General features: G+C 40.6%; 2 protein-coding genes across 4 annotated transcripts; both read right to left on the minus strand.

The window, feature by feature from the left end:
* Positions 1–1041: 1041 nt before the first annotated feature.
* Positions 1042–5443, minus strand: LOC112261952 (thyroid transcription factor 1-like). The gene is made up of 3 exons (XM_024437604.2): positions 5324–5443; positions 2766–3347; positions 1042–2343 (listed from the first exon to the last, which is right to left on the minus strand). Exons 2-3 carry the CDS (start codon positions 3133–3135, stop codon positions 1667–1669), a joined length of 1047 nt encoding a protein of 348 aa, XP_024293372.1. The 5' UTR covers positions 3136–3347; positions 5324–5443; the 3' UTR covers positions 1042–1666.
* Positions 5444–26964: 21521 nt separating this feature from the next.
* Positions 26965–56549, minus strand: LOC112261953 (homeobox protein Nkx-2.2a). 3 transcript variants are annotated; one of them, XM_024437607.2, is made up of 3 exons: positions 50942–51689; positions 49910–50212; positions 26965–28854 (listed from the first exon to the last, which is right to left on the minus strand). In XM_024437607.2, exons 1-3 carry the CDS (start codon positions 51195–51197, stop codon positions 28661–28663), a joined length of 753 nt encoding a protein of 250 aa, XP_024293375.1. In that variant the 5' UTR covers positions 51198–51689; the 3' UTR covers positions 26965–28660. The 3 variants fall into 3 exon arrangements, with proteins under 3 accessions (XP_024293375.1, XP_024293374.1, XP_024293373.1); XM_024437606.1 differs by lacking the exon at positions 26965–28854 and adding an exon at positions 56468–56549 and having other exon boundaries at positions 49304–50212; positions 50942–51250; XM_024437605.2 differs by lacking the exon at positions 26965–28854 and having other exon boundaries at positions 49304–50212; positions 50942–51683.
* Between the last annotated feature and the right edge of the window lie 15540 nt (positions 56550–72089).

Raw genomic sequence — 72089 nt, forward strand, 5'->3', positions numbered from 1 at the left:
GATTTATTTATTTATTTTGGGAAATCAATATTTTAAAGAAATACTGTCAAATGTGAAAAAATATTCTCTGTCAAAGATTATTTTATCATGTATTAGTTTGAGTAAATTCAGATTTTCAGATAGAGTTGTGATGTAAAAAACTTAGAGTAGAAATCTAGGAACATAACAAACAAAAACAAAAAAACATTGCATCATCAATATGTGGTGTGCACAGTAAGTTTGGTATAGTCGTACAGATTCGATAGTGGAGCGATGGACATGGATGAAATAGCTTTCTTTGATAAGACACTTATCCTGACATTTCATTAGCGTTTTTGGTGTTGCATTTACACCTAATTTACTGTCATTCGTCCTTTATCAGGTCATATTAGACCTACGTCCCTTTCTTGAATGTCAGCGGCTCAGGTCTAAATGCAGCTGTAATACCATTTGCGTGATGAGAAACATGTTCTTCAAAATGTGCATTATGAACTATGCACGTTATTACATATTGATCTACATTATATGCAACAAATTGCCATAATAATATTAACAATAATAATAATAGTAATAGTAATAATAATGCCACAATTAAAGTTTGAATGATAGGCAAACTGAATTCATTTTACGTTGATTTGATTATTAATGCATACGAGAGGTGGCTTTATTAGGAATTGAAATTGTCTAAGAACTAATTGTCTAAGAACTAATACAACTCTGTGTTGATTAGTCTATTTGTATAGCTTTGGAATCCCACTATTACTATATTGAAAACATATAGAACTTGTGTTTTCAGTGTTTTTATTCTAACGAATGTGCCAAACTTGCTGTATCTTTATCTTTCCTAAAACCCCTTTTTATGGATAATATTTTTAATAAGGTATAATATTTCACTGTATTGGTCCTCCTACATCTGCGATGCCTCTACAAAATCTCATGTGAACAATGTTGGCTACCCCATCGACCTTGCGTTCCAACTCAATTTGGTCTCAATCACACAATAATGAAAACGCACTCCAACCAGATCCTTATAAAAAGTAATTCGCCAGGAATAGCTCGCACTTCAAGTGATTTATTGTTAACGTTCAATTGGTTTGAAACATGTACAGCAGCCATCACGCATTTGTTCGTTTTAACAAAAGAAGAAAGATAACAAAAAAGTCGACTTAAAACAAGCATACAGGTAAACGCATTCTCGTGTGTTAGCCAAATATACAGTTCCTACTTTCTTTAAGTCTAAATTAATACATTAGTTTACAATATTAATAGCATCAAATACCAGGTTATCACTGCAAAGAAGTGGTGGTTTAGTACCTTGAGAGAGTTCATACCTGATCCCACCTATCTCACTTTCCCCTACAGTCCCCTTAATGTGGAGCAGCATTCCCGTTCAACAACATAGACAACGTTAACATCATGAGGAAGTCCATCACATTGATTAGAAAAGGTACAGAAACGACACAATCTATTTCAAGGGTAGCAATTTCGTTTAATGTTCAAAAATAGTCTTCCTCTTCAGAAATGTCAAGAAAATGTGCCCTGACCAGCTGGTGCGCCTGAGCGCGTTGTCCTCTCAGACACCAAGGGCTCCATTTTCGCACAGTTATGTATATCAACATGATATGTCTCGTTTTCTCTTGTGCTCGTCCGCGGGTTAACATATAAAAATGGTAAATGACAGTAGGTCCTACCAAGTTCTGCCGTAGAGGAGGTTGGAACTGACCATGTTATTAGTGTAGTCTATAACAGAAGTGTCTATTTGCGCCATGTTGATCTGGCTATGGAGTGAAGGAGGGCTAGGTGACATCTCCTCCAGGTCTTGGGCCTGAACTAATGAGTTGACCTGATGGTTTTGGTGTTGATTGATGGCATTACTGGAAGCGGGGAGCACGACCCCAGAACCGTTCAGTTGCTGCTGCTGCTGTTGTTGTTGTTGCTGTTGCTGTTGCTGCTGTACCTGCTGCTGGTTTGGGGTTGGTGTGTTGGAGCCGTTCTGACATGGTTTACCGTCCTTCACCAGAACAGGCACTGCCACGCGCCTCGGCGACTGTTGTTGCTGACACAGGCTGCTGTCCTGCTGCAGCTGCTGCGCCGCTTTGTCCTTGGCCTGTCGCTTCATCTTGTACCTGTGGTTCTGGAACCAGATCTTGACCTGGGTCGGGGTCAGATGGATCATACTGGCCAGGTGTTCCCGCTCTGGCGCTGAGAGGTATTTCTGTTGTTTGAACCTCCTCTCTAGCTCATACACCTGAGCCTGGGAGAAGAGTACCCGTCGTTTCCTCCTGGGCGCTGCGTGCAGGGGTGGCATGGACTTGGAGGCGTCCCCCATGCCTGTCAGGGTCCCCATTCCAGTCATGTTCATACCTGTGGAAGGTCCCATGAATCTAGAAACTTAAAAATATACATACATATACGCACATTCAATATTCAGCAATGCAAATGTGTCGGTTTGTTGGCCTGAAGTAGTTCAGCCATGGTCTATCTACCGTGCGCAATTGGCCAAATGTAGGTTAGTCAACAAGCTCTCACAGTCTCAGCTCAGAATTAAACGTTCATCCAAGTTTCTGAGATCACTATGCAGCATTAACGAGCAAGTTTATTTCATTCCAACAATAATAATAATAATACATATTTTGTGAAATAAAATTAAAACATACTTTTTTCCTGATGGTGAGTAGTGTGTTATTGGTTCAAATCTGTCCGTATGTCGTTAAAGGTTTGGTGATATTGAAATAAAACAAGTCACAAAACAATAAAAACGAATCAAAACCTAAAAAACGACTTACTTGTTGAATATCTTTGATCCGTGTTTGCGCCATACCACCCTGTGGCTGTTGCGCTATTTCTCATGGTTTCCTGGTACGACGGAAGGTCTCCCATGTTGCCAATGCTCCCATTGCAGTATCCCCCCATGGCGCTGTGCGAGAACTGGGAGACAGTGTGTGGCATGTGGTAGGTGGTCGCCACGGTGGCGTTGTGGCCCATGGAGTGCTGTTGCATGCCAGTCTGGGACACCTGAGGCTGTCGGTAAGCTCCCAGTGGAGAGGTTAGGTTCCCTGCGCCGTCCATGGCACTAAACTTCTTGTAGGTCTCCTCGATAGGACTCAAAATATCACTCACTGAGAAAGGCGTTGTATGTTTTGGGCTCAACGACATGGTTCAGAAAGCAGGTAGATTTTGTTGAGCAGATCAACCGTGTTGTTGTATCAGCTCTCTCCTTGTGGATGGCTACGTAAGAGAGTGCTTGTAGTACGCCTGCGATCCGATTGATCGCCTTGGAGAAGGAGGCGAGCCCTGGGTGCTCATAGCTCGGGTTTATTGTAGCCAGGAGCCAGGTTTACGACAAACACAGGGGGCGGAGCGACGTCCTAAATGAGCAAATAATAGTCATCGACATTTTAGTAAGATAAGGAAAATGTTGTTACTTTTGTATTAAGGTGAACATAATACCAAATAAAATCTATGTACTTATGTTTCTAACATATAATTTATGGAATTAGACATTGTTATTTGTCCACATATCTATCCATAATAAAGGTATGCACAATAGCTGCGCTTATATATAATACGTGTAATGTTGTTCTGCGTCAATAGGGAATTCCATACATTCTAGAAACTTTGAGAGCACTTCACCAGACATAGGCGGCAGCGAGCATCACTAAAGAGGTACACTGGTACAATCCTAACTTGTGAGTATATTGCTTTCAGTTATTAAAAACAGCATATTGACATTAGATACGTATAATGTTAGAAATACTTGAAGATCTACCTATCTAGAATAGGCTAGCCTACAAGTTGTTTCCACCTGTGTTCTAGAAGGCAATAGATCTGACCAAGTTGTTTTGCTTTACCCGAATGGACAAGATATGACTTTGCAGAGTGCAGAAGTACATTTTTGTCTATTTCAAGTTTACAGATATAAATGAAAGTAAAATAAAATACTGGATTTATATTCTGCTTATGCATTGCTTTTAATAAATTCGAATTATTTGATCATGTTTCATTTGAATTCAAATTCACATTATGATAACTGATGAAATGCAACAACATCCTTTTCCGGCCCTCAACCACCTGACTCATAAACCCACTGCGTGACCTGGCATCTTAATCTTTGTGTAAACTCCCAGGCGCCAGAGGCAGAAACATCAGATTAGACGAACAAGAAAATGACTTTTGAATCAACAAAACAATTAGCCACGAAATGTGACGGTATTACTAGGCTATTATTATTACTTTATTATGATTCCTATATTTATTTTACAGTTCATCAACTGCAGTGGCCTGATCTTTGTTTTATCAAGGCTAATCGGTTAAGTTTTAGAAAATATTTGACCATTACTAAAATCAGTGATTTAAGAAAAGAGACAATGGGAAATGATTGTTATGATGAAGAAGATTAAGATGGTGGTGGTGATTGTTTTGATGATTTTGACTTAGTGACATCGTATTTGTTCTTATTAGGCTAATGTTATAACTGGACAAAAAACAGGACAATAGCTACCTGTATAGACATTGAGCTCATAATGGTAGACTTATCGGTTTCCAAGCAAAGCTAAAATACTCAGACATAAGCACTACTGAGGTCTAAATTATTGATAATGAGCCTTTCTTTATTTGTGATCAATTATTTACATTAATAATTAATGCAATTATTACGGCTTTACTCTCAGGTGGTATTACTTTCTCACATCCTTGACCAAAGTGTCATTTAGGGTGACCAGAACTCACTAAAACAAATAAAAAATATCCATATACCAAAGCACCAATGTTATCATATATGGTAGAATATTTTCCTTTGTTGAAGAGGGAAAATAATGGTCTAAACTCACCATAATTTGATTTAGTATGACACGTCAGTAAGTAGGGTATCCTAATAGCGCAAATGAAGATGCGACATGGTCAGCCATCAATTACTCGCAACGCAACACCAATCTCCGTTTAAGATGTTCATTATGAGTAATAAATCCTTGTTGCTATGCAATTTAATTCAGTCAATATTTAGGTGCTCACTTGCATCCTTCAATTACTCACAAACCCTTCTCATCGCATTTATCCAACGGAATAGATGGTTTTTGTATAGGTTAGGAGGCATAATACAAGACAAGCTAATTCACGGCACTCAAAAGTCAGTAGCATTATGCATAAAGTTAACCTCCCATCAGAGTAAATATCATACCAAGACTATATGGTAATTTCCTTTGTTTGAAAAGTTTCTTGCAATTCAACTGCAAAACACAACAGTACACGTGTTGTTACTTGCCTATTTCAGTTAAACCTCCATTAACCTGCTTATATCAATATACTGCTAAATATGATCCACCTTAGGTACGGTATGTGATCTTACCTGCATAGGCCATCAAATAAACGGCCTCTGTGAGCCATCTCTACGCTTTTGGCTATACGCTGAGGCTCGTGGTGGGTTTTGGGAACAAGGGAAAGGTAGGCCACAGTCACAGCACCTCTAACGTTATGTAAATGAGGCAAACCTCTCAACCTTCCGGATTATTGAGTCAGAGAGCACGACCGGAGTCCAGAGACCCTCCACATTGGAAAAGCACTCAAATCTCGCGTCGGTTGGCTGCACAGCTTAGAGTAATAGTTTTGATGCATATACACTCTTGTAGCCTACGTTACAACTTGTAGAGCAGGTGAACATGAAATTATAAGAGGCCTCTCTTCGACAGCAAGATATTTGGACGTGCGGGGAAGGAAATGCCTAGACCTCTAGACGGTTTGTCAGATTTATATTTGAATTGGTTTATTGGTGCAAATGGATCGATAAAGACCTGCCACTGTTATTCAGATTACATTGTAATTCCATCACAACCTATACTGTGCTTGTCTGTTGTGATTGCCTGTAGTCTATTTGCTATTTAGCTTTGAAAAATATCATCTTTCATTTATACCACAAACAATATATTAATAATAAATAACCCCAAAATTGCTAACTTCAAAAAAGTACAAATGTAGGCATATCCTATCCATGTTCCACATACGGGTAAAGGCTTGCCCTCCAATTTTGAGATGTATCGTCCGTAGACTTTGTATCACCAATTGAATGGAGGAAATTGAATTGAAATATCAAATCTAATGAGGTACATATACACCAAACACTATTTTTGTATTGGTGTCATAGTATCGTTTGCGACGGTTAAGTTGTGTATTGTCCATCAAAGATGGTTAGGTCATGCGTTTTTCTCTGGGTTTTCGCAGCGCGCTTTCTGTAATTGCTTTGCTTTCTTTTCTGCTAAACTTATAGCACCTTAGTAAACCTACTTGTTAAGAGGGGACAATTAATAAGATATGCTCATAATATATTTGAAACTATGCACCAAATAAAACTTTTATTTGACAGAAAACATTTAGGCTTTGTTCATGGTAATTTTCTAATTTGTTATCACGCAGTTATAATATTGAAATTTCAGCGTATGGAACAATGTTGTAGAACAATGTATGGAGCAATGTTGTAGAACAATGTATGGAGCAATGTTGTTCGCGCGCTGTATGATAGTTTTATGACCGAACAATCTTGTTTATTTGGGCCGATTTGTAATTAGATTGTGTCCGGATTAACCACCTCGATCAATAGATCACCTCCTCCTTAAGCAGATGCATGCGCTGTTGGGCCTGTAATGTGATATTATTGTGGATGTGTAGACTACCACCATGGTCCAAGGTTACAGTTATGGTATTATAAGGGTCTAAAGACAAACAAGGATTTAATTTTTAAAAACGCATCACGATTCTTTCAAGGACACATATCTTGCTTCTGGGTTAAATGGCATTAATTGAATGGTCATCATAATAACCTGGACGGCCCCACTCAGACGTCAGAAACATGCGGTTGGGCCGGTTGGAAACATGCGGTTGGGCTAGGCTAACTTTAGCTCCAGGCTATTTCTCTCCACACTGCTGGGAGCACTGATGTCAATGTTATTGATATTTTGTTTCATTAATGAATTGTTATCTTGTCAAACATAAACACCAAAGCATTATTTGACAATTTAATCATAAATGGGCGATGCTTTTATATTTCAAAACAGCCCCTCCCCCAGTGACACTGGCTGAGGTATACTGCAGCAGCACAGCAGATGGACCTGAGCGTGGTCACTGAAGTGCTTTCTCCATCACTGCGCGCTGGTTCAATAACCTGAGAGAGATTTGGAGAGATCAGTGAAGGGCTGGAGCGCTCGGTGTAAGAGCCGGGGTCCTGACCTACCACCTCAAAGATACACCGGCGGAACAAACCCACTCTGCCCACTCTGGTTGAATCAACGTTGTTTCCACGTCATTTCAATGAAATGATGTTGAACCAACGTGGAATAGACGTTGAATTGACTTCTGTGACCAGTGGGAAGTGACTGCTGCTGGGCATCAATAGACGAGACACTGCACAACTGGTAAATGTGCTATGTTGGTAGACTCATTTCAAATGTTGTGGCCCTTGTATATGATGCTTAAAATTACATAAACTCAGGGTCTAAAAGGATCTAAAATGGAAACTATCGGAGGATCAGAGTTTATGCCTAAATGCGCCTAGGACGCACGGCTGCGCGCAGGTATTGCTCATGTTTTTGCTCATATTTTCTGCTGCATTACGCATTTAACTGTACATTCCATGTTTTTTTAAACAGCCAACCAAAACTAAATTCCAACCATACCATAATGGCACACATTGTACAATTTGCACAAACATTTCAGGTGCCAATTATTCCAAAGGGAATTCAGGCCAATTCACCGGAAGAAGTCCAGCGTACATGTGATCTTTTTTGTTTCTTCAATTAAAATACATTTACATATATTAGTATTATAGGCCTACTTATTTACACGTTAGTCTTATTTTAGGCCTCTCTCCATGGCCAAGTGACTAATTGTTGATGACTGAAGTTGCCTGTTGGTCCCATAACGTCAGACTTGAAGAAGGATATTCATGTATATAAATAGATAAACAAACACCCTTCGACAGGTGTAAACCTGGATTGACTGATTGATATCTCACAAGCAGACTGGTATGCATAAGGATATTATTGGCGAAGGAGATATAAATGCAAATTTCAATGCAAGTGATGTAACTTTATAAAAGTTTAATATAAACATATAAACATTTACAGTATGTCGAGCATGGGCCCTCTTTGTCAGATCTAAGCGCCTACTATTCCTGAAAAGCCAATGCACTTGTATTTACGGGAATATCCCCACCAAAAAACATAACAATTACGATATTTCTAAACAAAGTGCTTCCAAAAAAAATAAAGAAATCCGAGAGAAATGGTACATTTGACTAATCATTGTCCATGATCCATCTAATGATGCTTCTTTTTCTATGGTCAGAATAATCTGTAAACTCTACTGCATTGGCCTACAACGGGAAATTGTTCTTACCATTAGGCCTAGCCACCTCCTCTTTCCCCGTTCGGCCTGTGTGTATTTTAATGTGAATATCCTTCGAGGTTATTTGGACACTTATCGTTTGAATAATAGTTTCCCTTTAGGCTATATGATAACTAAAACGATGACAAGGGATATAGACTACTTCTAGTCGATTACAACCACAATACCAGAAATTCAATTCGAACAAAATATGCTATGTATGACATTGGGTTTACACACATTTTCCAGCATCCTCTGGCAGAATTGACATCCAAAATGTTTAAACTATGATTGCAGTATATCAATGCAAGGACACTGCGACCAAAACCCATTTTTCTGATTGTTACGAAGATGAGAAGGGGAACTCAAAAGATCCCACACATGCACTCAGGATTTCAATAAAGCCAAACTCTCATTTTACACTGGCGACCATTTTGTGCGTAAAAGCAGGTGCACATCTTTCATTTGCACTACTTGAAACTGTGTAGGCCCACCGCTAAGTAGGTTAAAGGTCCTCCCAAGTGGAGCAAGTATCTGACAGTCCTCTTGAAGGCCTTTTTCTTCTGCACGAGTTTTCATTCAACTACAATTAATTTCGCTTGATGGACGAAATGATGCTAATAGCCTGCAAAAAACATATAAGGCAGTAAAACAAGTTTTACGCATGAAGATGATTGCAATGAGTGTTTCGGTAGGCTACTAGATATCAAACCTGTGAAGAATTTAGGATATTTGCATATCTTTTAAAGAGCTAGTAGTCTAGAAACAATGTTCTTCATCTTCATCTAACTTTTGTGGAGGATCAAGTCGACATTCCTGCAATGTGTCCTACATTGACTAAAATGGTCTAATAATTGCATATGGCCTACATCGTTCACTATCAGATATTTTCAGTTAAATGTGTCTTTCTCAGTATAAAGTTCAGGTGTGAAGATTCATTTTTTGATCATGACAATCACTATCAAATATAATTGACTACTATAGAGTGTACTTTTCTTTCAAAACTTTGTTCTTGGGCTAGGCCTAATACTTGAATAAATTCATTATGGTTTGTTAATTACATTTTTTAATTAGTCTCAGTTGCACTTATCATTTTAATAATAGGGCAAGAAGCATTTAAAGACCTCTTATGGTTATTGGATCTAAAAACCAAACAATCAAGGGCTTTTTGATACTATTGGGTTGTGCAAGTTTCCCAAATATAATGTTTAGTAATAACAAAAACCTGATGTTGCATGCTGTAAATAATACTAGATATTCATACAATGTGTTTTTTTTGTGAACAATAGTTTTTACTGAGTCTTTCAGAAATTATGGAAAAAAATGTCAGAAAGAAGAAAGCATATGTTGAAACACTTTTGAATCACTTTTGTAAAACAAGTGTGCTACTATATTGTTGCTTATGGAATCTGATGCATTGTTTACATTAGCTCTGAAGAATTTACACCAGATATGTGGACCTTTGGCCCTCTCTTCAAATGAAAGTGTTGCTTTCCACTACTATTTATTGGTTTGATTGTTACTATTCTATACAAACATAATTCAGAAACAAAGCCAAGAAAAGCTTATTAACACCATTGCGAGAACAAAGCGAGGTTAGCACCATTGCTAGAACAAAACGAGGTGTACTTTGTCTGGTTCGGTCTTTATGGTCAGTGGTAACATCTCTGACACACTTCTCCGCAGCATTGATGGCCCAACAGTAAGGGCACATAAACAAAGCTTTTGAAGTGTCTGTGTTTGTGACTCAGCCACAGTTCATAGCGAAAAGTCCCTGCTGTCATTCTTCTACTATATCCAATTGCTTGGTCTGTGATTGTCCTCATTCATTGAACTACATGTTACTAAACTTCCATTTCCTTTGAAGAGAGGATACATTTGATCAACCATGTGTAATTGTCTTCATATTTATTTGTCTGTGGTATTTTTCCATAGGTAACTGAATAGGTCGTTCAAGTTTTTATTAAACAAGAAAGTGAGCCTACAATTTCCTTTTTTACCTTTTAGTTTGGTTAGACCTATTATATTGTCCTGATTTACCTGCCTTACTCCATCAGAGTAAGTCAATCTAGAGCAAAACATCGGTAATCTATTCATTGTTTGTCCCGTACAGAAACCAATGTGAAGTATAGGTAACTGGACGACTGATACTACATACAATCAATATGGAAAAATGTTGGTTCTTGAATAATTCAAGAAGTTACCCTTCTTTTATGGAGTTTGTGGGTGGTTGATGTCATTGATATACTATAGCAGACACTACCTGACTTACATACTCCATTTTGGTCTCACAATCATGTAAAAAATAAATCATGGAGAATGGTGTCACTCCTGTAATGTTGGCAAATAGATCAGTGTTTCCCGCTGTCCATGTTACATTCACTCAATGCCAGGAACTCAACTTAGCATGTTTTCACATAACAGTCGAGAGACGCTCGGTCTAATCCAGAGTTTCAAAGCTCTTTCAATAGCAGGCATTATGTGGAGATGAAGAAAACTTTTAAATAGTTTCAGAACTCAACAATGAAGAGGTGAACAGGAGCTGAATACCAATGAGATGGTTTTTTTTAACCTGTATGTTATTTGTCCCACATTCGGCTTCCATGTAGCTTTTATCCGTTTAGCCACACAGCATTATCTCAAGAGATCAAAGTTCAGACAATATAATTACACAACACAACACAAAGTAAACCTTTATACCTTAGCCTCTATTATCTAATGGGGTTTGTCAGGATCCTCATCATGCATTATCATATTTGTTTATTCAAATGTGATAAAGACAGTTTGCAGTGTTGGGGAGTGGTATTTATTTGTATTTATTAAGGATCCCTGTTATCTCCACATCCTTGGGTCCAGCAACATTAAGGCAGTTATATACAATACAAAAATATTACATGACATGACATTTCATAACACTTTTTAGAACACTTTAAGTGTGTGCCCTCAGGCCACTACTCTACTACCACATATCTACAATGCAAAATCCATGTGTACATGTGTGTAGAGTGCATGTGTTAGCAAGTGTATGAATGTGTCTGTGCCTGTGTGTGTGTCTCTTCATAGTCCCCGCTGTTCCATAAACTACATGTAGCTCAGCTAGCCTAATTGAACTAGATTTTGCGGTAGCTTGGTGGTAGTTGAACTAAATTAAAATCTAGGTAGTGCTTTCAGTAGTTAATGACTTTTTTTTTGCCATGTACTGGTGTAGCTAAGTACTGGGAGTACACACTACTTTTCTTACAAAAAGAAAAGATGGGTGAATTACGTAAGAATTTCCATTATTTTTCGCCATCAGGCCTCCTTAATTCTCACTTGATACATTGTTTTTGTGTTAAATAGGCTAAATTACACATTCTTATACCATATGACACCAAAGTGAGCTGTTCTTGCAGTTTGTAGTCTATGATATTTCAGATGTACATATGTACATTTTTCACAAAGCAGTTTGGATGTAGTGAACTGCTTTTTCAGAGTAACTTTAGTTAAATAAACTATATTTTTTATATAGGGTATCTTTAGTGCTTAACTTCTTCCAGTGTGAAGTAATTGGTAGCTTGGCCAACTATATTTTCAGAATAGCTTCGCTAACACTGACAGTTCATTTGTAAGAGATGTTTTGTATTTTTTGTATTTTTTTTAAAACTTATGAATGAGGCTGGTACCAAGTCTTCTGGGACCAGAGAAGCCCCTCCATAGTTGGTCATATACACTATATGACACTGATAGAAGATTAACTGATATTAACCCCCCCATCAAGTTATATTTTTTGAGTCAGCTGTATAGTGCCAGGGAAAAATGAAAACATGCACCCAGGGTTGGCCCCAGGACCAAGTTTGGGAAACCCTGATCTAATAGGCTCACGGCTTGCTTGGGCATTGTGGATCGGGTTAGCAGGGGTATTCAACTCTTGCTCTACAAGGTCCGGAGCCTGCTGGTTTTCTGTTCTACCTGATAATTAATTGCACCCACCTGGTGTCCCAGATCTAAATCAGTCCCTGATTAAAGGGGAACAATTTAAAAAACGAGTGGAACTCAGAAGAGGTTGGTGGGAGGAACTATAGGAGGACGGGCTCACTAAAATGCCTGGAGTGGAATCCATAGAATGGTACCAAACACATCAAACACAAACCATAGATTTTTTTCCCAGCCATTACAATGAGCCCGTCCTATAACTCCTCCCACCAGTCTCCTCCACTATTTAAGGCCCAGTGCACTAATTTTGTGAAAAAGTATATTTTTTCCCCAAAATTATATATGAAAAAAAACAACAACATTTATTTATTATTACGATTTTTCAGGGGATGCTGCAGCACCCTCAGCACCACTACTTCCCGCGGCGATGACGGGACTACATTTTCTTTGGTGATTGAGTTGGCAATTGTATTTGGACTTAATGTTGTTTCCAAACAACTTCCAGCACACATTTTCAGAAAACTGGATGCATCTACTAGTTTATACATCGATAATAAAGTTATGACTATGTAGAAGTTGCGATAATGTCATTTTGATGCTTGCCAAAATATGATCTTCTACAGGTGCACTATTATAATGCCCTAACAAGGTGCACCATAATATCACATAATGCATTAAATGACACACACCAAAATCCAACCATGGGTTTCAGTATATTATAGTTTATTACACATTTATTAATAAATAATTAACAGTCTACAAACTTGATATACAACCTTACTTTTTAGAAAGTGTATACCTTAATGTAAAGTGTTTGTGGATTTTGATTAACAGAAGTATTGGTTATTCTGGGGGTGGGTGGACAGTGCATTTGGAGAAATTTGTACATCGTCAACTATAATAATAGTATTTTTCATCATTAGAAACATGGAACTCAAGATTCTACATTGAAGAAGTTCATTCAAGATTTTACATTGTAGAAGTTCATTCAAGATTTTACATTGAAGAAGTTCATTCAATATTTTACACTGAAGAAGTTCATTCAAGATTTTACATTGAAGAAGTTAATTCTAGATTGTACATTGAAGAAGTTCATTCAAAATTTGACATTGCTCACTGTAACTGAGACTCCACCTCACTAAACATGCCCCTGCTGCCATGACACTGGACTGTACAGTGATATTATATCCCTTACTACTTGTGATGCTAAGCTCTCTTTTGTTTGTGTTTTTTTTCTTGTCTTGTGCCACTGGTTCTCCCGTTGCAGGTGATCAGTCCTCCCTCTATACCAGATCCTCCTGAGGACGCTTGATGTCATCTTGTCCTCCTGGTCATTATGCTACTTGTTCCACTCAACAATACTGCCCTCTAGCCTCTTGCTGCTTCCCTACTCGAAATGCCTGGCTGGCCTTTTCTATCAAACCATTGTGAAATTGTGTGCAGAAAGTCCTTTCCTTAATACTCCTCCTACTAGCGGTGTCTTTGGGACACAACAAAGGATTCCTCCAGACAACTTGGTTGATGGACTTTTATCAGAAATCAAAGTTCATGTAAAACAAAAGATGTTCAAGTGTCTGTGTTCCATTTCATTTTAAAGGGACACTTCACTGAAAATGCAGACTAAAATTATAAGAAATCTGTCTAGAACCTTACCTGTTTGTGCCCTGGCCTACCTTGAACATCCTTGCCAGACACGTAATTGTTAGCTAGCTAAATGGAGCTTGTGGAGGATATGTTCAATGAGTGTATTTAGCACATGAGTGGTTTGCATGCGCAATGACAGCTAACGTTAGCGTTAGGCCTACAAGTGTTACTGACTGGCTGGGGCTGTAATTAGCCTAGTTATACGTGTCTGCATTGTGTCTCTGTCATGTTCTAGAGGGTATTATTTTTCAAGAGCACAATTCCCGCTTGCATTTTAAGCCACGCCTACCCAAACTCTGATTTGTTGGAAGAGTTGAAAAGCACCCTCCGTCATGACTGTCCTGATCAGGTCAGGTTACAGGAGACCACAACCCTACAGATTATCTCTCAACCCCAACAGAAGAGGAGAGATCTAGGGGTCTGAAGATGTGTGGGGTTTTATGACCCCTCACGCCCCTGGTAAATTTCAGGCCACAGACAAATTCCTTTGTCCTGTTACTATGGAGAACCAGCCTCAGAACATTAAACATGAAATAAAGGGACAATGGTTTCCGTCAGCCACAATGGTGGTCATGACAATAGATGGAATATGAAAATGTATGTCATTTTTGTTTTGTTATTAAAGGTTAATAGATGACGTTATTACGAAAACATTGTAATGTGAAGAGTTTTCCTAGTATATGTTTCATGTTTATACATTGTACGTTGTATGGAAAATATCCAAATCAAAGAGAATGTTTTGGGGAAGATGAAATGTTAAGTTGGTTGTCTAAAATTGGATTTGAATCAAATCCAGACCTTGCCTCATTAACTTGGTACGCCCAGAGAATTGCCCTAAAGGCGGTTACGCCCACTTCTGACCCAAGGGTATTAAACCTGTGAGTATAGAATTTACAGGACGATGTGGCCCCAGCTGCAGCAAGGTCTAAAAAGTCAACGAACCCAGAACGCAACGCAAGTTTGGAGGCAAAGAAATCCTTTTCTACCCAAGCTACGGATGAGTAGCTGTGTCTAAGCGGGTGAATTCAAGTCGAACCACCTAGCCTCCATCTTCTATCGAATCGTGGTATCTAAAGGGTTTCATTCCTATGCTGTGAGCTCTGAGGTACCGAGCTGTCTGTCCTCAGAAGACCCCTTCCAGAGCAAAGGGTGAGGGAACAGACTCCTAAGCCCAAAAGGACACAGACAGTGGGAGGACGATCAGGGAGGTGCGCCGGAGTAGTGTATCATCGAACAGCTGAAGGCCTACGCAGAGAATCCTCGGAGATCATCCCCACGTAATTACATCATTATATTCTGACCCATAAGAGCGGCAGTTTGGGGCAAGGCTAGGGTTAGAATAGCATAGCTGACAATTTTCACCCAAATGTATATTTATTTTGTGTACTTTCTTTTTTTCTCTCTCTTTTGAAATCCTCATTGTGGGTAACATGCGCCATAGTGTGTTGGCCCGTTATACTAAGTTCTAATCAATAGCCTATAATGTGTTTTGTCTATGTGTATCTTTTATCATCATTTTAGATTTTTAGTAAATAAATATTCAACTAAGATTGGTGTGGTACGAATTCATTGGTGAGACCCGGGTCCGTGCAGATTCACGGGCTATATGACTTTCTGAACGAGATTGGTAGAGGCAACTGGTTAATTAGCGGCTGTTGTAAAATTGATATTCTGATATTCTTAGAGTTAATTTGGGAAATAGAAACTCAATAAAAACTAGTTTTCCCATGGTGCCCCAGGTTAATGAGTTAATAATTGCTTGATTCAGTTAATCACGCAATTAGAAACTTTAATCATTCGATGAACAACAGTCATCACATTATCTAAAACAACGTCATGACACCTCCGTGATCATGTTTAACTATTAAATGTTAAGCAAAAATATATGCCTTGTTTTCCTCATTATTGTTGAGGCGTATCTGTCCATTTCCTGGTTAGTTTGACTGTCAAACTGGGTGCGTTCGAGTGCATGGTTTATTCAGGGTACGGTAATACGGTAGTAGTTTATTCCCGGGGGGATGTACATCACAGGAGGTTGGTGTCACCTTAATTGGCGAGGACGAGCTCGTGGTAATGGCTGAATCGGAATGGGTGGAATGATATCAAATACATCAAACACATGGTTTCCATGTGTTTATGCCATTCCATTAGCTCCATTCCGGCAAACTATTATGAGCCGTCGACCCCTCAGCTGCCTCCACTGATGTACATGTTTATATCCCTAACTTCCATTTATGCTTAAAGCATGGGTGTAGCATCTTTATTGAAGTGTGCGCTATGGAAATACATATATGTTTATGATCCCCACATGTTGTATTGTATTTCATGTCTTTTGAATATTAATTGTCATCATGATGTGAAATGATTTCCTATTGGCTGCTTTTCCACTTCTACTGCTCCTCTGCTGCTGCTGCTGCTGGATTTTTCCAGGCATGGGTGAAGCCTGTTTTTTCTTTTGATAGAGCTCCACGTAATTTATTCAGTTTATGTTCTTTGTTGCTCTGACCAGTTTGCAATTATTGTGAGTATTTTTGGCACCTGGTATTATCTTCACGGTTGCTAATTAAAAGCTTCACTTTGAGCAAAAAAAAGTGAGTAGGGTCTATCTGCAGACTGTGGTTATTGCATGCTGCGCCCACTACATGCTGCTAGCTAGCTAGGACACCGGCACACACTGTCCTTACCCCCGCCTGCTGAGCACTTCTTTCCCGACGTTATTTTAGTTAAGGCGAAGGTAATCATTCCCTGGTAGTGCCACACAAGAGTTGAGTTTGCTACACTTAACAGAACTGCAGGAACGCAGTGCTCGGCAGGCAGGGTCAAAGGACACTGTGTACCGGTGTCTCCTAGCATAGCTAGCTAGCAGGTTCCTTCTTCTTCTGTGGGCATTTAAAGCAGTTGGTATCCAACGTTGGTGCATTACCACCACCTACTGTGTTGGATTGTGGGTCAGAGACAGCACTACCAGCCTCAATGTCAGTGGACACAGCATGTAGCATGTTAAAATCCTACTGCTGGGTCAACCTCACATACCAGGTGCTGTTGTTGAAGTATTTCTAAGACTAATTTGCTACCACCAAGGGTGATGCACAGCAAACATTTGTGCCAGAACACTCACCACACATCAGCCAGAGAGGAGTGATATGTGCCAAATAGGAATCAAGGGGATGTGGCACCAGGGTCAACACCCCCAGTCTTACAATAAGTGCATGGGATTTTTTTGGACCAGAGAGAGTCAGGACACCCATACAACATCCCACTCGAATGATAGCACACTACACAGGGCAATGTCCTCTTCACTGCCCTGGGGCATTGGCATCTCCTTAGACAAGAGGGAGGAGTGCCCTCTACTTGCCCTCCAACCCCGCAGCATTTGGCCTCCCATCCAGGGACTGACCAGGACCTGCACTGCTTAGCTTCAGAGGCAAGCGTAAAGTTGATGCAGGGTGGTATACTGCTGGTGAAACAGTTCAGCACTGTGTCAGATAAGGCAATAAAAAAATGTTACAACTGGACAAAAGACTGAGGAGCTTTTTATCAGCAATCAAATTAAATCACAACGTATTATTCATATCGTATTATCATAACATGAGAAAATGTCTACCCAACGGACACCCCAATTTACCATTGCTACAGTTGTAAATGTGTAAATACTATTATTATTATCATTGTCTCATTCACTTCTCTTTTTTTGACCTGTACTGAGCATAACAATTTCACTGTACCCTGCAATTATATCTGCGTCCCTGTGCATGTGACTAATAAACTCATCTAATCTAGTTAAAGGTACGGGGCATTGATAACACATTCACATGAAAATAATAAACACTACGTTTATAAATCAGACCCTTATTGTGAATTGAAAGATCTACATACAAATCCTAGTCTAGGGAGGAACTTTTACCCTATAGTAATTACCATACATGTTTTTCTTTAGGCTCACTTGTCAGATAGGCCTATATGTGTGACAGTGTCATGTTTGAGTTAATATATATATATTTTTGTCCTTTCAAATCAAACTTAAATCTACTGCTGTGAACAGATAAGGGGTTCACATTTTAGCTAATAGTGTTACACTAGAAATAACAAAAGACAATTTAAAAATATTTTTGCAGTTTTCTGCAAGAATGCCTGGATATCTTGTGTAGTCGTCATTCATGTTAATTGTTTCTCTTCATAGTTGTAATGTTAGAGTTGCTGTCTGTGTGATTGGTTTTCTTCCTTCAGAAAATCACTATCTGCAAACTACTATTAAAAACAGCAATAAACACACAGAAGGTGTAATGCCTAAACAACAAGTGGGAAGGTAGAGAGACAGACAGGCAGAGGTTTAGTCTGATTCCCTACCCTTCTCCCACTTGAGTTCACATAATGTTTTGCATATTGCAGAGATGGCCAGAATATTGTCTTCTAACTTTGCTTAATAACAACAAGTGGAAAGAGATGTTTACCACAATTACCACCTGTACTGGAGGAGATGTTTACCACAATTACCACCTGTACTGGAGGAGATGTTTACCACAATTACCACCTGTAGTGGAGGAGATGTTTACCACAATTACCACCTGTACTGGGGGAAAACAACACTCTGTATACCTATTCCAGTAAGTAGACACCATGGCCAATCACAAGGCTGCATGTACATTATTGTATCTAATATTGTCTGTACTCTCGTCAAAGGTCAACAACTTGACTCCATAGATAGGACCAGTCAATATTAGATAGAACGTCATGGCCCTGGCCGTCTGTTGGAAAACAACCTGTGGTTACCAAGGTTACTGCAAAAACTCACAGCATAAACTTGACCTTTTTTAAAACTAAACTAAACAAGTTAAATATTTATATTTATATTAATATTTAAATAGTTTTCCACACACACAGCTATGTGTAGCCTACTTGGACACTAGGTCCTCACATTTCCAACTCTCCCACACAAATAGCCTGAAGCCACAGGGCTCTTCTCGCAGGCTCTATTTCCTTATGTGGGAGCATTGCTAACTGGTTACATGTACGTTGAACAACACAGCAGCTTTTTGGCATGTTTTGTTATTTCTGTATAACAATAAATGGACGACAAAGTTGTTTATTTTACAATGGGGTCAATGGCAAAGAATGTTTGTTTTCCTCAATTTTGGGCCTGGTCGAGGGGAATTCCTTATTATTATGTGAGTATCAATTCGGAGTATGCTGTAAAGGGGTCGATGAAACGCAGACCGTTCCATTGACCAGATTGGCGCACATTCAGGTTTAGAAGAAGTGACTGCTAAATGCTAACTCTGTTCGTAAAAGACAGTTGCATAGCTAGCTTACAGAAATCGGTGGTGGTAGGCAAAGATGTTTTTAACTGTAATGCAGTTGATTGTTGACGATGACAGGAACATGTATTGGTGGTGACATCCATACAACCATTATACTCAGATTTTTACCTCAAAATAGTATGAAACACACATATAAACAATAGCCTAAATGTAGGCGCATTTTACTGGGGGGCAATGAGGAGATTCAGGATCTGTTCCTTGCAGCCCTTTCCCCCCACGTGTTTCCATGGCAATTCTATTGTTTGTTCAAGTTCCATTGACCTCTTTGAATCAAATCAAATCACATTGTATTTGGCAAATGCTTCATTAACAACAGGTGTAGACTAATAGTGAAATGCTTACTTACGGGTCATTCCCAACAATGCAGAAAGAAAAGAAATAGATAAATAATAGAAAAGAATAACACAATGAATAAATACACAGTGAGTAATGATAACTTGGCTGTATACATGGGGTACCAGTACCGAGTCCATGTGCAGTGGTACAAGGTAATTGAGGTAGATATGTACATATAGGTAGGGATAAAGTTACCACATCTATGCTCTCTCTCTCTCCCTTTCCATTAGACCATTAGACCATTTCTGTGTGTTTATTGCTGGTTTTAATTGTAGCGGAAACATGCCCAGGATTACCCACAACGATTGAGAGGTAGAGCCTACATGTTACGCCCTGACCTTAGAGAGCCGTTTTATTTCTCTATTTGGTTAGGTCAGGGTGTGATGTGGGGTGGGCATTCTATGTTTTGTATTTCTGTGTGTTTGGCCGAGTGTGGTTCACAATCAGAGGTCTATCGTTGTCTCTGATTGGGAATCATACTTAGGCAGCCTGTTTTGCCACCTTAGTTGTGGGTAGTTGTCTTTGTTAGTGGCCTGTATAGCCCAAGGAAGCTGCACGTTCGTTTTTGGTGTTTCTTGTTTTGTTGGTGACATTCTTAATAAAGGAAAATGTACGCTTGCCACGCTGCACCTTGGTCCGGTCATTTCCCTGACGACGTTCGTGACACTACGTGCAAAGTCATCACATGATCACAGTATTGGATTGATAGCTATTTTGAATCATTAACTACGCACACTCTCAATTTTTCAAATAAAGTCAGTCAGCCCTGTCACTTGGTTTGCAATAAAGCTGAAGGATGGAGCTGAAAGAATGTTCCGTATTTCTGTCTTCACTATAGGGTATTGTTGTTTCTCTAATCAAGTTAGAGAGGCTCGGTAGTACTGATAACACCAGAAAAATGTATCATTGCTTGGTAGAAGCTGTTTGTAGATTATTTCTAACTCTTCCACTTGTCACTCCCTCTTCAACAGCTTTTCCGCCAGCATGGTGACATTGGGTGGAACCACATAGACCCAATAGATTACTTCTGCGACTGGGCTCAGTTCCAACGGGATAAGCTTCAACATGCTGGCCATCATTGAGTCCTGTGTATTTGTTTATAAATTACAGCCTGCGCAGAGAGTGCACATAGTTATTATTCTGATAATTGGAAGCCTCAACCATTGAGTGGAGACTCCACTGGTAGGTTATTCTGGAGGCCTACGGCTGTCAGAGCAGTGGGACAACACCAACCCACTGCTGCAGAGTGACTTGAGCTTCAGGTATGCCAAGTTAGAGCAGCTAAAGGGCTGATAAGGATGCAGAAAAAATACTGGCGGTGAAGTCCGAATGACAGAGGCCCCTCCTTTACCTCCGCATGAATTTGGGCTTCGGCACAATGTGGGCACTTTACCTGGTCATGTGCATCACCTGTGAGCTCTTGGGCCTGGCGGTCCCCACCTACTTCGCCATGAACATCCTATGGTTGGAGTGCGCTAACAGCTTATTGGTGGGGCTGATGTTCTGGCTCAAGAGTGATTGTCCAACAGCAATCTCCCTGACGACATCTGCCAGTGGCAGGTTTACTGGCGCTTAAGTAGATGACCTGTTAGAGACTCTAACAAACATCCAAAGGCTTTGTTCAGCTTGTCAGGCAAGGACAGAAAGCCGACTCCTGCATGTCTGAATCAGGCCAATCAGGCCAAAGGAAAAGCAGACGTGATTCATGACACATAGGCTTACTGATGACCAGCAGGGTCAAATAATAATCACAGTGGTTCTAGAGGGTGCAACAGGTCAGCACCTGTGGAGTAAATGTCAGTTGGCTTTTCATAGCCGAGCATTCGGTTGAGCCAGCAGGTGCGGTAAAGAGAGAGAGAGGGCAAGCGAGAGAAGAAGATTTGAATACAGCAGGTCCGGGACAAGGTAGCATGTCTGGTGAACATGTCAGGGTTCCATAGCCGCAGGCAGAACAGTTGAAACTGGAGCAGCAGCATGACCAGGTGGACTGGAGACAGCCAGGAGTCATCAGGCCATGTAGTCCTGAGGCATGGTCCTATGGCTCAGGTCCTCTGGGAGGGGAGGGACAGACAGAGAGAGAGAGAATTAGAGGGAGCATACTTAAATTCACACAGGACACTAGATAAGACAGGAGAATTACACCAGATATAACAGACTGACCCTATCCCCCGGCACATAGACTATTGCAGCTTAGATACTGTAGATTGAGATGGGGGGGTACACTGTGGCCCCATCCGGCGATACCCCCGGACAGGGCCAACCAGGCAGGATATAGCCCCACCCACTTTACCAAAGCACAGCCCCCACACCACTAAAGGAATATCAATAGACCAACAGCTTACTACCCTGAGACAAGGCTGAGTATAGCCAACAAAGATCTCCTCCACCTCACGAGCCCACGTCAGTGACTCAACCGACTCAAGTTGAGTATAGCGCAAAGAAGCCTTGCATGGCGTGATGCACCCTTCCAAGGGACAGCATGGAAACCAGAGGCAGAGAATCCCAGTGGAGAGAGGGGAGCTGGCTAGGCAGAGACAGCAAGGGTGGTTCATCCTTCCAGTGCCTTGCCGTTAACCTTCACACCCCTGGGCCAGACTACACTCAATAATAGGACCTACTGAATAGATAGGTCTTCAGTAATGGCTTAAAGGTTGAGACAGAGTCTGCAACGCTCACATGGAAATGGCAGACCATTCCATAAAAATTGAGGTGAAAGCCCTGCCTCTAGCTGTTTGCTTAGAAATTCTAGGGACAATAAAGTGTCTTGCGTCTTATGACCATACGTGTATATATGTACTGCAGGACAAAATCGTAGAGATAGGTAGGAACAAGTCCGTCTTTGCTTTGTAGGTTAGCAGTAAAACCGTGAAATCAACCCTAGCCTGAAGAGGAAGCCAGTGTAGAGAGGCTAGCACTGGAGTAATATGACACATTCTTTTGGTTCAGGTCAAGATTATAGCAGCCGTATTTAGCACTGACTTAAGTTTATTTAGTGCTTTATCCGGGTAGCTGGAGAGTAGAGCATTAAACCAGTCTAATTTAGAAATGACAAAAGCATGGATTCGCTTTTATGCATCATTTTTGGACAACAAGTTTCTGACTTTTGCAATATTACGAAGATGGAAAAAAGCTGCCCTTGAAATAGTCTTCATATGTTCATCAAAAGAGAGATCAGGGACCAGATAATGCCGTGGTCCTTCACAGTTTTATTTGAGGCAACTGTACAACCATCAAGATACATTTTCAGATCAAACAGCAGATCTCTTTGTTACTTGGGACCTAGAACTAGCATCTCTGTTTTGTCCGAGTTTAAAAAAGAAACATTTGCCGCCACCCACTTCCTTATGTCTGAAACACAGGCTTCCAGAGTAGGCGAATTTGGGACTTCACCATGTTTTGCCGAAATGTACAGTTGTGTGGTTTTTAACATTTTCACCTTTATTTAAACAGGTAGGCCAGTTGAGAACAAGTTCTCATTTACAACTGCGACCTGGCCAAGAAAAAGCAAAGCAGTGTGACACAAACAACACAGAGTTACATATGGGATAAACAAACGTACAGTCAATAACACAATAGAAAAATATATATACAGTGTGTGCAAATGTAGTAAGATTAGGGAGGTTAGACAATAAATAGGCCATAGTGGCAAAATAATTACAATTGAGCAATTAAACACTAGAGTGATAGATAGTGCAGAAGATTAATGTGCAAGTAGAGATACTGGGGTGCAAAATAGCAAAAAAAGAAATAACAACATGGGGATGAGGTAGTTGGGTGGGCTATTTACAAATGGGCTATGTACAGGTGCAATGATCGGTAAGCTGCTCTGACCGCTGATGCTTAAAGTTAGTGAGGGAGATATAAGATTCCAGCATCAATGATTTTTGCAATTCGTTCCAGTCATTGGCAGCAGAGAACTGGAAGGAAAGGCAGCCAAAGCAGGAGATGGCTTTGGGGATGACCAGTGAAATATACCTGGTGGAAAGCGTGCTACGGATGGGTGCTGCTATGGTGATCAGTGAGCTGAGATAAGGCGGGGCTTTACCTAGCAAAGACTTATAGATGAACTGGAGCCAGTGGGTTTGGCGACTAATATGAAGGGAGGGCCAGCCAACAAGAGCATACAGGTTGCAGTCGTGGGTAGTTTATAGGGCTTTGGTGACTAATTGGATGGCACTGTAATAGACTACATCCAATTTGGAGAGTATTTTGTAAATGACATCGCCAAAGTCGAGGATCGGTAGCATAGTCCGTGTTATGAGGGTATGTTTGGCAGCATGATGGAAGGATGCTTTGTTGCAAAATAGGAAGCCAATTCTAGATGTCATTTTGGATTGGAGATGCTTAATGTGAGTCTACAGTTTACAGTCTAACTAGACATCAAGTTATTTGTAGTTGTCCACATATTCTAAGTCAGAACCATCCAGAGTAGTGATGCTAGACGAGCGGGTGGGTGCGGGTAGCGATCGGTTGAAGAACATGCATTTAGTTTTACTTGCATTTAAGAGCAGTTGGAGGCCACGGACGGAGTGTTGTATGGCATTGAAGCCCGTTTAGGACCTTGAGCGACGCTGAGGTGCACCCATGACCCTCTCGGAAGCCAGATTGCGTAGCGGAGAAGGTACGGTGGGATTCGAAATTGTCGGTGATCTGTTTGTTAACTTGGCTTTCGAAGCATAGCAGTGAAAGTTGACATTGTGTTTCCGAATGACATCCCCACGAGGTAGAATATATAGTGAAAACAATAGTGGTCCTAAAACAGAACCTTGAAGAACACCGAAACGTACAATTTATTTGTCTGAGGACAAATCATCCACAGAGACAAACATATCTTTCCAACAGATAAGATCTAAACCAAGCAAGAACTTGTCCGTGTAGACCAATTAGGGTTTCCAATCTCTCCAAAAGAATGTGGTGATTGATGGTGTCAAAGCGGCACTAAGGTCTATGAGCACGAGGACAGATGCAGAGCCTTGGTCTGACACCATTAAAATGACATTTACCACCTTCACGAGTACAGTCTCAGTAATATGGATTTCAATGTAAAATATGCACTTTAATTTACCTTCAAATTCTTCCACAAGATTCCTCCTTCCTTGGATCTTGGTTCTGTTGTAGCACTGTTGGCAGAACTGGAGAGTCTTGCCATGGAGAAACAATTGTGGTTTCCACTGGAACAGAGAAGGTTCCCCCTGGCCCAATTTACAGTTCCTTCTGAAAGTATTAAAGACCCCTTGACTTTTTCCACATTTTGTTTCGTTACAGCCTCATTCTAAAATGGATTTAATTCGTTTTTTTCTCAGCAATCTACACACAATGCCACCATAATGACAAATCGAAAATAGGTTTTTATACATTTTTGGAAATCTATTAAAAATGAAAAACAGAAATACCTTATTTACACAAGTATTCAGACACTATGCTATGCGACTCAAAATTGAGCTCAGGTGCATCCTGTTTCCATTGATCATCCTTGGGATGTTTCTACAACTTGATTGGAGTTCACCTGTGCTAAATTCAATTGATTGGACATGATTTGGAAAGGCACACACCGGTCTATATAAGGTCCCACAGTTGACAGTTTATGTCAGAGCAAAAACAAAGCCATGAGGTCAAAGGAATTGTCCGTCAAGCTCCAAGACAGGATTGTGTCGAGGCACAGATCGGGGGAAGGGTACCAAAACATTTCTGCAGCATTGAAGGTCCCCAAGAACACAGTGGCCTCCATCATTCTTCAATGGAAGAAGTTTGAAACCACCAAGACTCTTCCTAAAGCTGGTCGCCCGGCCAAGCTGAGCAATCGGGGAAGAAGGGCCTTGGTCATGGAGGTGACCAAGAACCCAATGGTCACTCTGACAGAGCTCAAGAGTTCCTGTGTGGAGATGGGAGAACCTTCCAGAAAGACAACCATCTCTGCAGCACTCCACCAATCAGGCCTTTATGGTAGTGTGGCCAGATGGAAGACACTCATCAGTAAAAGACACATGACAGCCCACTTGGAGTTTGTCAAAAGGCACCTAAAGACTCTGAGACCATGAGAATCAAGATTCTCTGGTCTGATGAAACCAAGATTGAACTCTTTGGCCAGAATGCCAAGGGTCACATCTGGAGGCAGCATCCCTAGAGTGAAGTATGGTGGTGGCAGCATGATGCTGTGGGATGTTTTTCAGTGGCAGGGACTGGGAGAATAGTCAGGATCGAGGGAAAGATTAACAGAGCAAAGTACAGAGCAATCCTTGATGAAAACCTGCTCCAGAGCGCTCAGGATCTCAGAATGGGGTTAAGGTTCAACAGGAGAACAACCCTAAGCACAACCAAGACAACGCACGAGTGGCTTCAGGACAAGTCTCTGAATGTCCTTGAGTGACCCAGCCAGAGCCCGGACTTGAACCCGATCGAACATCTCTGGAGAGACGTGAAAATAGCTGTGCAGCAACGCTCCCCATCCAAACTGACAGAGCTTATCTGCAGATAAGAATGGGAGCAACTCCCCAAATACAGGTGTGCCAAGCTTGTAGCATCACACACCAGAAGACTCAATGCTGTCATACAGTTTTTTATTTTTATAAATGAGCAAAAATGTTAAAAACAGTTTTTGCTTTGTCATTATGGGCTATTGTGTGTAGATTAATGAGAAAAAAAACAATTTAGCCAATTTTAGAACAAGGCTGTAATGTACCAAACCGTGGAAAAAGCCAATGTGTCTGAATACTTTCCGAAGGCACTTTGCTCGCTTCTTTTTTGCCATGGTGTTTAACTTTGAAAAATCTACTTCCTAATTTGTAGCAGATATTTCCCATGTGGAGTTGGTGTGTGTACAACATGAAGTTTAATTCTTAGGATATAACAGTGTAATTAATGTGCAATATGACATTTAATTGTATGGCAAACCCTGGTGATTTACAGGATGTAGGCCTACCATAAAATAAAGTCCCCAAATCTCTTATTCTAAAACATTGCCTGACCATCTTCAAGCTAGGCACACTCATCTAAAACTTGTAGTTATGCTCTTCTACAGGAAAGTGTGGCCATTTCCAGAGGGGCTTGTTGGCATCAAAACACTTTGATGTGTTTTCAATCAACGTCAAATCTTTTAATTTCCCCCTTCTTATTAGTTGTATTTTATACTGTATGTACAGTACGGGTTCAGGGGTTACTCAAATGTATGAAGAGTGTATGTGTAAGCAGCTAACTAAAACACAAACACACACACACACACACACTCAACATTTTGAAGGAAGGCATGGTCCTGATGTGGTTTTTGTGTTGTGGTTCAGTGCTTTCTGTCTCTTCTGTTGATGAAAAGGTACCTCAGTGGACTCCAACATAAAACTGTTCTTCTTTTTGGGAAGAAAACACACACTTTTTGATACATGTATACAGACTGAACTTTATTTCACCACTGTCAAATACAGATAAATAAATGTTTATTTCACCACTGTCAAACAGATTTTTAAAAACGCGTCATTAAAATAATACAATCAATATAAACTAGACTTTTACAGGGACCCCCATAAAAAGGTTGAGGAATTTTAAACACTTTCCAGACAAAATACAAAACTTAGATCTATGACTTAAAGTGGAACTGACAGCACTTTAGCAAGATGAAATCTTATTAAAATCTGTTCCTATACACCCCCAGGACCAGAGTCTACATAGACCGGTGCGCCATAGCCAATCAGAGATACAGTAGGCCTATATGCAAACAAGCCATTTGCCACACGGGCCTGCCATCATCCACTTTGAACTGGACTGTGTGTTTACAGGCAGTTGCAACAGCTTGACTTTAGAGCATTAGAACGCATTTGCCAAAAGCGACAAAATACACTTGAATGGTTTTCTGCAAATATGTAGGAGTCCTTATACATTTGGGAACTTTACAGTCCTATTGATCAAACAACCATAAAAAGGTAGGCTTTCCCTATATGTACATCAACAGCAACACGATCAACAACTAATGATAGCCAGAGCAAGATGAGCTAAAAATCTAACAAAGGAACATTAAGTAAACCCTCTCAAACGTGTTCAAATTGCACCGATAAACAATGTCGAATAGACTGCTATCCTTCTGCATCTTGCCTGCCTATACATGCATTGTCCCAACCAAGCACCCAAGCTTACTGACTAAAAATGGCTTACTTACTAGCTACTTCCAGACACAAATGAGAGAACACCTCACTGACCATGTTACTTGTACAAGCAGAGCTGGTTACAATGTTTGAATGTTACATTGAGCGTTCTTGACTAACTATTACTTTGTTTAGCCTACATTTACTGACACTGGTCATATTCAACGGGTGTTGCACATTGGGAAATGCATCAGTTACTCTGCGCTCTGGCACACTCAAACAAGAGTGCTCTGAAATTAGAGTAGATAGCTTGCCAGAGTGAATTTGCGAGCCCAAAAGATATGCTAACTGGATAAAAGTTGTTCACATTTCAAAGTGATTCACATTTCTTGCTAGCTAACAAAATGACACGTGCAACTCTAGCTGTGTAGCCACTGAAAAACAATATGAGTTAAAAAAGTAAATCACTCACACACTCCTCCAATGACATGATGTCCTCCTAGCAGCTAACTGCCTATCTAGCTAAAGTTAGGCTCTTTTTTTAGCTTGCTACATAAATAGATACGCTAGCATATTAGCCAGGTTATGACTGACTTGTGATCATTGCACTTGCTAGTTTGATTGTATTGACATTCCCAGCCTTAGTAACATTCATCCGTTTTTGTCCAAAATACTGAGTCATTGAAACTGACACAGTACATCCCAAATGGAGGCAGCAAAGAATGTACCAGGCCAGCTGGGATTTACAACCTGATAGCAATATGTTTTAGACTACCAAGAAATGTATTGGTGAATTATATGAATCTGCCAACAATGCCTTAGTGTACGTAATGCAATGTTGAGTCAAATAAAACCTGTTTGTTTTATATATGCAAAGTAGTTAAAACGCTGTCAGTTCCTCTTTAACATTTAAATAGTTTTGAGTTGTTATATTATACACAGAGCTTCCATCCGAGCTGTGTCTTGTTATCATGGTTAAACTGTTCTCTGATTGAAGAGTGTCTGTCTGTGACAGATGATGGGCAGTCATTATCAAACTGAAAATCCAAGCATCGATTCACACTGTTGGCATCTGAAGCATCTCAGGTTCATCTTGTGAAGAATGTGAGACAATCCATTTAGGGAAAGGCATACATACTCATCTCTTGGAACATGATTGTTGGCGTAGTCTCCAATGGCCATCTTACTTGAGAAGATTGTGCTTGTTATACAAGACATTTCAAGTCCTGAGGTGGAACATTGGGAAAGAGAAGACAAAGAAAATAAGACCAGAAATGAGAATACCGTAACCTCACAGCAACAACACTTTTGAATGGACAGAAATCTAGTGCAGGAGTTTATATTGTGCATTAATATACTTGCTATGTGTGTTGTAGTGTAAATATGATACTTGTAATGTAGTTGACATACACTCTTCATGAATGCATCCTTAATTACAGCCTGAATACAGAGAGAATTTTAAAAATCTGGAATATAAGCATCAATTCAAAACAATTGATCAAACTTAAACATTGGGAATGCTACAAAAAACAGAGCATACACATAAATCCTCTGCCATTTCCCCCTCGGTTCTCACTGGTAACTTGATAGGCCTCCAGTGTGCTTTGCTTTTGGAGACCACCACTTTGCCAATGTATTCTCAACCTATTCTATTCGAAACTTGGGATTTATTGTAAGCAACTTCAGGTTCTCTCTTCGAAGGCACTAAACAAACTGATGGATGTCTAAGCAAAGCATATTAAAACACAGACAGTTTTCTTAAAAACAGCCAACTCAGCGTCTCTGACAGCAAAATGAAGTTGCTGCTTTTGCCTGGTAAGCAGAATCTACTAAACCTATATGTGAAATGACCAGGCAATCTCTGATGCTTTTTTTTAAGCATTTCTCTCTGTCTTGTCGCATGTCATTGACTCCGCCGTTTGCACATTTCAGCGTTGTAGGATACTAGCTACTACTACACTGTCAAAGTGGGAGTCTAGTTCATACCATAGTATTAACATACTAATGTTCATATTGAATTTTGTTTGGCCAATGGGTCAGGAGAACGAACATAGGTTGTACTTACTTAGTAATATTAGTAATAACTTTGTTTTTCTGTGCACAACAGGTATGAATGGTAATGTAATGGCAATGTAACAGTAACCCATGACAAAACAAAACAGTGAAAAGTGATTGGATGTATGAAGGCAACAACTAGACCCAAGATGTTAACTCACTAACTTCCTTTACTCAATGCGCTGCACAGTAGCCCTTTCCTGCAGTCAAATGACCTAGTAGCCTCATGGGTGGAATTGTGTTAATATTTTTCACAATTTCATAATTAATAAACATTATTTTTTAAAAGCCGCAAAAATCTGGTGTTTCTACATCAAACAGTTTTGTTATATTTCAGACTTCTGTGTAATATTGGGATGCAAACTCAGAATGGAATATGTTTTAACTCTATATCTAACATGGTACAGGTGTCTTCTCTTTTTAAACTCATAACCGTGTGTGTGAGGTGTATACTTTTGTTTCAATGTGGATTTGTTTAAGACTAACATGCTGACCAGACCGGACACATCGCGTGCGAGCATTGCAAAATATATTTTGAAATCCATGTTGTTTAATTATTGCACCCACACTGCTCACGCGCACCAACGAGCGTCTGCATTGCCAAGGGCAAAAATAGAAGTCATTCCTATTTCTGACGCAGATCGCGCTGCAAGTCCTGCCTCTCCCATCTCCTCATTGGTTTATAGAAGCAGGTACCCACGTGCCACCTGCTCATTGACAGATGATGAGAAATGACTAGAAACGATTCGGTTGACCGTTTTATGTGTGGATTAATTGTCGGAGTAGAGGACCTTGCGCATTTCAGGTAAAATAACAACTCAATGTTTATATCCCAGGACAAATTAGGTAGCAATAGCATGCTAGCTAAATAGGACAAATTAGCCAGCATGTGCAAGCTAGCTAGTTAAATTGCCATACATGTTTAATGCTTTTCGACCTGTCCCCAAATTGATGTAATTGGTTCAGAGTTTGTTATGATATTTTAACCTGCGCGTCGTGATCGCGTTTGGTGTGGGGGGACAAAATAATTTATGCACGATGGCGCCGGTTTGGGATCCGTGTTAGAAACACGCTGTGTGACCCTGATTTGGCCCACTGCAGTAAAAGGTTAAAAGTGACCCAAATTAATTAATTCCAAAGCCATTGAACTAGGTCACGATTAGTTGTCATCAAACCAGATGGATCATTCTCTAATAGAATAAATGATACCTGAAGTAGTCACTGCAGTTTGGAGTCTACAGAATGCAACCCTGACCTCATACACAGTATAGATGTGCTATCCTGCAGAACTCTTGAGAAAGCAAGCAAGGGCAGGCAGCTGAGACCTTGAGACAGTTATCATTATGGAGACAGGCAGCATTGACATCTCTGAGTGCAGGACTACTGAAGGTCACCGGGTGCCTATTGTACACAACACCTACTGAAAGAACCATGAATATAGCTGTTTTTCATCTTAACATCAACCTTCAACATTAATGTACTGAAAAGACACCTTTGGCCAGGTGCAAATGTAGCATTTACATTCACAACCATATTTGTTATTAATTCTTCTAATTTAGATTACTGTATGGATCTATTCCATGACTCAAGGCCATACATGTCACATGGCAAAGCAATCACGGATTCTTTGAATTGGTGTTGGCCAGATGGTTCAAAGAAGAAGTAACACAGAAGAGATGAATGTTATCATATTTAATCATTATTCACCTCACTTTACACGAACAAAGACAAACACTAAAGAAATGGTGTTTAGAAATATAACATAGAATGTGTATTGATTCTTCATCATATAGAATGCAGAACTATGTTGAGCTATATACATTACATTTCTACAAACAATGTTCTAAACACTATGCCTTACTGGCTTCTGGTGGTTACATATCTCTTGCTCATATCTCTGTTGCTGCGAGTGTTTCATCCAGCTATATTCTCTGGGAAGCTGAGCCTTCACCCAAAGCATTTCAGCTCCACTCGTATACATTAGTTTTTATACTGTGAAGGCCAGCATAGACCTGGTAGGGATAGAATGCACACACACACACACACACACACACACACACACACACACACACACACACACACACACACACACACACACACACACACACACACACACACACACACACACACACACACAGCTTTAAAAAGACAGCTCTTAAATCCACAATCTGTAGGATATGCATATCACCAACAAAAACATTGAGCATTGTCATATGCAAATAGCCCTCAATTTTGTAATTTGCCTTGAGAGCTACTTAAAAATAACATGATGTATTGCTAATCCATTGTTGCTATTGTTTTTAATTGACAATGAACACATAAACAATGAAATATGTCAACATGGTATCAATGCACAGTTTACAACAAAGCCATTTAATAACACAACCAGATTCAGTTATCTTTCTCTTTACTCACCTGTTTCCCTGGTCTCACTGTAGTTGCTAGTCCAGTAGATATTTGGATGATTCAAAACCTGACAGTTGTGGTACTAACTACAGTCCATCCATGAAGTACCCAAGGACCACACTATTCCATAAAGGAGAAATGTTCCTAGTCTAAATCATGTCTGGCTAAATTGACTGCCCCCCAAGAGGCGGGCATCATGCTGGCACAAAATAGAGAAATCTCTGGCCAATGGATTTTCAATGGATTTAAAAAATATATATTATAAAACACTGATAATGTATAATCATATATTTACGCATATGTGCTCAGTTATTTCTTACCAGCTGGTAGTGGAGAAGTAGGTCTTTCCAGGGGTTCTCCATCATTTGTTAGAGTTTAGAAAAGGTCTGCTGGTTAAATACAAACGTTTTTATTATTCTGATCGAAAAGTGATTTTCTTACAAAACCACTATGATAGGCTTAAATAAGCTATTGAAAAATACTTTCATGTATATTTTTCCAAAGGCCAGGTCCTTGACTCAAATGAGACAATAAGTCCCGCTAGGGTTTCCGGGCCATGTTGAGACTCGCTGCCTGTCCTATTCTGCCTGATTCATAGATGTTCAATTGTGTTGATATGGAGAGTCTTTACAAAGTTTGAAACGGATAGACGCTCATATAAACACATACAGTGCCTTGGGAAAGTATTGAGACCCCTTCCCTTTTTCCACATTTTGTTACATTACAGCCTTATTCTAATATATATATATTTTTTTTTTTACACAATACCCCATAATGACAATGCGAAAACAGGTTTTAAGAAATGTTATCAATTTTATTAAAAATAAAAAAACAGAAATACCTTATTTACACAAGTATTCAGACCCTTTGCTATGAGACTCGAAATTGAGCTCAGGCGCATCCTGTTTCCATCGATCATCCTTGCGATGTTTGTACAACTTGAATGGAGTCCACCTGTGGTAAATTAAATTGCTTGTAGATTATTTGGAAAGGCCTGTCTACATAAGGTCCCACAGTTGACAATGCATGTCAGAGCAAAAACCAAGCCATGAGGTCGAAGGAATTGTCTGGAGAGCTCCGAGACAGGATTGTGTCGAGGCATAGATCTGAGAAAGGGTACCAACATTTTCTGCAGCATTGAACACAGTGATTTCCATCATTCTTAAATGGAAGAAGTTTGGAACCACCAAGACTCTTCCTAGGCAGCTGCCCGGCCGCACTGAGCAATCGGGGGAGAAGGGCCTTGGTCAGGGAGGTGACCAAGAACCCAATGGTCACTCTGACAGAGCTCTAGAGTTCCTGTGTGGAGATGGGAGAACCTTCCAGAAGAACAACCATCTCTGCAGCACTCCACCTAACAGGCCTTTATGGTAGTGTGGCCAGATGGAAGACACTCATCAGTAAAAGACACAAGACTGCCCGCTTGGAGTTTGCCAAAAGGCACCTAAAATAATCTCAGACCATTGAGAACCAAGATTCTCTTGTCTGATGAAATCAAGATAGAACTCTTTGACCTGAATGCCTACCGTGCGATCTGGAGGAAACCTGGCACCATCCCTACAGTGAAGTATGGTCATGGCAGCATCATGCTGTGGGAATGTTTTTCAGCGGCAGGTACTGGGAGACTAGTCAGGATCGAGGGAAAGATGAATGGAACACAGTACAGAGTGCCTTGATGAAAACCTACTCCAAAGCACTCAGGACCTCAACAGGGCAAACAACAACAAGAACACAGACAACGCAGGAGTGACTTTGAAACAAGTCTATGAATGTCCTTGATTGGCAGAGACTTGAACCCGATCGAACATCTCTGGAGAGACCTGAAAATAGCTGTGTAGCAACGCTCCCCATCCAGCCTGACAGAGCTTGAGAGTATCTGCAGAGAACAATGGGAGAAACTCCCCAAATACAGGTGTGCCAAGCTTGTAGCGTCATACCCAAGAAAACTCGAGGCTGTAATCGCAGCCAAAGGTGTTTCAACAAGGTACTGAGTAAAGGGTCTGAATACATATATAAATGGGATATTTTTTTATTTTTATATATATATTTGTAAAAATATCTTAAAACCTGTTTTTGCAGGTTTTTTATTTGTAATTTGACCCCTTTTTCTCCCCAATTTTGTGGTATCCAAATGTTTTAGTAGCTTCTATCTCATCACTACAACTCCCGTACGAGCTTGGGAGAGATGAAGGTTGAAAGTCATGCATCCTCCGATACACAACCCAACCAAGCCGCACTGTTTCTTAACACAGCGCGCATCCAACCCGGAAGTCAGCCGCACCAATGTGTCAGAGGAAACACTGTGCACCTGGCAACCTTGGTTAGCGTGCACTGCACCCGGCCCGCCACATGAGTCGCTGGTGCGCGATGAGACAAGGATATCCCTACTGGCCAATCCCTCCCTAACCCGGAAGACCATAGGCCAATTGTGCGTCGTCCCACGGAACTCCCGGTCGCGGCCGGTTGCGACTGAGCCTGGGCGTGAACCCAGGGTCTCTGGTGGCACAGCTGGCGCTGCAGTACAGTGCCCTTAACCACTGTGTCACCTGGGAGGCTGTTTTTGCAGGTTTTAGCAATATCTTAAAACCTGTTTTCGAAATTGGGTAGTGCATCATCAGTTCCTCTTTTCATATTAGTGATTACATACCTTAACCACATGCCCACTGCCACGAACATTCCAGGAGACTGCTTTAAATTAACTGTTTATGTTACAGAATATTATAGAATAACTTAACCCAGATGAAGTAGTGTATCACAATAACAAAACAATAAGACGTTTGTGTAACTCTAAACTTAATCAAAACAGAAAAATTTAAATTTGCAAAACCACACTGCCGAGTCCCTTTTTTTATATATATTTTTATTTCGCCTTTATTTACCTAGCAGGGTCTTGTAGATGATCTGGAGCCAGTGGTTTTGGCGACGAGTATGAAGCGAGGGCCAGCCAACGAGAGCATACAGGTCGCAGTGGTGGGTAGTAACGGGCCTTTGGTGACAAAGCGGATGGCACTGTGATAGACTGCATCCAATTGATTGAGTAGGGTATTGGAGGCTATTTTGTAAATGACATCGCCGAAGTCGAGGATCGGTAGGGTGGTCAGTTTTACGAAGGTATGTTTGGCAGCATGAGTGAAGGATGCTTTGTTGGGAAATAGGAAGCCAATTCTAGATTTAACTTTGGATTGGAGATGTTTGATGTGAGTCTGGAAGGAGAGTTTACAGTCTAACCAGACACCTAGGTATTTGTAGTTGTCCACATATTCTAAGTCAGAACCGTCCAGAGTAGGGATGCTGGACGGGCGGGAAGGTGCAGGCAGTGATTGGTTGAAGAGCATGCATTTGGTTTTACTTGTATTGAAGAGCAGTTGGAAGCCACAGAAGGAGAGTTGTATGGCATTGAAGCTCGTCTGGAGGGTTGTTAACAGTGTCCAAAGAAAGGCCAGAAGTATACAGAATGGTGTCGTCTGCGTAGAGGTGGATCAGAGACACACCAGCAGCAAGAGCAACATCATTGATGTATACAGAGAAGAAAGTCGGCCCAAGGATTGAACCCTGTGGCACGCCCATAGAGACAGCCAGAGGCCCGGACAAAAGGCCCTCCGTTTTGACACACTGAACTCTATCAGAGAAGTAGTTGGTGAACCAGGAGAGGCAATCATTTGAGAAACCAAGGCTATCGAGTCTACCATTGAGGATGTGGTGATTGACAGAGTCGAAAGCCTTGGCCAGGTCAATGAATACGGCTGCACAGTATTGCTTCTTATCGATGGCGGTTAAGATATCGTTTAGGACCTTGAGCGTGGCTGAGGTGCACCCATGACCAGCTCTGAAACCAGATTGCATAGCGGAGAAGGTGCGGTGGGATTCGAAATGGTCAGTAATCTGTTTGTTGACTTGGCTTTCGAAGAACTTAGAAAGGCAGGTTAGGATAGATATAGGTCTGTAGCAGTTTGGGTCAATAGTGTCCCCCCCTTTAAAGAGGGGGATGACCGCAGCTGCTTTCCAATCTTTGGGAATCTCAGACAACATGAAAGAGAGGTTGAACAGGCTAGTAATAGGGGTTGCAACAATTTTGGCAGATAATTTTAGAAAGAAAAGGTCCAGAATGTCTAGCCCGGCTGATTTGTAGGGATCCAGGTTTTGCAGTTCTTTCAGAACAACTCTTTCAGCTGACTGGATTTGGGAGAAGTTGCTGTAGGGGTAGGGGTAGCCAGGTGGAAAGCATGGCCAGCCGTAGAAAAATGCTTATTTAAATTCTCAATTATAGTGGATTTATCGGTGGTGACAGAGTTTCCTATCCTCAGTCCAGTGGGCAGCTGGGAGGAGGTGCTCTTATTCTCCATGGACTTTACGGTGTCCCAGAACTTTTTTGAGTTTGTGTTGCAGGAAGCAAATTTATGTTTGAAAAAGCTAGCCTTGGCTTTTCTAACTGCATGTGTAAATTGGTTTCTAACTTCTCTGAAAAGTTGCATATCACGGGGGCTGTTCGATGCTAATGCAGAACGCCATAGGATGTTTTTGTGTTGGTTAAGGGCAGTCAGGTCTGGAGAGAACCAAGGGCTATATCTGTTCCAGGTTCTAAATGTTTTGAATGGGGCATGCTTATTTCAGATGGTGAGGAAGGCATTTAAATAAAAAACAGGCATCCTCTATTGACGGGATGAGGTCAATGTCCTTCCAGGATACCCGGGCCAGGTCGATTAGAAAGTCCTGCTCGCTGAAGTGTTTCAGGGAGCGTTTGACAGTGATGATTGGAGGTCGCTTGACCGCTGACCTATTACGGATGCAGGCAATGAGGCAGTGATCGCTGAGATCTTGGTTGAAAATAGCAGAGGTGTATTTAGAGGGCAATTTGGTTAGGATGATAGCTATGAGGGCGCCCGTGTTTACGACTTTGGGGTGGTACCTGGTAGGTTCATTGATAATTTGTGTGAGACTGAGTGCATCAAGTTTAGATTGTAGGATGGCTGGGGTGTTAAGCATGTTCCAGTTTAGGTCACCTAGCAGCACAAGCTCTGAAGATAGATGGGGGGCAATCAGTTCACATATGGTGTCCAGAGCACAGCTGGGGGCAGAGGGTGGTCTATAGCAGGCGTCAACGGTGAGAGACTTGTTTTTAGAGAGGTGGATTTTTAAAAGTAGAAGTTCAAATTGTTTGAGTACAGACCAGGATAGTAGGACAGAACTCTGCAGGCTATCTCCGCAGTAGATTTCAACACCGCCCCCTTTGGCCATTCTATCTTGTCTGAAAATGTTGTAGTTAGGGACGTAGTTAGAGTTTTTGGTGGTCTTCCTAAGCCAGGATTCAGACACGGTTAGGACATCCGGGTTGGCAGAGTGTGCTAAAGCAGGGAGGACACCACCTGGTATAGAGATCAAGGATGGCAGGAAGCTTGGCCCCGGTGATGTACTGGGCCGTATGCACTACTCTCTGCAGTGCCTTGCGGTCGGAGGCCGAGCAGTTGCCATACCAGGCAGTGATGCAACCCGTCAGGATGCTCTCGATGGTGCCGCTGTAAAATCTTTTGAGGATCTGAGGACCCATAACAAATCTTTTCAGTCTCCTGAGGGAAAATAGGTGTTGTCGTGCCCTCTTCACGACTGTCTTGGTGTGTTTGGACCATGTTAGTTTGTGAAACTCTCAACTTGCTCCACTACAGCCCGTCGATGAGAATGGGGGTGTGCTTCATCCTCTTTTTCCTGTAGTCTACAAACATCTCCTTTGTCTTGATTACGTTGAGGGAGAGGTTGTTGTCCTTGCACCACATGGTCAGGTCTATGACCTCCTCCCTATAGGCTGTCTCATCGTTGTCAGTTTTGTCCAGGTGGGAAAGGGCAGCGTGGAGTGCAATAGAGATTGCATCATCTGTGAATCTGTTGGTGCGGTATGCAAATCGGAGTGGGTCTAGAGTTTCTGGGATAATGGTGTTAATGTGAGCCATGACCAGCCTTTCAAAGCATTTCATTGCTACAGACGTGAGCGCTACAGGTCAGTAGTCATTTAGGCAGGTTACCTTAGTGTTCTTGGGCACAGGGACTATGTTAGTCTGCTTGAAACATGTTGGTATTACAGACTCAGACAGGGAGAGGTTGAAAATGTCAGTGAAGACACTTGCCAGTTGGTCAGCGCATGCTTGGAGTATACTTCCTGGTAATCCGTCTGGCCCAGCGGCCTTGTGAATTTTGACCTGTTTAAAGGTCTTACTCCCATCGGCTGCGGAGAGCGTGATCACACAGTCATCCAGAAGAGTTGTTGCTCTCATGCATATTTCAGTGTTACTTGCCTCGAAGAGAGCATAGAAGTTATTTAGCTCGTCTGGTAGGCTCGTGTCACTAGGCAGCTCTCGGTTGTGCTTCCCTTTATAGTCTGTAATAGTTTGCTAGCCCTGCCACATCTGATCCGGTGTAGTACGATTCGATCGTAGTTCTGTATTGACGCTTTGCCTGTTTGATGGTTCGTTGGAGGGCATAGCGAGATTTCTTATAAGCTTCCGGGTTAGAGTCCCACTCCTTGAAAGCGGCAGCTCTACCCTTTAGCTCAGTACGAATGTTGCCTGTAATCCATGGCTTCTGGTTGGGGTATGTACATACAGTCACTGTGCGGACAACGTCCTTGATGCACTTATTGATAAAGCCAGTGACTAATGTGGTGTAATGCCTTCAGAAGAATCCCAGAACATATTCCAGTCTGTGCCAGCAAAACAGTCCTGTAGTTTAGCATCTGCTTGATCTGACAACTTTTTTTTATTGACCGAGTCACTGGTGCCTCCTGCTTAAATTTTTGCTTGTAAGCAGGAATCAGGAGGATAGTGTTATGGTCAGATTTGCCAAATGGAGGGTGAGGGAGAGCTTTGTACGCGTCTCTGTGTGTGGAGTAGAGGTGGTCTAGAATTGTTATTCCTCTGGTTACACATTTAACATGTTGATTAAAATGAGGTAAAACTGATTTAAGTTTCCCTGCATTAAAGTCACTAGCCACTAGGAATGCAGCCTCTGGATGAACGTTTTCCTGTTTGTTTACGGTGGAATACAGCTCATTTAGTGCGGATTTAGTTCCAACCTCGCTCTGTGGTGGTATGTAGACAGCTCTTTAAGAGGAAGAAAATTCTAACATTCTTAAAAAAGGAAAGAGTTTCAATTGCTATTCTACAGGAGACCCATTTATCTTCAACAAAACATGCTAAAAAGGAACTGCGTGGGCCAGGTGTATTTTTCTTATTTTATTTCAAACAAAAGAGGCACTGCCATCCTTGTAAATAAACATGTCCCATTTAAATTTGAGCACCAAGACACAGACCCTGAAGGGCGATGTATTTTGATTACAGGTGATATTCTGGGTCAACATATTGCTACTATACTAAATGTATATGGCCCAAACATAGACTCCCCCAAATGTATGTCTGACACAATTTTATTATTTAATGAACACTGCAAGGGTCTTGGGTTTATAGCAGGAAATTTGAACTGTACTTTGGATAAAATTGATAAATCATCAACTGCTCCAGTATTGAATCATATAGCCTCAAATAATCTTGGAAGCATTTGTGATTAATCTGGTTTAGTAGACATATGGAGGAAGCTAAATCCTAATGTCAGAGACTATACTTTCTACTCTAGATCCCATAATTAATATTCTAGATTGGAAAAATGTTTTATGCCCTCTACTTACATGCATGGTATTGGTTTTATAGACATTTCTGACCATGCCCCAGTGTATAAAGATATTGAAATTGGCAAAACAATCCCAAAACGAGATATTGGAGACGTAATAAGTCTCTGCTTAATGATGAAGGATTCTGCTCTGTGATAAAAGATAAATAATCAAATTACTGGCTCAACAGTCAACTCTCTCCTGTCTCAGCTGCAACTATTTCCCAAGTTCCTCTGATTAAGAAGCTTGGAATGGAAAAGTGGGAAAAATTGGAAGCTGAAGTAAACCATTTAGAACTTTTCCATAAACAATAACCAATCTAGGCAAACTGGAATTCACTAGCTTGTACTAAGACCAAACTCAATTATTTAGATCATACAAAGCATGTTAAAAAACTTGTTTTAACCGGCTGAGCCGTCTACTTGCACACCAACTTAAAAAATGACAGAATGAAAGATTGACTAAGTCTATAAGGATGGCAGATGGCTCCACTTCTTATGACCCATTGCTTATCAATAATACATTTTACGACTTCCATAAATCTCTTTATACTTCACAATGTACAAGATCAAATGACGAAATTACAAAATATATGAATAAGATCATCATGCCCACTATATCAGATGAGAATAGAAAAATAATAAATGCTTCCTTTACTCCTGAAGTGGTTAGGGAAGCTATTAAGGCAATGCCTTCTGGTAAGGCACCCAGCTTAGATGGCTTCTCTGCAGAGTTCTACAAGAAGTTCTGGCCTGAGATATGCCCTACCTTCATTCCTGCTCTAAATTATATGTTCAAAATAGACATCATACCAAAGTCCTGGGAAACTGCATTCATTTGCCTGATACTAAAAAACTAAAAAAGTAATTAAACTGCTTTTTGTTTAGACCTATAAGTTTGCTAGGAGTTGATGTTAAAATAATTGCTAAGACACTTGCTCGCAGGATGGAGGACAATTTTATTAATTTAGCAACATTACTTTATTTTTACTCATCAGCAGCATTTAACTCAAATGGTAAACTATCAGAAAGATGTACTATCGGTAGGGGCTGCCGTCAAGGCTGTCCTTTATCTCCTGTTCTGTTCTCGTTAGTCATAGAACCACTGGCTGAGGCAATAAGGTCTAGTAATAACTTCAGGGGCTTCTCTGTGGGTGACGAAGAGCATAGAATTTCATTATTTTCAGATTATGAGCTTTTATACATGTCTAAACCAGAGACCTCTGTCACTGCAGTAACAGACATACTATCTGAATATGGTAACCTGTCAGGGTACAACATTTATGTAGATAAATCCATGGCTTTACCTTTGAATATTCCCTCTACAATCAACTTAGAAACAACATCTCCATTCTGATTTACTGAAACAGGCTTTAAGTACTTGGGCATATATGTTACTCCAAATCATAAAGACCTGTTCACTTCAAATTATATGCCTTTGCTCACAAAGATTAAACAAGACCTGGTTAAGTGGTCAGCCTGTCACGTCCTGACCTCAGTTCCTTTTTTATGTCTCTATTTTAGTTTGGTCAGGGCGTGAGTTGGGGTGGGCATTCTGTGTGTTGTTCTATGTTTTGTATTTCTGTGTTTGGCCTGGTATGGTTCCCAATCAGAGGCAGCTGTTTATCGTTGTCTCTGATTGAGAACCATACTTAGGCAGCCTGTTTCCCACTATGATTTGTGAGTAGTTGTTTTCTGTCTTTGTATTAGTTACCAGATGGAACTGTTTCGGTTGTTCTTTTTGTTTACTTTGTATAGTAGTGTTCAGTTTAATAAAATGACGAACACATACCATGCTGCATATTGGTCCGATCCTTCCTACTCCTCCTCAGAAGAGGAGGAAAACCATTACACAGCCCTACCAAACACTTTTTTTGTCAGGATTAATGTAGTCAGGATGAATATCCTTCCTCTGCAAAATGATATATTTTAAAATATCCCCTGCCATCTATTTCAGTCCTTTTTTCAGAAAATGAATGCCTATATCTCTAAATATATCTGGAACAATAAGAAACCTAGAAACAAATTTACAAAATAAATTAAGCCTAAGGAAGTAAGAGGTGTCTCTTTGCCAAATCTGTAACTATATTACCGGTCTGGTCAAATCAAGCACACAGTTGGTGCCTAGATAGACGCCACTCACTTTGGGTTGGGATGGAATCAATAGAATGTCATCCAAGAGCAATAGCTTCCTTCACATTTATTAATAGCTTTGAAAGGTTCCAGGCCTTATCTGACAATTTTACAGTACATAATACACTCTTAGCTTGGAAAGGTGCAAGGAGATGCTTGCAGATTCCAGACCATATATCACTCTGGTCACCGATTGCCCTTAATCCTGACTTCCCACTCAAAAAAGGAGTATTGGACTTCTGGACTGGAAGACAAAGGGTATTGCTGACCTTATGCCTATATTTAGTCAGGACACTCTTAAATCTTTCCAACAGATAAAAACAGATTTTGACTTATCCCACGATGTTTTTAAGTGCCTACAAACTTAGGCAATTCATATAGGGTAGGAAGAAAGTTGATAAACAACGTTTTCAAATGACTGAAGTTTAAAAACTATTTACAAATCCTAGTGTTTGGAGAGGTTTAATCTCTGACTTATATTCTATTTTATTGAACAGAAGTGTCTCATCCTATGATGCATTCAGACATGTTTGGGAGAGAGACATTGGACATGCATTCGGTGAGGAAGGCTGGACTTCAATCTGCCAATGGGTCTACCCCAAATGCACCTGCATAAACACACAAGAACTCAATCCCCACACCCCCAAAAAATATCATAGAACCTACTTTACACCTGTTCGCCTTCACAGAATGTATTCCAATGCATCACATTTATGTTTCAAATGTAAACAGGATACTGGCACCTTCATGCACATTTGGTGCTGTAGCATAATCCAGTGTTATTGGAATGATATTCGTCTGCACATCCAGAAGATCTTGGGTAGACAATTAGCTCTTTCACCAAATGTATATTTACTCTACTTTGATTGTAACATTGTGTTTGACCCTGAGTCTGAAGTCTGTTCAATACCCTTGTTCACTTAGCCAAAAACATTATTTTGTTCTTGTGGTCCACACCTGAAGTACTATCTGTGAGGATGTGGCTTTCTCAGGCTTCTGCTATTCTACACCTAGAGAAACTTACCTTTGATTTACACCAGAAGTCTGATACATTTTGGAAAATCTGTCCTATTGTAGAAAACCTCCCATAAAATCCCCACATTATAATTCTGATGTTTTTATTGCCTTTTTGTATAACGTTTTGCTGTATCCTTATTCCATGTATTGTACTTAGTCTGTGTGGTGGACTTTGTTTGGTTCTCTATGTAAACCCTGTTAAAATAAAATAAAAAGATAATTACAAGAGAAAATTAAATACAGAAATATCTCATTTACACAAGTATTCACACCCCTGAGTCAATACTTTGTAGAAGCACCTTTGGCAGTGCTTACAGCTATGAGTCTTTCTGGGCAAGTCTCTAAGAGCTTTCAACACCTGGATTGTGCAACATTTGCCCATTATTATTTGAAAGATTCTTCAAGCTCTGTAAAATTGGTTGTTGGTCATTGCTGGACAACCATTTCAGGTCTTGCCATAGATTTTCAAGTAGATTTAAGTGAAGACTGTAACTCGGACACTCAAGAACATTCAATGTATTCTTGGTAAGCAACTCCAATGTAGATTTGGCCTTGTGTTTTAGGTTATAGTCCTGCTGAAAGGTGAATTAATCTGACAGTGTCTGGTGGGAAGCACACTGAACCAGGTTTTCCTCTAGGATTTGGCATATACATTTATTTGTTGTCCTGAAAAACTTCCCAGTCCTTAAATATTACAAGCATACCAATAACATGATGCAGCCATCACTATGCTTGAAAATATGGAGAGTGATAATCAGTAATGTGTCATATTGGATTTGCCCCAAAAATAACACTGTATTCAGGACAAAAAGTAAATTGATATACCCACATTTTCTGGCAGTATTTCTCTAGTGCCTTGTTGCAAACAAGATGCATGTTTTAGAATAGTTTTATTCTGTGCAGACTGCCTACTTTTTACTCTGTCAATTAGGTTAGTATTGTGGAGTAACTACAATATTTTTGATTCATCCTGTTTTCTCCTATCACAGCCATTAATCTCTATAACTGTTTCAAATCACCTTTGGCCTCATGGTGAACTCTCTGAGTGGTTTCCTTCCTCTTCGGCAACTGAGTTAGGAAGGACGCCTGTATCTTTGTAGTGACTGGGTGTATTGATACACCATCCAAAGTGTAATTTATAACTTCACCATGCTCAAAGGGATATTCAATGTCTATTTATTTATTTATTTGTACACATCTACCAATAGTTGCCCTTCTTTGTGAGGCACTGGAAAACCTCTCTGGTCTTCGTGGTTGAATCTGAATCTGTGTTTGAAATTCACTGCTTGATTGAGGGACCTTACAGATAATTGTATGTGTGGGGTACAGAGATGAGGTAGTCATTCAAAAATCATGTTAAATACTATTATTCCTCGATACTATTATTATGTGACTTGTTAAGCAAATATTTACTCCTGAACGTATTTAGGCTTGGCATAAAAAAGGGTTTGACTCAAGACATCTCAACTTTAATTTTTAATTCATTTGTAAACATTTCTAAAACATAATTGCACTTTGACATTAGGGGATATTATTGTGTGTAGGTCATTGACAAAAAAAAGGCAATTTAATCTATTTAAATTCAGGCTGTAACACAATTTTTTTTTAAAGTCAAGAGGTGTGAATACTTTCTGAAGACACTGTAAGGTGTTATAAACCCTTATGTTGTAAAATGCACAATGAGGCATCTGAGAACCAGTCAGTCATCACATCAAAAAGGTATGTTTCCACCACTGCATCTCCATCAATGATGTATGTAAACATTGGTCTCCATACTAGGTTACTCATTAGTCTTTAACACAGTGAATCGCCTTCATGTGCTTCAATGTGATACCCTTAAATAAAAGCTAACCAAAGTAAGCTATTTGTTACTAGCGCCAACTCTACTGGCCGGTTGTCCTGGCTATAAAAGTATATGATGCTGCAAAATTGCTTAAACTGATGGATGGTATTGGTAACCTATGGCTGAATGAATCCAACATCAATACAAATGATACAGACTCGGAGGCTTCCTGTAGAGAAGTTGTTAGAAATAGCAGTTTTTATTGTTGCTTATTTGTGCTTAAATAGCCCCCCCTGGATGTAATCATTTGTGGGAGCAGGGCACCATTGCTCTGAGATGATGATGAGGAGGAGGAGAAGGAGGAGGAGGAAGTTGATGATGGTTTCACAGTGAAATGTCCTTTTTAATATAATAATCAATAACTTTACACTGGTCAGTTTCCAGGAATTACTTTATCCAATTCCACAGCTGAACACATAGGCAACTATCTATCAAAATATGATATTCTCAATCAACCTCTAAATTCCACCAACGTATTGACAATTGCATGTTGTAATTGCCCTTAGATGACCTCGGTGCTACAATAATCAAAAATATCATTCAATTTCATGCATATGGCAATCAATGATATGGAAAATGTTGAAACTATGTTCTTTAAAATTCCTTTCATAATCCAATTGCGCCACACTGTGGAGTTGGTCTCTCTCTCTCTCTCTCTCTCTCTCTCTCTCTCTCTCTCTCTCTCTCTCTCTCTCACTCTCTCTTAATGAGAGTGCGTAATTGGTTTTATTTTCAAAAGTGCAATATAATATTGGAATGCATGTCATTGAAATATTGTAGGCTACACCAAGCTTGTCTTTGTTTCTAATTCAACCAATTTTTAATAAGCATATGATTGTTATTTTTAAAAGGCACCATAATGATCAATAAGTAAAATAATATTAAAATGTAGTAAATTATAATGATAATACTGCCTATTCGTTTTGAGGACAAGGGCGCAATATAGATCCAAACTATAGACCTCTACTTCCACCTGGTGGCAACCAGGTGTATTGGTTATATTTCCTATTTTTTCCTCTCTCGGTCGCTTTCTCTCTCTCTCTCTTTAATATCTGCAATGTGCCACCGCGGTAGGCGAATCTAATCTGGATCTTCTTTAAGGCAATAAAACTAGATTGCTTCCTTTAAATGAAAGCCCTGCTTATTGTAGCTTTGAAATCCTCGTTTATTTGGAGATGTACACGATACAGAATGATTTATGTTGGGGTTCAAACGGTCAGAATGACGAAGATCCACAGAGACCCAAGTGCATATTTCCTGAAGTATTCTATTCTAAAGCATATAATAGCATTATCCACGGGGTGAGCTATGGTGCACACACCGATATGTTTGTTTTAATGTGGTTGAGTTTCTTAGTGCATCCTAAAGCAATGTCAGATAAACATAGCGCTTCTACTGTTCTGGCATCGAAAAGCTGCATTACCTCGTGTATTAATCAGAATATAAGAACCAACGTTGGATGTCAAGGTGCATGTGCATCATGGATAACATGTCTACCTGGGTTTGAGGTGTGCACACTTCCATATCCAAAAAAACATAATGTGATAGACCTTGAACATATGCAATAGTAACTTTTGCCATCAAAAGATAAGATACATTGTGCATGCTCTTGGGAATGAGTAATCGCATTGATAAGTATCCCCTCTCTGACATCAAACAAAAAAAACAACAACAAATGTGTCTAATGCTGAATCTTGGTGAGCTATGTGCTATTCAGCAAGTTAGTAATTATTATCGAAAATAATTCGCTTTTTGTCTGCATGGAGACCTGTCTTAATTATATTAAATTATTATCCCAAGGTCAAGGGCAACAAACAAAATGACTAAATTAACAAGGAAGCCTATAGTTATCGTTGAAGTGCATTTAGGCCTGCATCCGACTAGATTTACAAGAACAAATTTAAATTCAAAACCAATATCCCTTGCTCTCTCTTATCTATTTGTTGGCCTATTGTATTCATCGTATAGTCATTGTTGAAAACTACACGTTTATACTCTAAAAACTAGTTCTGTGCGTGTTTTAAAATGCCAATATAAGATGATAATTACGCATTCATAGTCTATAACGTGTATTCAAGTAAATGGAAACGTCTGGAAAATTAAACGGATAAAGCTCAGGGAAATTATTATTTCATGCAGAATACGGAATTCCTAAATGTCTTGTCTCTTGTCATGGTATATAAATCAAGTAAGATATTTTCCATGGAGATCAGAAATATGCTATCCGTGACACTGATACAAAGCTAACAGGAAATAAGACTGCTCGAAATTTGGAGTTTTAAAATAGTTTTGCTGCCCAGTGACCACACACTTTTGGGGACAGACAATACTCGCTCTTTGAGCTGGGAAGATCGAGGGGAACGAGAGAGAGGGAAAGAGAAATGAGAGGGCTGTTGTTAGCGTAGCTTTATCGAGGAAGAAGGACCCCCTGTTATCTGTGAATGTGGCTTCTTTTTCCCAGAATAGATATAGCACGAATTTTTAATTCGTTTTTCTTTTAGACAACAATGCTTTATTTGAGAGCTGGACACAATTTGGGTTTTGTGAAGGATCCTTTTCTCCTTGCCCGAGCCCAGCTGTCCATATGGGATACAACGTGTACAACAAGGATCACAATGGCACTAACTGACAGGCACGACAAAAAAAAACAAGGATACATCTCCCTGACTCCGGGATGCACTGGTCAAGATAAAGGAATTGAATAGCCCCAGGAAACTTTGACAGGCTCTCTATCCACACGGTCTGCAATCCCACTCTGGGTCCTCGTTAATATGCACGCCTCTAACATCCACGACAACTGGCCCTACGCCTTTGTGTGCTTTTTGTGTGGTGTACTGTATATTGTGCAACGATAGACTGCACAAAACTGCCTCGTCACAGTGCTAAATCTCTGGCCATCGGGGTTAGGGCCAGACAGAAATCAACATGTTTTATTGACTTAAGTAGACTAAAATTATATCAGCGCTCTTACGCAGGTTGCTAGAGTGATGGGTGTTTTTAGAATGTATTATTGTAGCCTACTTGTGTAGTCTAGTTGTATAGTAGCCTAACATTAGTGTCATATTTTTACATCAAGCTGTTATTTCACTCGAGGGTATAGGCGTATAGACAAATGAAAGCAACAATAATCTAGAAAAAATGATGTTATAAATGAAAATCAACTGCTATAAATTGTACTTCCATTTATTTATCATTCCCACTTCCACACGTCTGCGATCAAAATTGTAGCACCATGGGTAAGGAGCCCAATGGTGCTATATGAAATCGAAACTATTAGCCTATAGGTCATTCAAAGATGGCCATTTCCATTGAAAAACTATTTTTATAGCCTATAAACAACAACTTAATTGTGAATAAATAATGCGATACAACACCGCCATCAGCTTGTATGACATGGTTAATGGAGCAACGAATAATATCAGGGAATACGTCAGCAGCACAGCTTGCAAATGTAAACATTGTAGCCTCTCTCTGAAGAAAACAAATTGAGTCTCTGTAGCCTGGACCAAAAGCAGTGGCCCCCCTAATTAGCAATCGGTGTCAATTTAGCTGTTTGTTCAATGATAGTGAGGGCGACTCTAACATCTGTTCTATAAGATCTCGGTGCTGGGTCAAAAACAATACAGTTAAGATTTTGCCAAAGGTAATCATATTTACCCAACATACTGCATTGGGTCTGATAATCACAATGCACTCTGTGATTCACTTGGGACCCATTTGGTTATTGTGTCGACTACTTTGGTACACTGTTTAAGATAGCTATTTTTGATACACATCCACAGCCCATCCATCCATAGGCCTGCATCTACAAAAAGGTAAAGCATAAGCTAACATAGAGCAAGGGATATTGAAGACTACGTAACTTGATTGATATTCCTTTCACGGGTTGTGTTTGTTTGACAACAATGACGAGCGTAAAACCGTGCGTAAAATTAAAACGTCTTTGCATTAAACCCGTTTTTAAAATATAGGCCTACCACTTCACACCCCAATCCGAGAGGAGTTCGAGACCTTGAAAAGGAGAGCTTTTGACTCAAAAGCTTCTTAGCTGAAGAAGCCCTCTTATATTAGGCTAAGTGAGTGGATTTTAGCCCCATTTCACAAGTGACTTTAGCCTCCTTATTACTGACGTGTCCATGTTCAGACCATTTAGACGGATTAATTTAGGTTAAAAAATAATAATAATAAGTGCGCGACACATAAATTCACCTGCTTTCTGGTAACACGTATAGGCTGCCATGCATCACATGAACAATGTTTAGCGTATGTATTCAATAAATTAAATAGGACGTATTAAGACACGCAAACCAAAACGTAATTTCTGAAACACAGCATTTTATTAAAATCCTTATAAAAATTGGGATATTTCCCCATCAGCGCGCGATTTACCTGTTATTCACATAATAATATGGTGCTCTGTTAGACAGCCATGACAATTCCGCCAGAAATTCTTCCTTCTTTTTGAATTGGAAATATGTATATCTCCACGTATACGATCCTGACATGTTTCTAGGTTGCAAATAATTACCACAAAGTATTTACAAAAAACAAAAACAAAGGGAAAAAAGCTAAAAGTTGCCAATGTTTATTCATGGCCATAAATATTTTCGGTCCATTGTAAAAGAAGCAAGAAATAAAATATTCCATAATTATAAAGTGGTTTTGCACGTGCTTATAACACGAAGGACAAAAATAAAACATATCTACAACACACAAACATACTGTACAAAATTTCACAAGAGCATTGACATTCTTAAATCTCGGGAGAGGCTGGACCCAGTTCTCTTAACGAAAACATGTAAACACGGCGCACATATTAGCCCCGAAAAAAATGGTAGATATGGGTCAAGCTGCAAAATGAAAAGTCTTTATTTTCTAGTGAAATCCCTATCGTGCTCCTAAACGGCAGCCCCGTCAGTCTCAACTAGTTCACCAAGTCCACTGTTGCGTTTGCACCAAGTGATGTGCTGAAGGGAATTGTGGCGTGGTGGCGGCGCAGTACTGAGCATTATATTGCATTTGATGAAGGGTCTGGGCGCTATACGCCGAGAGGGGGAATCCAGCCTGAAAAGTGGCCGCCAAGTCCTGAGCTTTAAGAGTATGACAAGGCTTTCCATCCCTGACTAAGACAGGTACGGCCACCCGCCGGGGAGAGGGGAGATGGGTCACTTCCATACCTTTTTCAGCGCGCGCTCTCTTCATTTTGTACCGATGATTCTGGAACCAAATTTTCACTTGAGTTGGTGTCAGGCGAATCAAACTCGCGAGGTGTTCTCTCTCTGGCGCGGATAGGTATCTCTGTTGCCTAAACCGACGCTCAAGTTCGTACGTCTGTGCCTTGGAAAACAGCACTCTTCTTTTTCGCTTCTTACCGGAGTCGCTGCCGTTGCTTGACGTTTCCTTGTCATTGTCTGGCGATTCGTCCGCAGAGGGTTCTGGGGACTTGGCTGAGTCTTGAGAACTTGCTGAAAGACCATGCACTGCGTGGGAGAGACAAAATACAACGGTTAAAATGGTTTTCTCGACTGAAATACACCTGCCAAGCACACATGGAAATGTTCAGCTGCTACATGTAAAATACATTTTTCAAAGCATGTTAAAGTAACGCATTTCGTTTGTACAGCCAAAATACAGTGTTATTTGTTTTTTTGTGTGTGTAATACACGGGGTCAAATTTATGAAGTCTATTTTATGTGTCTTTATAGTTCGTTTGCACAGCCAAAATACAATGTTATTAGTTTTTTATGTTGGGACCCACAATATTGATTCCCATCAGTCCCCAAAGAAAGTTAATCACTGTAGCAGCAACACCATGCACTGTCTGCCTACAAATCTTCATCATGCAAAAAATGTACATTTCTGATGCCGATTTTATGTGGCTTTATAGTCGATGCATTAACAAGCCTCTATCGATCATATTCTAAAAAACGTTTAGAGTCACTAGAGCACATGTGAACATGAAATGATTTCAATGGTGGTAGCGCCTTTAAGACGAGCGCAGCAATGCATGGCGAATAAAGATGAATGCTGCACATCATTCAAGGGCACCATTGAGCCCAGACACGACGGAATAAAGATTATGCATTCCATCAAGTGTAGATTGGATAACATATATATGATGCGTTCTCACTCAGAAAACAGGCAGATTAAAGTATTCACTTAAGTGCTTTGCAAATGAATTTACGATTCTTAAAGAGTTGGCTACTTACGTGAATATTGGAGAGTGTCTGTGGTGGCAAGCCATCTTGTGTAAGGATTGTCACTACTATCATAAAAGCGGTTCTTTATAGGCAGATTTTGAACGTTTTCTAGCGGACTTTGTACCAAAACTCCAGTGGGTTTTGTCGTCTCCGATCCCTCGTTATCTTCCTCGGGTCCAGTGATAGATCCTTCTTCATCATTCGTGTCAGGGAGGTCCAAAATGTCCTTCACAGAAAAGCCGGTCTTTGTGTTGGTCAACGACATATTCTGGGGAAATGTATGCTGGAAATTTGCTGCACCAGTTTGGCAATCCGCTGCTTTAAAACACAAAACACAATCGCAGTTCAGAAAAAATGATATCTCAGTGCTGTTTTACCTTGAACTATTCAAAGAAAATCATGAGCCTCTGTCGATAACCATTGCCTATCCAAGTAGTAGAGGAATCAGTTCTGTAAGTCCAGGAAGAATGCCAAAGTGGCTGAAGTGCTATATCTGTCTCATTGATACTGTGCTACTGCTGGGTGCTACGGAGAAATAAGCCATTACCGGTCCGATCAGCCCATATAAGGTTGGTCTCAACAGATGAACCTGCAGTGAAAAAGCATTAAAAACGCAAAAGGTTGGCCACGTGTGGGCGGGTCTTGGGAGTCAAGTGGATGAAGACAGTGTTTGCAGATGTGAAATTGTGGGTTTTGGGGAGATCCGAGCCTCTACCATTGGTGCTTCAGAACATGATGAGTGGTATAACGTGTCAATTAATTACAAAGATGGGAAGGGCCTTTTTTTACATCCTATTTACATACAAAGGACCTCCAAGTAGCTTTATACTCCGAATAATTGAAAGCGAGTTATAACAAATTGCTCCTGAAAAAGCTATTGCATTATAGGCTTCTCTCCACATATATACAATATTGAATCAATAGGAAAACTGCATTTTGGCGGTTGGTCCAAAACTGTGGTATGGATGCCCGTTCGATAGCATTGATATCATAATTTCCCTCCTGAATAAAAAGATGTTTCAATTGTCAACACTAATTCATGTAAAACATTTGAGTCAATATTTTGTTTCAGACTTAGGGGCGTAATTAAGATCGGATTCTATTTGGAAAACACATCGATCGGACCTAAAAAGATAAATGATAACCGACTGATAATAATAATAATAATGGTGAACAGCCTATAAGGAAATAAATTAATAATAATACTCATTATAATAATAATGTAACATAAGCCTATGAATAATAGCAGCGTTTTAGCCGACATGAAGAATACTGTTTTTATAGGCTGTTTAGGACTATATCATAATCTTGACAATTATGGTTTTTAACCTACTATATTAAATTGTACATAACAGGTTCTCACAGGATTTGTGTATATTTTTGTACACATTTCTCCAATTCCATTATTCCTATGAAATGTATTCTATGTGAGTTTCCCCCCAGAACATAGCAGAGTAGCCTATTCAACGTGCTACGTCGTCACCTCTTTTGTAGAATACGAGGAATTATTGCAGATTACTTTATTTTACTCCCTTCAAGGATATTTTTTTTTTAGCTTCCACTGCTTCTGCTGTAGCCCCTCTGCCTACTATCTAGTATGTGATGTGGGTGACAATGTTGCACTTTTCTAGCAACTCCTCTGCGCATCCTGGGTGGTCGGACCCGGGCAAACACAAATACAAACCGACTGCTAAGCTGCAGACAATGGGGGAAATGTAGACAAATGTCCGGCTCCTGTTGGAAGCTTTTGTCCGGGTGTAGTTTCTGCATTTATTTCAGGGGCGAAATAATGGATGATTGACGCCCCTGTACAATGCTTTCTAACTGTTTGGAATAAATCTGAGGTTGTTCCTAGTTGTCATGGTATTCAACTGCTTTCAATGGACTATCTCTTTACTCAATCCTGTATCCTTCGACAAAATTAAGGAAAGTCCTTCATTTTAGCGCACACGGATACACGTACACTCTCCTTATCCTTCTCCCTCTCACAAACTAGGAAGGTGTCAAAACATCTTCTCTAGTGCCTAAATAGGCCATTTACTTTACTGGCTCAATAAATACAGTGGGCTACAAAGTGAGGTACACTCTCGCCCACAGAGGCAATTTTCACGGAAGAAAGCCCATTCTTCCACAGTTTGAAATAGGCCTACAAAAGATTTGTATGATAATATCAACATTATTACTGTTATTATTATTTTGTTATTGTTATTATTGGTCCTCATCAACACTGCATGATGCTAGATCTGTTTTCCTTCTCTCACGGAGCTAGCACTTTACCTAGCTAAATATTTCACCAGAGGAGAGTTTTGGCAGCTAGAATTAATCACACTGTCTCAACCAGTTACAATGGTTCTAATGAACAGAACGGGGTTTGAGCAAAGTCGAGCCGTGACATAGACCTTACTGCCCGACATAGGCTACAACCGTGGACTTTTTTTTGCAACGCCTATGTGCACATCTAATCAATAGACTACATTCAATATTGAGCAGTTCCTTCATTTTACGAGTCATTTTTATGTTCCGCAAACTTGAAGTTTATGCATTATTTATAGTCATGCTAGGCTATAGGCTTACCGGCGTTGTCATTGCGCTTGTCCATGATTCTTGATGGCAAAATGAGAGAGCACGCTGTTGTTGGTGGTAGGAGCACACGAGCGCGGTCTGTGGGCAGTTATTGGGGATGTATTTGAACAATTGAACTGAGGGTTTCGGCAAGAAGAGGTAAATGTGCACAGGCTAAGTGGCCGTACTTCACTTCAAGAGCCATCTCCTTGTGTTTACCTGTTTACTTTCACAGGTAACTCAAACAGGCCGCTTGCCTTTTCACTTGGACTTACGGGCAGTGCATGGCAGTCTTTAGCAAAGCCGGTTCAGTTAACATGACTGGACCGATTCCTGGCAATAAGTACCTCATAATAAGTATATGCACCATCCAACCAGCCCACTGTACGAAGTGAGCTTAATTTACTGAAGCTTATTACATGAATTAATAGGCTACATATTTGATATGAATATGTTATTACTATGGCTATATCATTTCACACTGAAAAATAAAATAGAAAGCACACTAATTGCTATGATAACAGTAGCCTACTAGAAGGCCTAATGATAGGCGTATTCACAGCAATCCAAATAATAATAACAATAATTATGTAATACCTAATCTCTCTTGTTATATTTAACTCGGAAAACTACGTAAACTGAGGATGACAACACCACGTCATTCCCTGCTGCTAGAAGGTCTCAGGCTCAGCGTTGAAGGGGGTGGGTGAGTGAGCGCTTCTTCTGGTGGGTATTGGACCCAATAATGATCGGAGAGGGAGAGTGCTGATGAGCAGAATAACTGCTCATTGCTACAGATGCACCAAGATGCAACATTGACTATTGTTTTAAATTGGTGCTCTACAAACAAATAGAGCTCGAGCTCGAGCTCTGGGGAGGACATGCGAGGCTTGTTGCTTACATTTATCGTCCAGTTGTCGTTAAAGGCATGGATACACTAAACAAGAATACACTCTAAACAATGCATTTTGAATTCACATGGGAATTCCTAGCTATTTTATCACTGGTTGTGTGTGTAACTAAAACTGGAGCATGCATAAAGGTATGGAATAGTCGGGTGATATAAATACTCCACCGAAAAAAAATACTGTTGGATTAGTTAGTGTTTTATAAGAATACGTGATAGAGCCCTAAGTGCTGTAAACAGCTTATTTTATAAGACGGTTCTCATACTGAAAATGTATAAAATACAATACCAAACTAGGCTACTGCAGAAACATGCATTCTCCATCATCGCATAATTAATTTTCAAATTAATCAAAAAAGCCTTCGGGAGAATAGATAGTTCTCACCCAAATTTTTGTTCACAAATTAAGGAAGAAAGACATTTTATACAGTTGATTAAATACGTATTCAGATTGAATACATTAACAATGCTTCAGGACGGTGTATAATATCGTTGATCATTCCTTTCTTTAATCGCTGAATTTCAGTGTGTTTCGATGCCTCAGGCTGGCGTTTAGGCTTTGTAAAATGTAACCCCGTTTGCCTCGAGGTGCTCATGATGAATGTATAAAGTGACAAGACCGATTTCCCCCTCTATGATTAAAAGGCTATATATAATATGCAGGTAAAAGTATGTCCGTTTTATTTATGGGACTAAGCCATGGCCCGGGGAGGTTGGCCCGAGGCACAAATCATTTGGAGCGGTTTGGTTCCAGAAATCCAAACACCTTTTGCTTGCGGGCAAACCCAATGCCTGTATTCGTCTCCCTTCTTCTAATGATTAAACATGTCACAATGAGATTAGCGCTGCGCCCGTGCCCGGAGGAGTTGCCTTCATTTGTTAAACCACCAGTTTATTTGTAACGTTGAATTTCATGCTGCACTTTCTGTTAGCGAGCCAGGCCGCTTATCCGCTTCTCTGAGACAAATTGCTAAACGGTTTATTATTTTTAATCACTTCCCCCTTTCAATCTCTAACCGAGAAGAACAATTTGTTTGTCTCTGCGACCTGCTTGAAATTAATCATACGAGAAGTTGACTCTTTGTGCCTACATTCACCCTGCAAATACGATTACATTTTCTCAAACAATTCGCATCACCTATACCAATAAGCAAATAGCTCCGGAGTCACTAATATAACAAAACCATTCTGACAGTGTTCTTATGCAGGAGTGTTACTCTGGCACTGGAGACACATCTGTAATACTCCAGCGGCCTCTACTGACCAAGCAGTGAAATGACAGGAACAAGAAAACACCCGCGTCAGATGCAGGCCTGTGTAAACGATGCTCTCTCAAATTTGACTCAGAAGCCATACTTATTTCACTCAATAATATATATTGTCTTCACGTTTTAATGTTAACTATTGCATTGATTTGACCATAGTAAAATACTTACAGTATTTATTTTACCATATGACGCGCAGGAAGTCATGAAGGGAAGACAGACAACAAGCAGGCAGTTACAGTGGACACTATATTGATGTAACCATTCTTTTTGTTTTATATAGGGAGGCATTGAAAGTTACATGTAGAATATGGTGGGAAATGTGTGCACAGTAACTGTCATGGTAAAGCTTAATCCCCACCTGTGCGTAAAATCATCAACAACCAATGTTCCAATACTGACAAAAAAACGTTGTTGTGATACACATGCAAGTCTAGGAATATAACAAATGCAGTATGCATTAACAAAAAGTTATAAACACATGGACATGTAAGCTATGGCATCCTTGACTTGTTAGGAAAAGGTAGGAAGCAGGCATACACGCACAAACAAACACAAAAATAAGACGTATTATTCTACTACACCTACAGTGCACAGTAGCCTAATTGAGTGATTTACAGCTAAAGTACTTAATTGAAACAATAACAAGACGGTTTACCCCGCCTCTGTTATGGTAAAAAAAAAAAATAGCAGGTATAGGTTAAATTCTTCATGGTTATATAATTAGTTTATAAGTACAAAAAAATTGATGTAGCAACTAATGATTCTAGCTTTAAACTAACATAGGCATATTGCGCTCACCTGGTGATTGATGACTGGAAGGGGCTGAGTGGTGTAGCCGGCGTTAAAACAGCGCGTTCTAACTGAAATATCTCCAAATGGGAGTCAGCAGTGCGTGCAGAGATAAGCCTGATGCGGGTTATATACCCAGAAAGCAAGTGGCCCTCTTCTGATGTGGTCCAAGTAAGTTTGCATAGCTGGCAAAGGTGCTCTGCTCTTACTGAATAGCTGACATTGCATGATGTTTGTTTTCCCCCTTGCTATGACGTGAGACAAAATATTGTCCATATGTTCATTGGCAATAAATTGGTCATGAGAACAAACACGGCTCCTTCTTGATGATACTTGTAACTGAGCCAACCAGACTTTCTCGTTCAGGTTGCTTTTTGTGCCTCTAAATCGCGTGCCTCTAAATCGCGTGATGTTTTAAGATTTTGCATACATATTTACATGTGAAACTTAAATCTTTAAAACTGAAATTGAGCCCGGGACTTTGTCTGTTCTTTAGAACATGGCTCGTAGCCAAGTCGTTGTGCAGAAGGGTCTCTAATAAATCGCTTGGTAACCAAGAAGCAACAATGCCGAGTGACCAGATGTGGCATGTTATCCATGCGACACCCCCGTTTACATTAGATACCCGGATACAATGATTGATAGCGAAAGTCTCTATGATTCTTTGCAATTGTATGGCATTCTCTCAATGATGCAATTTACACACAATTGTAGTGTAATAGGCCTAACCAAATAACACAATATATGCACACTGGTTGATTCGGACTATACCTAAAAAAAAAATACTTTACCTTTATTTAACTAGGCAAGTCAGTTAAGAACAAATTCTTATTTTCAATGACGGCCTAGGAACAGAGGGTTTACTGCCTGTTCAGACGCAGAACGATAGATTTGTACCTTGTCAGCTCGGGGGTTTGAACTTGCAACCTTCCGGTTACTAGTCCAACGCTCTAACCACTAGGCTACCCTGCCGCCCCCTAATGCAACAAGCGTGGAATTTAAAGAAAATATGTATTTTACAGGTTATGCATTATATCAATCAATCGAAATATATTGGCAAAAAATGTCATATATATCTCTATTTTAGCTCTATAGCGTTAAAGTTCAACGTTATGGGGAGACTTGCTATCACGCCAATTAGGACTAAATGTACATTTACAATACAAATATCATAATAATAAATAATAATAATATAATGAATCTATAAATGTAATATAAAATAGCCTACACATTTTGTTCCTAAATATTATTCATATTTTTGAGCACCATGCCAGTAATTATGCTACATGCTGCTATCCATAGGCTACAGTAAGCAATTTCTCACCCGATAACAATAATAATCTCAGCAATTTAACTGTACATTTTCATTATACACTACCGTGGGATTTTACAACGACATGATGTAGACTATACAAAGTGTTCATTATTTCGGGAACGATGGATAGGCTACGTTCACTGTTGTCGAACGTTTGTCAGTCATCGTGCACGTTTGGTGATAATATTCAACTGCAACTTGTAAACATAGCTACAAGCCAGACATTTGTATATGACTCAAGAATCACAGCAAATAAATGAAAATAGCATATTTTAGCTGGATATAGAAGACTATTCATAACACAGCAGCAGTACGAATTACAGATTTGCAAAGTATGTCGCCAATTGAGCATGCAAAACTTTTAGTCTGGATAAAAAACGTGTTTTATTATTTTAAATTCAATTAAAATATCTACATATAAACAACTACATTGGGAGTTTTTTCACCATATTAAGACCAGAATTTCTAGGCATTCTGTAATTTCGATATGGGCTGGATCTCAAATAATATTTGATTAACGTCTGTTACATATTGCAGGAAATGAGAAATGTCTTTAATTCAGAAAACTTCCCAGATTGTAGCAACAGGACTACTAAGTACATCTATGTGTGGTTGTAAGGATGAGGCGGGATGCCAATGATTGCTGTGAAGAAAGATATATGAAGCAAACATCAGCTGTGGTATTATGACAGGGGGGAGGACAACTTGAATCAAGCCACAGTGATTTTATTGTGGGCAGTTTGGAATTTTTACATGATAATAATGGTGTTGCCTAGTACTGCAGGAGCGACCATCAATCAATACAGAATACATTACCGATGTTTTTTGTGCACATCCACTTTACCGCTGAAAGACTGAGATTATCCTTCCTGCTAAAACGTAGGGAATACAAATAAATACATTGGCCTCATCCCACTTTTCAAATTCCACATTAAGCCAAAGTAGTTAGTTAGAGTTTGAATGTATTCATAGGTCCCGAGAAATGAGAAATACCTTCCACTCAACCGCACTGCGAATCCTCTTGTGCTGCTTCAGATTCATCAAAAGTGCTCTGGAGACTAAATACAAGACCTCCTGAACAAGGATGCGTAAAATAGGCCCAGCGGTCAAGCTACTATCAATCCCTGGTCTGAAGCCTGATGACTAAGGCACTTCAGATGTAGTCAACCGCCATATAAAAACACCGACGGCACGGCATTCTCAAATCAATCAGTTTATGTTTGAATATATCGACCACTCGAGGAGAGCTGAGAGAGTAGCTTCTCGAGTCACAAATACCAGGGGAAATTGGGTTGATTTTCACGGGAAGATTCACTTTCGGTAAAAATGTTTAATTATCACGAGGGCACACTTGTGTGGTTTTGTGTGAGCCCTGCAGAGCGGCTGAGACCCCTGGTATGGGAGTAGTTAATGTACAATACCTTTGGTTCGTATCATAGACAGCCCTCTCCCATTAAAAGGCACAGCCATTTTTCTTCATGCACTCAGAGAGCGTGAGGCACTAGTAGTCCTAGGCCTGGGTGGCAGCCCTGATGAATGGAAGTCTTTGGTCCGCTAAGAGCTGAGAGGGAATGTAGAAATAAAAGCGTTGTTTTGCTCAGGCTCAGACAAAAGTGCCTGGTTCTAAAGATTGGAGGATACTATCATGTCTTGTGTGGTGATGGCACATTGTGCAGAGAAGGGAGCTGTAGAGTGTTGGGTGGTGGGTCTTAAACATTCCGGCTTCTCAAAATTCCTCTTGGAAAGGGAAAGGTAAGGAGATGAGGGCTGGAGAGAGGCTTAGAAGAGTGGCAAGATGTTTCCAAAGAAATTCATTTAAACTGTTATGATATCATACGAATTGCAAAATTCGTAATATATCACACGAAATGGATGACGTAGTACACAAAAAACAGGGACACATTTTGTCTTGTGAAATTATACAAAGTTATTTAACTAATGTCACCAAACTCAAAATGAAGAATGTTTCTAGTTTACTCCGATACTTAACCATAAAGTAACTATTTGCCTATCCAGTCATATACTGAACTGAAAAAGGCAACATTAAGCAACACTTATTACCTTGAACTACTAGGTGAAAATTCATTAACGCTGTAATTGACTTGGATGAAAACGAATTGAATGGTGCACACCATCTTTTTGACCAGTGATCAATGGAAAGAGGAGCAAAACATTCACAGTGGAATGGTGAGTATTCTTCCAAGAATTGCTACATGATAACTGCTGAAATGCCTTCCAATGAATACAGTGGGGCAAAAAAGTATTTAGTCAGCCACCAATTGTGCAAGTTCTCCCACTGAAAAAGATGAGAGGCCTGTCATTTTCATCATAGGTACACTTCAACTATGACAGACAAAATGAGAAGAAAAAAAATCCAGAAAATCACATTGTAGGATTTTTAATGAATGTATTTGCAAATTATGGTGGAAAATAAGTATTTGGTCACCTACAAACAAGCAAGATTTATGGCTCTCACAGACCTGGTTGGGGGTGTAGAGGAAAATGCTCTAAAGGAATGGAGAGAGTGGTTTCAGAGAGGTTTCCATTGATGGTAATAATCCATAGCCTCAGCCAAGGCCGGATCCATCCCTGGTAAGTGAGTCAGTCCTTGGTTGCACACTCCAGCCCTCAAGGACTGCTTTAGAGCCTCTATTTCAAAAGCTGTCCAGAGGTAAAAAAAGGATGTTTGCCTCATCCCTATACATTCATAGTGAAATAACAGAGAGAGGAAACTCATACAGTACTGTTGTATAGCTACATTCATGAACCTAGATAATGTTTGGAAAACATGGACTGCTGTTGATCAAAGGACAAGCATTTGTAGCAGAGAAGTCTGGTTCCAGTTTAGTTTACAGTGTAGTCATTTAGCAAATGCTCTTATCCAGAGTGACTTACAGGAGCAATTAGGGTTAAGTGCCTTGCTCAAGGGCACATTGACAGTTTTCACCTAGTCGGCTTGGGGATTCAAACCAGCGAACTTTCGGTTACTGGCCCGACGTGGTAAACCACTAGGCTACCTGCTGGTAGGACGAGCTATAGGAGGATGGATTCATTGTAATGGCTGGAATGGAATTAATGGAATGGAGTCAAACGTGGTTTTGATATGTTTGATGTGTTTGATACCGTTCCATTTATTCCATTCCAGCCATTACAATGAGCCAGTCCTATAGCTCCTCGCACCAGCCTCCTCTGACATGTACAATATCAGAAGGACCATTCACAAAAGATGGCCTAATGGAAATAAGTCTACATACAATGGTTCTACATACAACGATAAACTCTGGATGTGAAAAGATGTTTGAATATGGTTGTTGAGGTTAATTTCAGTTTAAATTAGATTCATTTGTGACAATTGTTTGACATCATTATAACAGCACCACTCTTAGCATTTGCACTTTCAACTAGTGCCTTTGGTTAAACCAACTTGTTTAATTTCATGACACATTTACATGACTTGGATTTATAGTTGATATAAAGAGTCTTCCTATTATGCCATGTGTCCTTCATATCCAGTTTCTTTTAAAACTACATTTGAAAGTATCTTGAGTAATGTACCGAAGTGCCTTTGAAGGTAGGAGAAGACTAATCTACTGTTTTCATTAATGCAAATCCAATCAAATTGTATTTGTCACATGCGCCGAATACAACATTACCGTGAAATGCTTACTTACAAGCCCTTAATACTGTTTGGAATAGGGGGCGGTATTTTCACGTCCGGATGAAAAGCGTGCCCAAAGTAAACTGTCTGCTACTTAGGCCTAGAAGTGAGGATATGCATATAATTGGTAGATTTGGATAGAAAACACTTTTGAGGTCACTCTCTTTTCTATGAAGATCTAGATTTCTAAGGCACTTGCTTGCAGTTCCTATTGCTTCCGCTGGATGTCAACAGTCTTTAGAAATTGGTTGATGTTTTTCCTTTGAGAAATGAAGAAGTAGGGCTGTTCAGAATGAGGGTTGAGTCTAGTGTACTATTGTGGTTAGGGACGCGCAACCTGAAAGCTTGCCCCACTTTGTTTTTATCTGCTATTGAACGCAGTTTATCCCATCTTAAAATAATATTGATTATTTACATAACAAAATACCTAAAGTTGTATTAGGAAAGTTGTTTGAAATGTTTGGACCAAGCCTTTTTGAAATCTGACACGATGGCTAGATTAACAAGAAGTTAAGCTTTAATTTGGGGTATTGCACTTGTCAATGTATGAAATGTACAGTATATATATTGAATTTTGCGCTCTGCCATTTCACCGGATGTTGTCGAAATGTTCCGCTAGAAGAACCCCTAGCCGTAAAATTAATTAACCAACAATGAAATTCAAGAAATAGAATTAAGAAAATATTTACTGAAATAAACTAAAGTAAAAACATAAAATATAATCTAAAAGTAACAATAAAATCACATAACAATAATGAGGCTCTATACAGGGGGTACCGGTACCAAATAAATGTGCGGGGGTACAGGTTAGTCGAGCTAATTTGTAAAGTGACTATGCATAGATAATAAACAGTGAGTAGTAGCAGTGTAAGTCCTAGACTTGGCACTCTGTGGTAGCAGAGAGAACATTCTATGACATGGGTGACTGGAGTCTTTGACAATTTTTTGGGCCTTCATCTGACACCCCCTAGTATATAGGTCTTGGGTGTCAGGAAACTTGGCCCCAGTGATGTGCTGGGTCGTACGCATTACCCTCTGTAGCGCCTTATGGTCAGATGCCGAGCAGTTGCCATACAACGCGGTCATGCAACCGGTCAGGATGCTCTCAATGGTGCAGCTGTAAAACCTTTTGAGAATCTGGGGACCCATGCCAAATCTTTTCAGTCTTCTGAGGGGGAAAATGTGTTGTTGTGCACTGTTCACAACTGTCTTGGTGTGTTTGGACCATGATAGTTTGTTGGTGATGTTGACACCAAGGAACTTGAAACTCTCGACCGGCTCCACTTCAGCCCTGTCAATGTTAATGGGGACCTGTTCGGCCCTCCTTTTCCTATAGTCCACGATTAGCTCCTTTGTCTTGCTCACATTGAAGGAGAGGTTTTTCTCCTGGCACCACACTGCCATGTCTCTGACCTCCTGCCTATAGGCTGTCGCATCGTTGTAGGTGATCAGGCCTACAACTGCTGTGTCATCAGTAAACTTAATGATGGTGTTGGAGTCGTGCTTGTCTACGCAGTCGTGGGTGAACAGGGAGTACAGGAAGGGACTAAAAAGGGCAGTGTTGAGTGTGATTGAGATTGCGTCATCTGTTGGGGCTGTATACGAATTGTAGTGGGTCACCGGTTTCCGGCATCATGGTGTTGATGTGAGCCATGACCAGCCTTTCAAAGCACTTCATGGCTACCGACGTGAGTGCTACGGCGGAAATCATTTAGGCAGGTTACCTTCACTTTCTTGGGCACAGAGACTACGGTGGTCTGTTTGAAACATGTTGGTATTACAGACTCGGTCAGGGAGAGGTTGAAAATGTCAGTGAAGACACTTTCCAGTTGGTCCGTGCATGCTTTGAATACACTTCCTGGTAATCCTTCTGGCCCTGCGGCATTGTGAGTGTTGACCTGTTCAAAGGTCTTGCTCACATCAGTTATGGAGAGCATGATCACACATTTGTCTGGAACAGCTGGTGCTCTCGTGCATGCTTCAGTGTTGCTTGCCTCGTCTGGTAGGCTCGTGTCACTCGCTGGCTTTCCCTTTGTAGTCCGTAATAGTTTTCAAGCTGTGTCACATCTGATGAGCGTCAGAGCCGATGTAGTAGGATTCAATCTTAGCCCTGTACTGATGCTTTGCCTTTTTGATGGTTCGTCCACTTCTGTATTAAACGAGTCACTGGTACTTCCTGCTTTAGTTTTTGCTTGTAAGCAGGAATCAGGAAGCTGGAATTTTGGTCAGATTTGCCAAATGGAGGGTGAGGGAGAGCTTTGCATGCATCTCTGTGTGTGGAGTAAACGTGGTCTAGATTTTTTTTCTCTGGTTGCACATGTGACATGCTGGTAGAAATGAGGTAAAACTAAGTTAAGTTAACAGACACCTGGCCACTAGGAGCGCCACATCTGGATGAGCCTTTTCTTGTATGCTTATTGCCTTGTACAGCTTGTTGAGTACTGTCTTAGTGCCAGCATCAGTTTGTGGTGGTAAATAGATGGCTATGAATAAAATAAATGAGAATTCTCTTGGTAGATAGTGTGGTCTACAGTTTCTGATGAGGTATTCTACCTCAGGTGAGCAATACCTCGAGACTTCTTTAATATTAGACATTGCGCACCAGCAGTTATTGACAAATAGATACACACCCCCGCTATTCCTCTTATCAGACATAGCTGCTCTGTCCTGCCGATGCACGGAGAAGCCAGCCAACTCTATATTATCTGTGTCTTCGTTCAGCCACGTCTCGGTGAAACATAAGATATTACAGTTTTTAATGTCCCGTTGGTAGGATAGACTTAATCGTAGATTGTCCAGTTTGTTTTCCAATGATTACATGTTGGCCTATAACACGGAGGGTAGTAGTGGTTTACCGACTCGTCTGCAAATTGTTACAAGGCACCCGCCCTGCTCCCCCTTTTTCTCTGTCTTTCCTTCACACGACGACAGCGAATTTGGGCTTGTCTCGACAAAGCAGTGTTTCCTTCGCATCGGACTCATTCATGAAAAAATATTTGTCCAGTTCGAGGTGAGTAATTGCTGTTCTGACGTCCAGAAGCTCTTTTCGGTCATAAGATACGCTAGCAGTAGCATTATGTACAAAATTAGTTACAACAATGCAAAAAAAATAAAAAAAATAGCGCAGTTGGTTTGCAGCCTGTAAAACGGCAGCCATCCCCTCCGGTGCCATTGTCCAAGAAGAATCTTATGAAATGTTTCACTCGAGAGCAGATTAAACCGTATAAAGTTCTAAATAATTTTATGACAATGCTCTTTCTGATAACAGACTATTGTAAGTCATGAAATACCCTTGATAACACCATCAAGTGCATGTGATTAAGTTGTGTTATGTCAGGGAGAAGTCCCCAATATGTAGTAGTCATATTGCACTAGTATCAACTGTTTTGTACTAACTGACTTACAAACCTCAGATCAACATTTTTATTTTCTTCTTAATATCTGTTCCTTTATACAACATGTGCTAAAACTGTAGGTCTATCTTAAATCTGACATAGTAAGCTCTAAGCATACAGGAATCTAGTTTTTGAAAATGAACACATTCCCAAATTTGAATTATAATCTAAAAAAATCTATGGTCACAAGAAAATAAAACCCTTTTTAGGCCTTAGATGGTGCTGAAATCAGCAATGACCACTCACTCATCAGTGAGTCACACCTGGTAATCAGTGCCTTCCTCTTTGCATTGTAGACCTTGTAGTGTGTGTGAAAGTGTGTGTGTGTGTGTGTGTGTGTGTGTGTGTGTGTGCATGCATGTGTGTGTTTCTGTGTGTATGTGTGTGTTCATAGGCTACAGAAAGTAGTCCTTATGGCTCACAGTGAAACCTCAAGATCCAATCCAGATACATCACCCAAAGAGGACAATGGAGTGCAGCAGGAGAGTCTACAAGGAGGTAACACTCACCTTGAACCAGACCGCATTACCCATCTGCACATTTCTGAAGCCTTTTGATTAACAATGTGTCCAAAATAAAAGCAGAAAAGGGAAAATGCAATTTAGAAATGTCAATGTGCCTTTTACAGATGGCCAGCCAAAAAATCAGGATAATTAAGTTGTAGATATTCTTTTATACAAGCCCATGATGGCAATTAACATGTTTTGTGGAGAGGTGAAAACTTTTTTTGAATGTGATGACGATAGATAGAAATCAATTAGAGGAGGTTGGACTCCCATCATAAAACATTGAAAGGACGCTTTTATAAGGTGATATCAATTGATGAATAAACCTCCAAGGGCAAATTAATGATGAGAACTAATCTTTAATTGGCCTTCTTGTTGGTTTATATGAATACAACTCCATTATAAAGGTAAGGCCCATCCCCATTTTCCTTTAACTGCATGGCAAGGCCCTCTTGAGCTATAGGATTCCAGAAGGCAAGGAGAGTTATAATAATGACTAAAAGAACAATTTGTGCCTTTCTAAGTGAGCTAAATGTCTTGCTTACACATTTGCACACACAATGTACAACAAGAAGTTCAATGATTCTGGGAAGCGAAATAAGAACCACAATGCCTGTTAAGAATATCAAGTATATTTTCAATCTCTTAAAAAGTTTGAGAGTAACCTATGCTTCATTTTTCATTTTAAAGTAATATGATTTACATTTCATGTCTTCCCCACCAACTTTACAAACATGAATGTGTAATACACTTGCTGATTTAAGTAGTGAATTCTGGGGTTGAAAATAAGACATTCTTTTTGTGGTCAAAGTAGGCATTAAACCAGCATGTGAGAATACAGCAGCCATGAGCAGTTAGGATTAATACAATGAGATTCAAGTGATTGCAGCCATGGATATCTATTGTACACATAATCCAGATCGATGTCTATTACAGTAGAGTTTTCCAAACTCGGTCCTGGGGCCCCCCTGGACACACATTTTGTTTTTTCCCCTAGCATTACACAGCTGATTTAAAAATTCAGCTCATCATCGGGGATCCTGAATGAGGTAGCTTCTTAGCTATCACAATGTTTTTCACCATTACTTGGTAGCCTATTCACCTATTCATCATTGCTCCATATTCATTTCCCCAACACAATCAAAGTAAACTGTGATTTAACTATGTAAGTGTGATTCTCATGCCAGTTTTCCCCAGGGCCTAGACTAGACTGTACCTCTCCGTACTCCCCTCTCTGTCGCCATCTATTGGTGGGAGCATATTCAACTAAGCCCTGGAGCCCAGCTGAGGAAAAGTAGGAGAGTAGCGGTAGCAGCATCACATCGTCCCCTCTCAGGTAATTGCTTCTTTTATCCACAAACAGCTACTTTCACATTGGACATCCAGCCGTCCTAATGGCCCATTATTTAAATAAATGGGGGTAACAGTGTGGGGTTGGTGACCCCCTCAGAGCCGGCAGGCCTCTCCATACAGGCACACCTGCTGAGACAAGGTAACGTTTATAACTGACACCTTCACGGGCCAGAAAAAAATGGCTGGCAGGGTCAGTGCTGGAGGAGCGCACAGGGCCTGTCATATTGCAAACATATCCATTTGCTAAAGCTTTGCTCTTGTGGTTGCCAGGCTACCAACTAATATAGGGCGACCAAGCGTGCGTCAGGAAAACAGAAGTAAGATGTTGACTTTGAGATAAGTACCTCTTCAAATTAAACAGCCACCACACAATGCATTCAAAATAACATTTCCAGAGGTCAACTTTAAATGGCTCCTATTTGGCAAAAAAAAAAATCCTTGTGGTCTTTAACTCTTGAAAATCCCTGAATTTGCATACCAGTCGTGTTAGTTAGGGCCAATTAATCATTAATGTTTTAATTGCGTAGAATGAAGGGGATAATATCATTCTGCCGTATTTTTCAGTCTGTGTGCTCATGTCGACTGAACACTCGGATGTCTCCTTATTAAAGTACACAAAACGAGAATTATGTTCTTCGCTGTCTAAACATTGACATGGTGCTGCTCGAGGGAAGCATTGGTGAATTGGATACAGGAGAGGTTAAGGCCTCTTAGGCTAATGTGATCGGTCACACTTACACACCGGTGGTCAAGGCATGTCAACTCCCTCTCTCACTGTTCATGAGTCAAGGTTCAGAAAAATTGTTTTGATGGCGCTGATTGCACCACTAACCCCACTCACCAGGAAGTGAGTTGTCCATTGGGCCTGTTGGGAAGCAGCCAAAGTAGACACACGGCCAGAGTGATGCTCAGTAGCACAATGAACCTTCCCTTCAGTTGACTGGTCCTGAAATCAAAGGGGTCAGTTTACTCTTGGTTTAGATAAAGTTATAAATTGGTAATATATACTGAACAAAAATATAAAAGCAATATGTAAAGTGTTCCCATGTTTCATGAGCTGAAACAAAAGTATCCCAGAAATGTTCAACACGCACAAAAAGTTGATATGTCTCATTTTTTTTGCACAAACTTGTTTACATCCCTGATAGTGACCCCCTCCCCCCAACCCCTCTTTTACTGCTGCTGCTACTCTCTGTTTATCTTATATGCATAGTCACTTTAACTATACATTCATGTACATACTACCTCAATTGGCCCGACCAACCAGTACTCCCGCACATTGGCTAACCAGGATATCTGCATTGTGTCCCACCACCCGCCAACCCGTCTTTTTACACTTCTGCTACTCTCTGTTCATCATATATGCACAGTCACTTTAACGATACCTACATGTACATACTACCTCAATTGGCCCGAATAGTACTCCCGCATTGGCTAACCAGGATATCTGCATTGTGTCCCACCACCCGGTGCTACTGTTCATCATATATGCACAGTCACTTTAACGTACCTACATGTACATACTTTAAGCCTGACTAACAGGTGTCTGTAAATGTAACTTTTTTTTCAAATGTCTTTCTACTGTTGTTTTATTTATTTCTTTACTTACCTACACACACACACACACACACACACACACACACACACACACACACACACACACACACACACACACACACACACACACACACACACACACACACACACACACACACACACACACACACACATACCTTCTTTTCTGGCACCATTGGTTAGAGCCTGTAAGTACGCATTTCACTGTAAGGTTTACACCTGTTGTATTCGGTGCATGTGACAAATAAACTTTGATTTGATTTGATTTCTCTTTTACCAAGATAATCCAAATGCTTAACATCTGTGGAATATCAAGAAGGTGATTAAACAGAATGATCATTACACAAGTGGACCTTGTGCTGGGGACAATAAAAGGCCTCTCTAAAATGTGCAGTTTTCTCACAACACAATGGCCACAGATATCTCAAGTTTTGAGGGAGCATGGAATTGGCATGCTGAGTGCAGGAATGTCCACCAGAGCTGTTGACAGAGGATTGAATGTTCCTTTCTCTACAAAAAGCCGCCTCCAATGTCGTTTTAGAGAATTTGGAAGTAACTCCAACCGTCCTCACAACCACAGACCTCCCCCATTTCTCCTCCACCCAAATCCAGATAGCTGATGTTCTAAAAGAGCTGCAAAGATCTGGACCCCTACAAATCAACTGGGCTAGACATTCTGGACCCTCTCTTTTTAAAATTATCTGCCGCAATTGTTGCAACCCCTATTACTAGCCTGTTCAACCTCCCTTTCGTATCATCTGAGATCCCTAAAGATTGGAAAGCTGCCGCGGTCATCCCCCTCTTCAAAGGGGGGGACACTCTAGACCCAAACTGTTACAGACCTATATCTATCCTATCCTGCCTTTCTAAAGTCTTTGAAAGCCAAGTTAACAAACAGATCACCTACCATTACGAATCCCACTGTACCTTCTCCGCTATGAAATCTTGTTTCTGAGCTGAATATGGGTGCACCTCAGCCATGCTCAAGGTCCTAAACGATATCATAACCGCCATCGATAAAAGACAATACTGTACAGCCGTCTTCATCGACCTGGCCAAGGCTTTCGACTGTCAATCCCCGCATTCTTATCGGCAGACTCAACAGCCTTGGTTTCTCAAATGACTGCCTCGCCTGGTTCACCAACTACTTCTCAGATAGAGTTCAGTGTGTCTAATCGGAGGGCCTGTTGTCCGGACCTCTGGAAGCTCTATGGGGGACCTCTGGCAGTCTCATTTCTCTGCATACATCAATGATGTCGCTCTTGCTGCTGGTGATTCTCTGATCCACCTCTACGCAGACGACACCATTATGTATACTTCTGGCCCTTCTTTGGACACTGTTTCAACAAACCTCCCATACGAGCTTCAATGCCATACAACACTCTTTCCGTGGCCTCCAACTGCTCTTAAATGCAAGTAAAACTAAATTTATGCTCTTCAACCGATCACTGCCCGCACCCGCCTGTTTAGCATCACTACTCTGGACGGTTCCCGACTTAGAATATGTGGACAACTACAGATACCTAGGTGTCTGGTTAGACTGTAAACTCTCCTTCCAGACTCACATTAAGCATCTCCAATCGAACTTCGGTGATGTCATCTATAAAATAGCCTCCAACACTCTACTCAACAAACTGGATGCAGTCTTTCACAGTGCCATCCGTTTTGTCACCAAAGCCCCACACACTACCCACCATTGCGACCTGTACGCTCTCGTTGGCTGGCCCTCGCTTCATATTCGTCGCCAAACCCACTGGCTCCAGGTCATCTATAAGTCTTTGCTAGGTAAAGCCCCACCTTATCTCAGCTCACTGGTCACCATAGCAGCACGCATCCGTAGCACGCTCTTCAACAGGTATATTTCCCTGGTCATCCTCAATGCCAACTCCTCATTTGGCCGCCTTTCCTTCCAGTTCTGTGCTGCCAATGACTGGAACGAATTGCAAAAATCACTGAAGTTGGAGTCTTATATCTCCCTCACTAACTTTAACCATCAGCTGTCAGAGCAGCTTACCGATCATTGCACCTGTACACAGCCCATCTGTAAATAGCCCACCCGATTACCTCATCCCCATATTGTTATTATTTTTTTTGCTCCTTTGCACCCCAGTATTTTACTTGCACATTCATCATCTGCACATGTATCACTCCAGTGTTTAATTGCTAAATTGTAATTATTTCACCGCTATGGACTATTTATTGCCTTACCTCCCTAATCTTACTACATTTGCGCACACCGTATATATATATTTTCTATTGTGTTATTGACTGTATGTTTGTTTATTCCATGTGTAACTCTGTGTTGTTTGTGTTGCACTGCTTTGCTTTATCTTGGCCAGGTCGCAGTTGTAAATGAGAACTTGTTCTCAACTGGCCTACCTGGTTAAATAAAGGTGAAAAAAAATAAAAAATAAATCTCCACATCCGGCTTCTTCACATGCAGAATCATCTATTCCAGTTCCCACCAATATCCAGCAACGTCGCACAGTCATTAAAGAGGAGTGCAACAACATTCCACAGGCCACAATCAACAGCCTGGTCAACTCTATGAGAAGGAGATTTGTCGTGCTGCATGAGGCAAATGGTGGTCACCAGATACAGGCTGGTTTTCTGATCCAAGCCCCTACCTTTTTTTAAGGTATCTGTGACCAACAGACACATATCTATATTCACAGTCATGTGAAATCCATAGATTAGGCCGTAATTAATTTATTTCAGTTGACGGATTTCCTTATATGAACTGTAACTCAGTAAAATCTTTGAAATTGTTTTGGTTTTCATTTTTCTGATAACAGATAGGTCACATCACCCAAACTCCTCTGATGACCAATTCCCATGAGCACGTTGTACAACGAGTTCACCAGATAATCCTTGGGGTGGGGGGTCTGTCGAGGAGGGGGGTACTTAAAACATCCATTCTTGGTTCAGGAGTAGGTGGCATGATGAGGCCTTTTTCTCATCAACTCTCCTACGAAACTCCCATCACCTGGAAACCCCAGTGAAAGGAGAGGCTGATGTCACCGTGGAGGAGGTATTGATTGATCAGGAGAAGCAATGGGCGATGCAATTAAGAGACAGAAAACATACAGCGTCAAAGACTGTGTACATAAAGAGACTCTGCAGTGGGGCCACACAAAGGCCAAACCAGGGCCCATTCAGGACCTTGTTGCTCCACATTAGCTTGGGGTCTTCTCCAAGGACTGATGGCCTGCGTGGGAGTTGGGGAGGTGGGGGGTCCAGGGAAGATGTTGCTAGGATGTCACTGAGTGGCTGATGACAGCAAGGCTCTCGTTGTCCAGAACTATCAGGGTGTCAGTTAATTACCAACTGATGTAGCCGGAGAGCCTCTTCACAAACCATTCTCTCTCTTTCTCCTTCTCCTCATTTTTCTCCTTTTAGAATGCTGTGTAGGAGTAACAAGTGGAGACAGACTAACATGTGAAACCCAACGACCCAACGACACGCTGTGGCTCCCAGGCAAACCCAACGACCCAGGGACACTAAACCAGGGGCAACCTCCCAGGCAAACCCAACGACACGCTTTCTTGCCCAACGACACGCTCCCAGGCAAACCCAACGACCCAACGACACGCTCCCAGGCAAACCCAACGACACGCTCCCAGGCAAACCCAACGACCCAGGGACACTCTCCCAGGCAAACCCAACGGCCCAGGGACGCTCCCAGGCAAACCCAGCCCAGGGACCCAGGGACACGCTCCCAGGCAAACCCAACGACCCAGGGACACGCTCCCAGGCAAACCCAACGGCCCAGGGACGCTCCCAGGCAAACCCAGCGACCCAGGGACATGCTCCCAGGCAAACTCAACGA

The sequence above is a fragment of the Oncorhynchus tshawytscha genome, linkage group LG11, assembly GCF_018296145.1.
Source record: "Oncorhynchus tshawytscha isolate Ot180627B linkage group LG11, Otsh_v2.0, whole genome shotgun sequence".
In the NCBI taxonomy this organism is placed as follows: Eukaryota; Metazoa; Chordata; class Actinopteri; order Salmoniformes; family Salmonidae; genus Oncorhynchus; species Oncorhynchus tshawytscha.

Coding starts and splice junctions, on each gene's coding strand:
- LOC112261953 (XM_024437606.1), bottom strand. CDS start 51,197: ATGTCGTTGACCAACACAAAGACCGGCTTTTCTGTGAAGGACATTTTG. Junction 50,213..50,941: donor AGACACTCTCCAATATTCAC/GTAAGTAGCCAA, acceptor TCTCCCACGCAG/TGCATGGTCTTTCAGCAAGT.
- LOC112261952 (XM_024437604.2), bottom strand. CDS start 3,135: ATGTCGTTGAGCCCAAAACATACAACGCCTTTCTCAGTGAGTGATATT. Junction 2,344..2,765: donor GGATCAAAGATATTCAACAA/GTAAGTCGTTTT, acceptor GACCTTCCACAG/GTATGAACATGACTGGAATG.